At 42.1% G+C, this 72,089-nt stretch overlaps 1 protein-coding gene across 1 annotated transcript; it reads left to right on the top strand.

Moving 5' to 3' along the window:
- Positions 1-30,107: 30,107 nt before the first annotated feature.
- Positions 30,108-57,950, top strand: EGLN3 (egl-9 family hypoxia inducible factor 3). Its single transcript, XM_082761462.1, has 5 exons — positions 30,108-30,799; positions 50,672-50,791; positions 52,687-52,823; positions 53,503-53,576; positions 54,885-57,950. Exons 1-5 carry the CDS (start codon positions 30,443-30,445, stop codon positions 54,920-54,922), a joined length of 726 nt encoding a protein of 241 aa, XP_082617588.1. The 5' UTR covers positions 30,108-30,442; the 3' UTR covers positions 54,923-57,950.
- Positions 57,951-72,089: the final 14,139 nt, after the last annotated feature.

Here is a 72,089-nt window from a genome sequence, read left to right as displayed (position 1 = left end):
GAGCTGCTGTTGCTACAACAGCACTGGATGCAGCTTCATTATTGCTGCGATGGCTGCACAGGAGTGCATATTTTGCCCTGCCAACTGGTATGGGGTGTTTTTAACACCAAACTGGTGACTTGGGAGGGCAAGGTGACAGAAAGAGAAATTACATTTTGCTGAAGTTTTCTGCTACAGTGTGAAGCAACCAAAGGGGTGAAATGCCTTAGAAGGACATTGGAGTGTTTGGGCAGGGTAATAATAAAAATCATCAGACCTGCATGTGCCCAAACATGGAAATTCATCTTAAATATGTTCTGTAGTGTGTTCTGGTTATTGTGATTAATTAACATTGAAAGGAAAAGGCTGAAATACAGTTGGTGAAAACAAGCAGGCAACTCACCTGGGGAGTAATCAAAGTGATATTTTCTCTTTTCATATTTGAACACCAAGAAGAATTGATGTAGGTGTGAATAGCCTAGAAAGGGGCTGTAAACCTGGCTCCAGCCAGCAGGAAACTTCAGCTGTGGAGACTGAAGTGAGGTTTGGGCTGCACTGGTCTGGTGCAGTAGCTGCAGCTGCACTAGGTCTGCTGCTTTCTCTTCTGGACTGTTGAATCCATGTCTATGTGAGGCCATTGTTGATTTCATTGTTGATTTCTGTTGCCTTGGGACATAGCTTTCACCTTGGATGGACAGGACTTGGGGAGATTTCAGTGGCTGGGAACAGCAGGGGTAGGGCTAGGTGGTGCTCTGTCAGTGACATTCATCCACATTGATATTAAAACAGTGCGGTTGGCCGGAGCAAGCCTTATCTAAACAGTACTTAACAAGCACGTACGCAGTTCAGAGGACTTTCACATGCTGCTGCAAGTTTTTTTATGAGCATGCTGTAAGGAATGGTAGTTGAAAAGATAAATTTCTCTAAAGTAAAGGAAGTTCCCCAAATGCTTTCTGAATCAGCATGGGAAAACATTTGAGGGGGTTTTATGCACCCTTGAGCCACTTTCAGTACCTATTTGAGAAAGCACGTTTTCAGAGTCAGTTCCATTTAATTCTGTAGACCAGGCTACAAAGTGAACACACTTGTTTCTAGATCTTTGAATTAGGTGGTGCAATGACTCAGCACGAAAACCAGTCACAGGCAGCAAACATTCCTCCTCTGAGCTGTGTTTGTAGCAAGCAATCAAAATGAAGTGACACAAGCAGAGACAAGAAATGAATCAGCACCTTTCTACCTTTAGGCTGGGATTCCTCCTCCTTCTTCTTCATTCTTACTGCTTTTCTTTTCTGTGCAAGTATGTGATAGATTTAAGAGGAAGTTAGCTTTTTTTTTTTTTTTTTTTTTTTAAATAAAATAAAATAAAAACAAGGCAAATGACATGTTAAAGTTTATATATGAGGATAAATATTTTGTCTGTCTTGAAAAGGCCAGCCATGTAGATTCTTTAATATAAGACTTATTTTCTACTAAACCACTGGAAATTTTTGCAAAGGTATTGGGTTAGCTGAAGAAAAACAAAAAAAACAACAACAAAAAAAACAACTTCCCATAGCAACCTGTTGAATGGTTCCTAATTCCAAAACAAAACAAACAAAAAACCATTTGCAAATGAATGACCAGAGTTCTGAAGTTTGATTAATGTTGAATTGCCGTAAATCACAGCAGAACATTAGAGAGTATGCTGTGTATTATATTTCAAAAAGCACATTCATGACTTTCCCACCATGTTGCTTTCACATTAAATAAGAGATGAGAACATAATCCCATCTACCTATTTGCTATTTAAGTTAACATGCTTCTTTCATGTGCTAGCAAATGGAAAGCATTCAGATATGTTCTGTTGAATACAGTGCTGGGAGACTGCAAATGTGATTTGGTTTGGCAATGGTATTGCTGCTCCTTGTTACTGTGACAACAGAGCTGCAGCACTCTCTGAATGGTAGTAAATCTCCTAATTGCAATTATTTAGAAATTTGATACCCCGTTGGGTTCTTTGATAGTTTTATCAAGTATCCAGGTGAATGTTTTCTCTGTGTGTGTCTTTTCCCAATTGAATGTCACAGTAGTAAGATGTCACCGTGCAACTATATGAGACCTTTCATCCCACTGAGTTGCAAACGAAATCTTCAAGCTGAAATGTCAACCACTGAGGTTCAGTATGTGTAGGACAGTGTACTTCAAGGTTTGTGAAGGGCAGGCTGCAGTAATTTCACAGTAGGTGATAGAAGCACTAGGTAGTGAGGACCAGCTCACATCGAGATGTCAGTATATAAAGCATAATTAAGTGAACAGGAAATTGCTCAGATGACAAAAGTGCACTGGTTGGGAGAAGGATACATGAGAGTTCTCACAGGTATATAGCCTTAAATCCACTTTCAGCAGCAGAGATCCCCCATAACTTTAGAGTTACAAGGTACAACAGTTAGCTTGTCAGACTCTGTTTAAGTATTGAAAAAGCTGCTTGTGATCCTTCTTGAAGGAGATAAGGCTAGTGATTAATCATCCTCTTTCTGATTTATGAAACATCTAAGATGTAAAGATAGAACTTCATAGATGTGGAAGTCACTCAGGAAGGGCAAAGTGTTACATGGTTTATATATGTTTCAGCCTTTTTCCTCCTACTGTAGTGGTGCAAATCTCTTTGGCACAAAGCATAGTTTTTAAATTTAGTAGCACAGCTTACTGAGAAAATGTGATTTATTTTTTTTTTTTTGCTGCTTTTATTTGCTACCGTAATCATGCCCTTTGAATGCAGAAGTCATTTACGTCAAAATAGGCAACAGATTATTCTAATTATTGATGACTGTCTCTGGTTTCATGTATGGTTAAGGAACCACCCCTTCAACCTGGAGAAAGTGATTCTAGATGACCGGTGAATCTATTTAAGCCAAAAGCAAAATGTCTGTCAACCTAAGTCAACAACCACTTTTCATCCAGTGGGTCAAACTTTTCATCTAAAACTGGTAAGAGCAATATCTGTTTCTTAAAATACTGCTTTCCTTGTTTTAAAATGGAAGGTACCAATGTGGCTTGTCTAGGTAGGAACTGCAAGACAGTGCTGGGCATGGGGGCTTAAAAAAAATAAAGCACTTCAGTCTGCTCTGAAACCCAAAGTTAAATACAGTTAAAAAGCACTGATATATTGTTGTAGTTTCAGTCAGATTCAGACAAAGTAAAGAGAAACAGCTCACAGATAATTTTCTTTAAGCCACTGGCATTCGTTTTACGTTAAAAACTCCATTATTTAACAAACATGGCTAAATTAACTACATGTAACATAAAATGTTCTCTAAGCCCACACATCCATTCCTCCCAGGCTGCATTGCAGTAATAAAGAATAAAAAGTATAAACTCCTAGCTTCTGAGATGTTTTAACTTAAATGAACAAAATACTGTTTAGCACGGGAATTTCTCCAGATGTGCAGTGCATTAGGAAGAGGACCACTTTTAAACTCAGATTTCCATCTGCCTGGTAAAGTTCCCTGCTGCTCCACTTGCAGCAATCTGGAATATAAAATAAGTTGATCAAATGCAATTTCCACTGAAGTCAGAGGGAATTTTTGCTTGAACAAGAACTACAGGGTTTAGTACACAGGATTTCAGAGTAATTATTTTTGTATGAAGTTTAATACCAAGTGTAATGACAAAAAAAAAAAAAAAAAAAAAAAAAAAAAGTGTGGGTGGGATAAATTGGATTAGAGGACATTTAAGAAAGTTTCTGTGTTTGCCTAACAGATTTTCCTAGTTATTTATTTATTTTTTTTTAACTTTTTCCCCTCTTGTGACACCTGTGTTATGATAATCAAAAACAATGTTGCGTGTTAACATTGGCTTGTTTAATTTTTTTTCTTCCCCTATTACTCACATTTCTTTTCCGGTTTTTATTATCCTGCCCCAATGGGGATTTTCTTTTAACTTTGTTAGAAAATAATTGTTAGTGTGCTTATATGAAAAGACCACTGACCTTTTACTGACTGGTGAGTCAGAGGATTAATAGCTCTTCAATGGATGTACTGAAAACAGTGGGAAGATTTCCCTTAACCTCTTTTCAGGTGAACAAATGTTGAAAACCCAACTCAGTATTTTTTCCTCCTCCACTATAATGAGTTGCGTAATTGTCCCATTTTTTATCAAGTTGGATGTTGTGTTTACTAGTCTATAGTTAAACAGATATCTCAATTATATAGTGATAATGTAATATGCTGTATTTTGATTTTAAAATGCAGACATTTTGTGCATTTTCATTACATAGCTTACATAAGTGAAGTTATTTTGAAATGGTTGGTTAAGATCAGTCTCTGAACTTGTGAGTATCTTCACCCATGTGAATAGTTTCATTGAAATGTATTAGAAAATCCAAAGCCAATCATTCCAGCAGTCCTACTAGTGGGAGCATAACAAACACAAAAAGGGAGAGGATCTTGCAATTATAGGCACAAAATAGGTAAGCATATAAGTAAGCAATGGAGGAGCAAGAAGGTTATGGCTTTCCTCTGTAATCCAGCCAGAAAATGCCAAAGCCAACATTAGGACTTTGGAATTGCTTCCCACAGTGATGTTTGGGTTGAATCAGATTAGTGAAATTTTTCAGAAGAATTCCTAATTTTAGAAGTTCTGACCACCAGCAGCTTTCTCTGAATGGCATGGGAACTAAAAACTCCATCCCCAACATATCACTTGTTTCAGGCACACAGTATGGAGACATCCAAAAGTGGAAGTCACTTGGGTAGATCTTGGCCTTGACCTCTGTGTCTCTGAAACCATTCCGTATAACAAGAAAAGGTTACAAAAAGTGAGAGGAACAGGGAGATATCGTGGGAGAAAGATATTTGGCAGTGGCATTTGCTGCAGAGAAAAATAAAATAGGAAAAAAAAAATTAAAAAAGGACACAAATAGCAAGGAGCTGTCTGGGCTTGGTAGAATGGGGAGTACATTAATATAAATACCAGTTTTCAAATAGAATAAAGACACTTAGTCTGCTTTAACATCCGTTTTCCTGGTGTATTATGAAGCCTATAGAGACAGACCTTCTGCAGTAAAGCACCATACCTAGTGCCTAGAACTCGGTATATAAAGTTTAATTTGCACATTATTTGATTTGATTTGATTTTTATCCCTTCTTAACGTTGTTTCCAGCAGCATAGGGCTTTCATTATTTACTGAAAGCCGGACTTCTTGTGAGTCAGATTTACTGAGAACATGGGGGTAGACCAACGAAGTGTATCCCTTGGCAACAGAAAGCAAGTTAGGGTTCTTCAAAACTTCTCTTTTCATGTTTTCTCTCATTGTTAATAGGCCTTTTACAGAGAAATTGGCTCATGCCTCATTTTGAGTGCTTTAGACCCAAATTTTAGTCAGGTTTAATGAGACAATTTTGTGAGCTTCATTTGACACCAGGCAGTTACTGGAAATCATGTACAGGGTTATACCAGTTGTGTTGAAGGTACATACCTCCTCAGAAAAAAGGTAGGGGGAGAGTTATGTCGCTATTTTTGTAGGTATGAGCTAATCTACATAACATACAAACTGTAGACAGGATAGGCTGTAATTTAGCTTGCCTTCATATGCTTTGCATTAGTCAGGCTTTAGGCATTAAGAAACAGGTTGTCCTCTGAGATGCATCAGTTAAATGATTTCAGCTAGAAAGTATGTTAACTTTACAGCAGTGTCTCTTACAGCAATGGGCAATATTGTCTTTCTGTTTCAGAGGCTGTTTTACATCACCTGCACAGCATCAAACACACAGAATCAACAAGCAAGCATGTCATGGGCTCACAGGTCTTATATCCTGAGATGCTGTGTGTATTTCTATCTCGTCCTCACCCTGGGCTCCCCGTGGTTGTCACCATCACCACCACCCCTTCCCACAGCCACCCTTGTACTTCTTGTCTGACTTCTGACAAAGGCACTGGATCCTGAGAGCAAAGGCCAGGGGGACCTGGTTTCCACTGGTGCCCATCTCCCAGAGGGTGGCCCAAGGCAAGTCAGTCTTCCCGGTATTCCCATGCATTTCCCATGCACAGCAGCAGTTAGCACCTGGTACTTGTCCTCCAGCTGCCCAGATTTTGATATTGTGTGGTTTACCACATTGGTGGTGGCTGATAAACCCCAAACCAGTACCCCTTATTCATATTTATCACACTCAGAACCCAGCCTCTTAGGTATGTGTAATGAATAACAACAACAAGGAAAAGAAAAGCAGATAGTTAAAAGGTAATGACCACCTTCATTGTCCCTGGTGTATAATAAATCATATGGCAAAATCACTGAAGACTAAATTGGCCAAGTAACACTGATAAGAAAGGAAGAAATTGAAGAGGAAAGAAATAAAATGCTTATTTGGGTACCTTTTCTTGTTAGTGGCATAATTCACTGCACTATTTAATTGTTTTCATTCTGAGTAAGCCTGTTATATTTTAAATGTTAAAAAGCAATCTCAGCAAGTGAAAGAAAAACAAGTCTCACTCTAACTATACTACTTAGTTAAACAGAGTGTGTTGCATATTCCAACTTCAGACCTTTCTTTAAGTGTCTTTTCTGTATTGTTGATTCAGGGAATACTTCATTTATTTTCTGGCAGTTTTCCTGAAAGGAAAGCCAAGGAACATCATCTGAATAAATAATTGTGGTTTGTTTTGGCAATATCTTGTAACAGCTCAAGTGGTCAGGTATTTTGTTTTTTAACTGAAGCACCCCTATCATCTTGGATCTTTACCAACTGCTTTATGCCACTTCAGATAACTTGGCTGTTTCACTCTGCTACCTGATCAGATTTTTGCAGTTCATGTGAGGACTTCTAGCTAATTTTTGCTGTTTCTTGTTTAAGATGTCTATCTTAAAAGCTGCAAGTTTAACACTATGAATAGTAATGTCTTCGTAGTTCACAGAGGGATACGGCTGATATACTCACAGGCATCTTCATGGCAAGTTTATAAGAGATTTCTATGGAAGAACTTTTGAAAATAATAGGGAAAGGAAAAGACCCACAATCCTTTGTATTCTAGTATTTTGGGATAAAAGGATTCCCCCAAAGCCTCAGATCTGGGTAAGTTTTAAGCCAAAACACTGATCTGTAAATTTATTTTGCCTAAATGGGGAAAAAAAAATCCAGCAAAAATTGGCAATTTTTTCTTTGACTTTGTTTTCAAGACTCTTTTTCTCCTCTCCTCTCCTCTCCTCTCCTCTCCTCTCCTCTCCTCTCCTCTCCTCTCCTCTCCTCTCCTCTCCTCTCCTCTCCTCTCCTCTCCTCTCCTCTCCTCTCCTCTCCTCTCCTCTCCTCTCCTCTCCTCTCCTCTCCTCTCCTCTCCTCTCCTCTCCTCTCCTCTCCTCTCCTCTCCTCTCCTCTCCTCTCCTCTCCTCTCCTCTCCTCTTTCTTGAAAACAAAGACATTTCAGATGCAAGATCAGATTTTTATTGGAGGAAAATTTTCATTAGAACAATTAAGTAGCCTTCTTGGTTTACACTTGCTTAAAAGATTGTGCAAGTGGGTTTGTAAAGGTAACTATGACAGAAAATTAAGTAAGCAAGTGATTGCATACGAATAAATAAACCTAGGCTGAAAGTCTGTCCTGCTCTAGGCCAGTCCTGGAGACACTCTGGAAGAAGATGATTGTTCTGAGTTTGAGTTCTGGCTTCTAACAGACTGGATTTTACCTGATCCCCTGCTATTCCTGTGACAGTCTGATAGCATCAGCTATCCCTGGGACTGTCTGTGGGCCGGGGTAGAGGTTTTGCACAGGATCTCTTGGCAGTAGTAGGATGAAGAACTGGGACTCTTGAGCTGAAGGAACATACTGTAATCTTGCTGTAATCTTGCCCTGATCTTGCCATAAACCAAGAATTGTGCTAAGACTTATTGGAAGAGTCATTTTTTTCTAAAGGGAGAGTCTGCAGAGGCACTACCTCACCATAAATGTCCGTCCTTCACTTCTGTTCCTGTGCATAGCCTTGGCAGAAAACTTACACCATAAAGGAATTTAAAACTCCTTGAGCAGTTTTATTTTCCCCTTCACATTGCTATTTTTTCTCTCTCTCTTTTCAAACACAGAGTTACAAAGTGTGAAACTGAAACTGTGTTCTGTCAGAGATCCTTTAAGGAAATCGAACTTTAACTGTCGGTGGGTCCTACCCTGGCCTAGCATGAAATGCAGCCTTGACTCCTTTGTGCATTACAGGTCTGTTTGTTTTTGCCAGGAAAAGAATTTTACCTAAAACCACCACCACCACCAAAACTTAAAAACCAGTCTTCTTCATAAAGAGGAGAGACATGATCTGTAATGCTAATTGACAAATGCTAAGTTAGGTGGGTGAGGTGGCCAGCTGGCCTGACCTTGGTAGTCAAAGGAGTCAAATTCCAGGTCTTTGACCCCTACCAGGCTGTTTTGCAGATGTACGTCTGTGCTGGCCATGCTTGTACACAGGACAAACTTGGTTTGTGTTTACTTCAGCTTTTACATAAGTGGAAGTGGTGAGAGGCAGCTCCTCTAAGTTGGTGCAATGTGAGTCAGAGATGCGGGAGGTGATATTCCATTTCCAAGCGTGATGCTTGGACCTCCCCTTCCCATCTCTGCCAAGAAAAGCTACAAGCTGTGTGCAAACACCTGCAGGCAAGAGCTGGGTGGGGAAGTGCTAGGTAGGTTGTACCGACCGAGCTGACAGGGTACTGAGGTGAGAGTCTGGAAGCCTTGGGCTCTGGTTCCAGGTCAAGGAGAGATCTCTTGTGGGAGCTCAGGCAAAACACTGAGTCTGTGCCATGAAAATAGACATCACTGTCCTTGCTGGATTTGTTGTTGTTTTTGTTATGACCTCATTGTTGTTGTCTTTGTTATTTTAATAAAAGCCTGGGGTGTATTTGGGTATAAAGGACTTTGTGAAAATGAACAATATTTTGAAGGCTGGGGCTGGTCAACATTTTTTGATTTTTTTTTTCTAGTCCCCTCAGTTGGGAAACTGAGTCTTATTTTGACTGGAAGACGGGGGAGGGTGGAAACAAGAATCAATGTGTTAAGCCACCAGTCACCAGCTGCTGGAGGACAAATATTGACAAGTGCAAAGGTTTGGTGGTCTTGCTTTTCTGCATGAGTATCAGCAGTCTATCCCACAAAGCTTGTCTGTATTTCCAGGAGGCTTGTCCCTGGGAAACAAAATTACTGCAGTGTAATAGTGAGGAAAATGTTTAGACGTGGGTAGCACAGCTTCCACTGAACCTACATTACCCAATGTCTGATTGTGCAGACTTTTGCCTTTCAACACACGTATCATAAACATTCTGGTTCTAAAATGAGCAGCTTGCTTCCCTACATCATGCTTCCTCATAAGGTCAGTCTCCCAAGTTCACATCTGATTGTTTGACTGTGGTACTCTGATCCCCATCTTTGCTTAAAAAACATCATATGCTCTGAGGGACATCCCCCAGGAAGAATGCTCTGAATATGCTGTTCACATGCTAGGAATAGAATTGCTGTGGGAACTGAAGCACCCTGCAGTGAGATCTGTGAAATTAATGGTCAGTGGGCTCTAAACAGGGATCTGTAAGCAGAGGGGTAGACACTAGTCTCAAAAATCTTTGTATAAAAAAAATAAAAAATGAAAACTTTCCACTCTTGCTAAGCCTGTCTGAGCTCCATCAGCTTGCAACACTGAGTCATTACATAAGATGAGTCACTGGATTCTGCGGGCAGTTTCAGATCCTTATTGATGAGACCTGCTCTGAGAAAGGTCAGAAGGTCTGGTGTTGGAGATGTCTGCAAGCTGGGAGACAGGTGCAGCCAAGGAAAGAAGTGTAATCTTGGTCCATCACGCCGTATACCTTCAGCCAAACTGCATGCTCATTGTCTCTTCTGCCTTCTCATTCCAAAGTTGAGCATCCTCTGCAAATATATCACGTTCCTTTCTGAAAATGACAAATCCCTCTCACTGCTTTAGTCTCCCTTCCTAAGAGCAGTACTGCTGCAACATATATATGCACTACCTGTACATAGCTGCAGAATAAGGAGGAACAACATTAATTAAGACTTCAACAGTTCTGTTCCCAACCCAACTGTTAAAAATATGTCCAAAAAGTTCCAGTGTCTTTTGGTTTTAACCTTTTCTTGGAGCCATGCTACATGTGCTTAGCTGGGTAGATAGTTCCTTGGTGTCTCCATCTTCCTGGGCTCAAACTTGGAAATCCATGATGTGGCCAGATTCCCTGGTTGCTTTTACTTTGACAATATGCATTTGTTACAGATGGTTTATCTAGCTGTTTTAGGAAGTCTTTTTAGGATTATTATACATAACTCCTTTGGGTCCTTAAAATCTAAGGAGAATTTTTAGTTTCAGCTAAACTTTTCTAAATTGTCTAAAACTACCATCCTTAGAAACAATCCCAATGACATTAATTGATCTCCTCTGAGTAATGGAGGCTTTAGCTTGTTCTTGTGCAGGTTGTATGTTAGATTCTCATTAGCAGAAACACTCAGTAATGGGTACTTCCATTCCTCAGTAGGCCTCCTGTGCTTTACTGTGTTTCGATCCATAAAGTTAATTCACTTCACTTAATTTCTTTTGCCAAAAAATGTCTTCTTCAATCAGCTGTGTTACATCATCAGTTACCTATCAGCTCTACAATAAATGTGTACTTAAGGGCCATGATCTGCCTCTAGGAATGGTGCAATGACTCTTATGCTTATGACCTTCCCTTGTGAAAGTAGTCACATTAATGTAAATGGGAATGTTGCCTGAAGAGGAGCTGAAAAAAATGAGTGAAGGGTCAGGATCTTGCTGGTGTGATGATTCATATGCATCGGGTCCTACATATACATCCATTCCAGCTGTACCACTGGAATTTAGGACATTGTCTCAATCACTTTCTAATGGTGAAGAGCACAAGACATGCTCCTCTGCATGTCCTTGTACTAACAGGCAGTTAGATATATGCCTGCCATCTGTGAATATGCCTGGAAATATTTTTTAGTATGACACAACTGTTAAGTGTTGGGGTACTGAGAGTCATCTGTTTCCAGTACATCATCAAGAGCATTTTCTTTCAGCCTACTATGCTGCGCTACCCTGGGATTTATAATAGGGCATATCAAGGGGCACTGTCCTGAGGCAATAGTGGACTGTAGTTTCTAATTTTTGCCTGGGACTTACATCAGGAAATTAGTATCTCAGTGGCTGAATATCTCCAAGTTTGTTTTTGTGTAATGTAAATTGTATCCTACTTCTGATTTTTAACCCCACCATTGTTATGAGGCATGTTGTATAGAGAGGAAGGTCATACAAGTTCTGACAAAGCAGCTACAATACTTTGCTTTATTAACAGGCATTAGGGTTAGTGTGGTTTATTTTCTTCTTACGATGCAGTGGGATGAAGCTTATCATTTCTAATGGGTTGAAAGGTCTTGTGTATTTGGAGTGCTTGAAATATGTCATTGCACGTCAGATCTGTGCCCTTTCTGGTTATTTTAAATCTGTTCCAAACCATCAGGTTCCTCTTCTTGGGATTACCCTAGTTAGAGTTTACTGTTGATTATATCGTCTAAACACATTGCACCAGATAACTCCCATTCAGATGGGGAAAAAAAAACACAACTCTCAAAGGTTTTAAATTGTAGAATTTGTTAATGCTATTTTATCAGAAAAAGCACAAAGACAAAAGGTTTCTGGGGCAATGAGCTGGGGTTATTACTGAGATCCAGTGCAGCAGTGATAGGCAATATGCTCATTGCCTGGTGTTCCCCTTCTGCAGAGAAGCTGGGAATATTTTTCTAACTCATCCTATATTGTGAAGGGAGGCACAGTCTTGAGGATGAAATCCAAAACTCGATAGCAAAATTCCTGCTCAGTGAAAGATTTTTTTCTCCCATGCTTATTTTGTTGTAGATAACTTCCATATAGTTACACACAAGTTCCTTCAAAAGATACGTGCCTTTCCATGGAAATTTTGAAGACACAGGACGGTATGAAGATGAATGCTGCAGGAAAAACAACAAAGAAATCCCACATATGAATAAGTGATGTATTCCTAGAACACAGACCACCAACTTTGAGATCAATTCATTATCCAAACCACACTCTCCCAGTGGAATTCCTGCTGTGCAAAAGGATTTTCAAGGGAAGCTCTCTGCAGCCTCAGCAAACTTCATCATTTTAGAAATGATGCTTGCATCTCAGTGCTTTGCAAATAAAAGAAAACAGAAAAAAAAAAAGTCTCAGACGCCTTGCTTACCTGGTGCGTTATAGTTAATTTTGCCCTTTTTCCTGCATTTTGAGTTGGGCAATCAGTTTCTTGGGAAGTTTTGTGGGTTTTACAAAATGTGAAATCATGTGTTGCTATTTATAACTGCCCTGGGTTGTGAAAGCAGATGATTTATCACAGAGCACAGAGGCTGATGTAAACTGTTTGCAGATGATAGTGTTGGGTAGAGGGATAGTGGAAATGTCCTTTCTACTGCAACGTGTAGATTTTCAGGCTTGCAGAAGATGCAGAGCTTTGTGACAGGACACAGTAAAAGCATGGAATGAAAAGAGCTGGGTGTGCAATGGACACTATGAGTCACATCATCTGTTAGCAGTTACAGCACCTGTAAGTAGATCAGATCTTGAAGCTGAGGTAAATAGCCACCAGTGGATTTTGTGTGGGCATTGGTCAGGTGTTAACAGCTAGGCAAAACTCAGATCTGCTTAACTGTGGTTTAGCTGTTTGGCTCTGCCCTGCAGCAGGGGGAGGCAGTGGGTGACCTCCTGAGGTCCTTTCCTGCTGTTATTACTCTAATTCCAAAAGCTAAATGTAAATAGCCCATGTTGAACCAAAAAAGCCATCAGATGAAAGACAATGTCTCAGACAAAACCACTCGTAGCTCAAATGCTTGCTTTTTGTTAGTGTAACCACAACAAAGCTGAAATAAAATCAATGGTGCATAGAAGCAGTTAAGAAGGAAAACCTCAGTCTCACAATTATTTCTTGTATTAGTGAAAGGTAATGGAATAAATGTGGAAATGGATGTACATACACAGAAGAGAGAAAATAAAAAGATACTTCAGTGAAATACTGCCATTTTGTCAGTTTGGCTAATTGCCATACCAGTATGAACATGGACTATAAAAGCAGCACTGGCAATTCCTTCATTGCTTGGGTGCTTGAGCTCTACAAAATAAGTATGTCATGGCATAGTTATTACCTATTACCGCTTATGTATCATTGGGGAAAGCAGCAGTCACATTGAACTAAGATGGGAGTAGAAGCATTGGCCACTATAATGTCCATACAAAGTAATGGTGTATGACATAGCAAGTAATTCTAGTCGTTTGATAACCTTCATACGTCAATAAACATTCAGGTGACAGGTACCCAGCAATATGACCCATAACATATCTTACAAAGAATGAACAACAGAGCAAATATAGCTGCAAAATAAGCTGTCTTATGATATGCGGCATACTTCTAATGCTGAAGAGGGCTTGACTGGACTAGTACCTGCATGGAAAATCCAGAAATGCTCCTGTATATCAGGATATTTGACAAATCTGCATGAAGTGTGGTAGCTGAACCGTACTTATCCCCCCTGTATGGATGCTCTTACTCAGAATGAAAGTGGCTGTAACATCATTTCTTCCCTTAGGGCTAGATTCAAACAGGGATTCAGAAGTGTATAGCTAGCTATTTCAAGACTTGTGTCTCAAGTGTAATGAGCATTACCTGCTAGACAGTGATATCTTTCACTTGACAAGTAAGACTGAAAATATTTGGACTCTTTACAATTTGGGTCATTTGTTTTACAAGTGTTAGCACTTGCCCTGGCTAGATTCCAAGCAGTAGTAAGAGTGGATTTAAGGAAGGGGATTTGGAAGACATGAGACATGTCCTCTTGTAAAGACTCTTGATAACCTGAATTTAATTCTCTGCTTCAACTTAGCTTTTCTTTGTCACCTGGGCATGTCAGAGTTTCAGTCTTGTTTCTTTGAGTGACTGGAGGATTGGGAATAACTGCACTTTTCAGAGAGCAATCCTACAAAAGCATCTTCAAGATTGTCAGGTATATACTGGGGGGGGGGGGGGAAGAACAGGGAATAAGGACCTGAGAGAGATGAGAGGCTGGGCTCTGTGAAAGACATTGCACAGAGATGATAGTGGAAGTGGAAAGTTAAAAAAAATAAAAAAATAAAAAAATCACAGGGCTAGACAAGTATATGGACTACATTAGGGACAGAAGAAAAAGTGTGTGGGGGAGAATAGACTACAGAAGCTGACAGGTGGCTGCTTGCGTTTGTAAATGATAGTAGAGTTCTTCCAGTGAGCATGCTGGATCTGTCTCTCCCTGTGCCTTTTATAGCTCTGGAACTAATTTTACAGATTAACTATAGTGTTTGACAACTCCGTGTATCTGGCACTGAATTTGTAAATCCATCCTTTCTATTTCAATCAGGCATGACTGGGTGAACTTCTCTAAGTAAAAGAAGTGGCATGAATAACTCTTCCTTGAAATAAGGTCAATGTTATCCTCATGTGACTTGAGCTGTGTAGAATGAACAAAGACCTACATCAACCTGGTGCTATTAGCAACACTGGATGTAGAAAGATTTTGTCATAAGTCTCAGCTAATAATTACAGAGTCATTACAGTTATCTCAGGTTCTACAAGAACCACAGTATTCTGCATAGAAAAATATTTCAGCATCAAATTCACCTTAGGATGAAAGAAATTTTAAGTCATCACAGAAAAATCCCTGTGTTATGACCAACGTTCTGCTTTCATAGTGAACATTTACTAAAATGTTTCTAGGATGTTTCTTCTTGGTCTTTGTCACTGTAAAGCTATACTTTTTCTTGTCACATTAGAATGCAGTTTATAGAATTTTTGTTTGGTTTTCTGTTCCTTTATAAACTTCTGACTTCCTATTCTGGTATATAAAACAACTGATTTGAACTGCTATTGTCATTACAGTATATTGTCATATACTGCTATTGTATAGCTACGTTTGTTATATACATGTATACAAATGGTATTTTTAATGTAAAAAAAATGGTAATGGTTGCTGTGGCCTGTTGCTGTTTTCAAAAAGAACCAGAAGCAAATTTGTTTGTTTTTTAATATGCAATCTTAATCTATCTTAATTTAGTGTAGTAAACTTTTCCTTACCACAAAAAAGAAATGGACAATTCTGTAGATTTTTGTCAACAAAATGATGGAATGGCACCATAAAAACAGTGCCCATAAAAATAGCAAAAAGCATTATATCCTACCAGTGGAAAATGACAGTGCCTTTTGCAAAATTATCTCACTTACAGTTTTCTTTGATCACTAAAAGTATTCTGGATCAAATAGTAGGTAATCTCTTTAGAGTTTACCAGTTCTGCTGCCATATTATATTTCTGCTTATCTGTCAATAGGTGTTCAAAATCTGCACTGTGTCCATCTCAATCTACTTAGAAATGATAAGGTAGGTGTTTTTACACTGGAAGACTATCTTCCTTATTTATTTGTAACAATTCTCAGCATACATTAAACAGTATAGGTAGGAAAACTTGTCCCCATATATACTGTGTTTTTTTGTTTGCTTGTTTTGTTTTGTTTTGTTTTTCTTTTCTTCTATGTATAATTATTTATTTAATTAATATAATTAATTAAGTCTATGTTATATGACTTTTACAAACGTGCTGGCAGCTTCAAAAACATAGGATTTTAAAAATAGTTTGTGGAAAGCTTATGGTATACTCTCAATTCAATATGAAAATTCTCTTTACCATACAGCCCCTGCTGTTTAGCATGGACTAAAAAGACCCTGCTGTTATTAATAGTATCTCAGTCCAACTCTTAGCCCTGTCTGACTGCTCAGTGCAGGACCTGGGATATGGGAGCAAAATCCCTTTTCCATTCCTTGCCTAGTCAGATAGATGATGGTCCTGGCTGATCACAGGGGTATAGCATATAGGGAATCTCAGCCTTGCAAGAGAATTCAGAAAACAATATTCTGTACTATAAATTTAGTGAATCTTCTCAGATTACCCAAGAGAAGCAGACATCTAAAATACCAGCCTATCTGGCAGATAACTGGGATAACTGGTTGTGAGGTGCTGCTCTATTATGGGAACCACTTTTTATAACTCATGGATTACCTTCACATCCTCACATTTGACTCTTCTACTAAGTTTACCAAGGCTCTTCTACTGAGTTTCCCAAGTTTGTGTCCAAGAAATTGAATGGAATATGGGTTTATATTGTTTGCTAATTTTACAATACTTGTTGATAAACTGAAATTCAGGTGTTTTCATTACTGGAATCTAGCAAAAGTAATAAAAGGCATGACTTGACTTTTTTTTTTATTATTTTTTAATTACTATTTTTGGATGAACTCTTTTTTGGCCCTTCTTGCATACATACAGCTAAAATAATTATTTATACGTTCCCTTTCTCAATGGTGGCCAGCTATTTACAGTGATAGGAATCATATTTTCCTTTATTTATTTAAGTCTAGTGGATTGTACAACTCTAGTTTTACTTTCTAGGCATAGCTGTAGCCACTAACAGCAGATTTGAGCTCTTGTGTTCTAAAGGCAGGGAATTTTGGCCAAACTCGTCAGTCACCTCAGTGATGTGATGTGATAATATGACCAAAAGGCAATTTCTTATCCACTGAAAATAAGTCAGGAGATTAAAAAGGATTGAACAAACTCAGAAAGCCATTAATGTAGGTTGGAGAATAAATACTAGATATAATAATTTAGAAAAGTAAGGTGGAACATATTTAGTTTTAGGGAACTGCAGTGATGTAGATTCTTTGCACCTTGTTGTATATATGATAGTTTACATAAGCTGTCTCCTTTGAAGATAGGGGGATTAAATTTACACATAGGGTCTGTTTTTTTCTGAAGAACTCAATGAATGTATTTTCCTTAAAACCAGTGGTCCTTTTCCACATTGCTCCTTCTTCTGTTGACAGATTATATTTTAGTGATTGGAGAAAAAGAAATGAAATACTGAGTTACCTGTGCTACTGCTCTGCTAAACAAATTGTTCTGCAGTTTCCAGGGCCCTGCCCCCAGGGTCCAATGCAGGGCAGCCAAGAAAGGGACTTGCACATCCTAACAGTATTAGACTGGTGTTCCAGCAAAGAAACTGAGTCTGATCTCTGCATTTAACCTCATATCTGAACAATGAAACATACTGAAGCCATTAGCTCTTTAGTGCTAAACTTAGGAATGAGGAATTCCCCAGATGATTTTGGCATTCCAGGGCTGCTACCACACAGCATTCGTGGGGATGCGAGGAAGATCCAGGATGCACATGAGCGTGCAGGCACACACGCACATCTATCTATAAAACTTCCATTACTCCCCAGACTGCCTGGTGAGCTAACTTTCTCCTTTAATGATACTAAGAAAATTCCGTGGTATCACAAATATTACTGCAGAGGCAATCTCACTGGCAAGCAGGGAGGAAATAGTAACACTTTTGTTGATGTAACAGATGAGAAGGCTTAAACCTGTTCGTGTTAGAACTGGGTCTGATGTTTCATATTAAATGTTTTCATCCATTTCAAGGAGTTAATACTTTTTCCTGAAAAGAATCTTGGCAGAATCTAGCTGTACATTTCATGTAGGCTCCATTCCGTTCTGCCTTCATGACCAAATGTCACCATGTCAAAAGGTGGATCTTTGATTATCTGAAGGACACCAGATCACAGGTACTTTACAGTCATCTGGTTTCAGACCCTGTTGATAAAACACAGAGCAAAGCCTAGATTCACAGACCGGGGGAAAGAACCATCTCTGATAGAAGTGCAAAACAGTCACATGATAACATTTTCAAAAATACGTGTGAGCAATGCTAGTGGCTATCCAAGTTTCTTGCCCCGTGTTATGACCCACCCAAACTCATCTGTTCTCCATTGCCTTTCTCTTCTGTTTTCTTCCTCAAACCAGGGTCAAGGGCATTGTACTTCCCAACATATTTATCCCCATTTGGTTAAAGATATTTACTCTTATAAGAGGATAAAATAATCTTATCAAACTCTGGAAGGAAATGACTTAATAGCTTTACACAGCTGGGCCAGCCCATTGGGAGTATCTTGTCTGCCCACAGGTGTAGCAGAAGCCATCAAACTTTCACAGTGGTGCTTCATGGCTTAGTCCTTAGCTTGGGCCAAGACAGAACATTACCTGGAAAGTTTCTAACCCTCATTTATGTGCTTCAAATTGTGGAACATTTGTTTCTGCATTTGTAAGTTTTCCCCCTTGCTGTGTCCCCTTATTGCTAACCTGAAACTGAAGTCTTGGCTTCTAGCCATTTTTCTAATATAAATATATGTTAGAAAATTATATATATTATATATATATAATATATAATTTTTAAAATTATATATATATATATATAATTTTTTTTGATTTGGCATACGAATTATATATTATATATATATATAATTCGTATGCCAAATCAAAGACTTCTCACTGTGAAGTAATACAGTGTGCTCAGATTCCCTGTAAAGCAGGTTTTCTGCCATTTTTGTCATCTCTTCAGAAATCTTTCAATTTTATTTATTTATTTTTACATTTTCTTCTGAAACTATGGATGCCTGACTGTACTATTCCAGCCAAGGTTTGTCTTCTGCTGTGCGTGGCTTCAGACATACCTGTGTTAACTCATGCCAGATGCTAATGCTTCTGTCTTTCTGTATCTACTCAAAAATTAGCTAAAAATGCATACCAGCTCTCATCACCATAGTGGGAGCTGGAGGTTCAAACACCATCTTCTGCTTTGTTAAATCCATTGATTTATTTGCCTGTTTCATTCCTGAGCCTATCATCATCTGTGTGGATGAGGATGGAGCAGTTAAGCCCTTTCCACCTGTTAGGTCAGGACCTATCCCGCTGCAGTCGGAAGGATGCTGGTGTCTGTGCCCAGGGGAAGGCAGAGAACATGGGTGAGAGGAAGCAGTGTGGCTGCTTGTGAGTGCTGTGTTGGCAGGACAGATGTACATTTGGTGAGTGTGGTTGTTATACTGGCCAGCAAGGAGATTGAAACCTCGTGGTGAATCATGTCCTTGAAGCTATGGACTTCCATTGAGAAAATGTGCATGGAGAACATAGGTCCCATTAGGACTCATTCCAAGTTCCTAACTGATCATGAGTGCTAATTTTTGTGTCATCCTCACCCACCTGCCAGGAAGATAACTGTGAGCTGGTATCTCAGATGCTGCAGCAGGTCACAGGGGATGCCTCCATGCCATCCGCCTGGGCTGGAGAAGTGCCTGGCAGCAGAGCATTCAGGAAACATTTGGCAAAGCTGTTAGCAAGGACGCCTCCCATCCCCAGTCACCTCGCTGATACTCATGACGCTGAGCAAGGTGCTAGCTGTCCTTGTCCGTCCTGTCATTTGCAGGCTGATGCAACGCAGTGTTCTCTTCCTGCTCAGAGTCCACAGGTGACAAGTAGTTGCAGAGGGTGTGGAGTAGGTCTGGGGAAAGTTGTCGGGCAAGTGGAAGCATCTCCTAACATGGTTTAAGCTCAGCAAGAACATTACTAGACTACCTGGGTTTTGGTACAAAAAGTTTGTGAAACTAAAAGTGCTGTCACTAACCCATGGAAGTGTCCTAAAGAGACTGTCTGTTCACTTCTATAGTGAAGGGGTATACCGCATTTCACATGGGGATGGGGAGTGCAGCACTGACTTCTTTTGGCAGTAGGTGATAGCGATACAGGATTTCCTTGGCACAGTGATTGTAAAGCTGCATGCTGGTATCTGTCTGTACTGTCTCTGTTGTTCATCTCCTGTCTAGTGTTATGGTTATCACTTACAGTAAAAGGACACTGATTTACAAAACAATTGAAATTTATTAATGAGGAATTGTTGTGGGATGAAGAAGTGTACTGAGAGCTCCATAGCAGAAAAAGGCAACCCAGTGGAGCAAGATGTACATATTGGCTGGTGGCAATGGCTTGCATTCCTTCAGCTTTGTAGCTCAAAGGTTGTATTTCCTGGGGTTGCCAGCACATTCCCTACCATTTTTTCCAGTAGTTCTGTTGTGTGTTTCATTGCCTGGATTGCATTCAGAATATCTCTGCCTTTCCCCTTCTCTTTCAGTACTTTGCCATTCCCAGAATGATGCTCCTAGATGGGAGCAGAAGACCAGTTTCTCGTTGTCCTTGTGGCAGCAGTAGATGTTTTGGGAAGGTGCACAATAACAGGACATATGTGGAGGGATCCTTTCCCAGGTATACCATCCTAACTTGGCACAGTCAACACCATAGGATTTTCTGCTTCTTTTGGTGTTTTGTTGGCCTCTGGATTTAAGCTTCCAAAATACACACTCACCACTCTTTTTTTACCCCATAATTCAAACTCTCACCAGAAATTTTGCAGGGGTGTGGAGAGAGGTTGCAGAAATTTGTTCCTTGAGGTTACAAATGAGCTGAAAAAAATATAATAAAAATAAAGCAAAGAACAGATAATTGTTCCTAGCCCTTTTACTTCCTCACTTAAGAACATATATTTAAGCCTTAATTAAAGTCTTGAAGCAAACACTCCATTTAAGGCCTTGGGTGCTGAGTATTTTTTCTCTTTACTGTGCAAGATCAGCATCTTGTAAAACTTCTCCTGGGAACACTGAATTAAAGGGTTAGAAAAGGGAAAGCAGAGGAAACATTTACTGAAGGAAGTTAAGCTGTTCCAGACAGAATCCTTGAGGGAATATCTTTCAAGAGGAATCCCTGAGTGGTGGGACACAAGCTGGGAAAATATGCAGCCAATATTGTTTACAGCCTTCTGAGAAGTGCTGGTGAAATTATGAAGGAGTGTTTTCTTGGCACAATGAATTTTCTTCCTCTGTGCCATATGAGCAAAGTGTTAAGCAGCCTGTGAAATACTGCCTTTAAGTATGTGTGATAACAGGCTTCAGTGGTTGTAAGCCACGGGATGAAGTGTGGCTACTTCCCATGAGCTTTTACAGGCTTCTGCCAAGCTACCTCGTTTCTGCTCTTTCCCATCCCTAAATAAATAATACTGTTATATGTTCTTGTTCCATCACATGGCAATACAGACAGAGTGATAACCTGAAATCTGTGGGGCACAATCACGTACTCAAATCTCTTTCTGAACAAAAAAGGTAGGCTTCTGACAACGTGCACAAGCACAAGACAAGTTTATGCAACTGAGGCTGAGTTTGTGACAGAAAAAAATCCTGCTGTATTTCAAAATTACATATATTATCTGGAAAATAATGTATTTCAATTTCTGTAAGCCATCCTACATGCGTTTTCTCTTAGTTACTATATATGTGTATCACATTTCATACCACACGTTCATTCATGAGCGAATGAATGTGTTTTGTGTGCACTTATAATTTACTCTTCTACTTTTCTATATGATGGCATTACAGTAAATTAGTTTTGTCATACTGACTGCATTACAAATACTGCATAATATGCTACATATGGGTTTAATATGTTTCATTAATTGAATTGTGAGCTTTACAGAGATCAACAATCTATCATTCGCTGTATCACTGAAATGAAAATGCTGCCATGAGTGCTGTCTTTTGCTCTTGCACTCAACCTATGCTTTTGGCAATAATAAAGGTGACTTATTGGCTTATGTGAGGAGGGAGGAGGCCATTTGCTAGATCTTATTGAAGTTTATAGAATCATAGAATCATAGAATATCCTGAGTTGGAAGGGACCCTTAAGGATCATCAAGTCCAACTCTTGACACCTCACAGGTCTACCCAAAAGTTCAGACCATGTGACTAAGTGCACAGTCCAATCTCTTCTTAAATTCAGACAGGCTCGGTGCAGTGACCACTTCCCTGGGGAGCCTGTTCCAGTGTGCAACCACCTGATGTGAATTTGAGGAACCTTGTGATCCACTTTTGGGAAACTTTTTTTTTTTTTTTTAGGCAGTGAATCAGAGAAAAAAACTTGCCAGAGAGGAATGGAAGATGATTTGGAAGCATGCTAATGAGCTGGGGGAAAGACGGAATTCCCACATTTTTACTCGTAACTACCTTCACCAGCTGCGAAGGTAGGGCTCAGAGATGCTCACTCGATGTCTAAGTAAGTAAATATTACTTTGAATTTAAGGTTTTTGCCCAGGAAATTGACAGAGACTTATGTGCATGTCAAATGTTTAGCTGAGTTTCCATTCTAGTGGAGTAATGAATATTCAGGCACCTGACTTTGGACTCTGTCCCTAAGTTAGCATTTGGCCTGGACCAATGCTGGACTTTCAAACAAGTCATTGTACTTTTTCTTTGCCTCTCAGACAAAGCCAAGCCACAGCTTCCTCTTTGCACCCTACCAGCCATGCTGCGCCTATTCACTGTCAGGGAATAGACATGGGAGCACAGCAGCTCTTTCAGTATCATCATGGCTTTTGGATTTTGGGTAGTAGTGCTCCAGAAGGTTACCAGACACCTGCCTGTTGAACGTGAGAAGACCTGTGTTCGGCAGGCTGTATTGGTGTAAGTCTCCATTTCTGCTGCTCTGATGTGACCCACTGGTAAGGGTTTGCACAGCTCCTAGAAAGGAGCTTGCCATGTTGTCAGCAGGATGTGTCAGCAGCAAGTAGCAAGCATAGTGTACATGTGTCCCTAACAGAGCAAAGTAAATACTCATGGTGTAATTCCCGGGCTTAGACCAACAGCTCTGCCATGATTGTATCCCTTTCTCAGCTGTGACCCTGCAAAGCAAACTTACTTTCCCCAACCTTTAAGGCCTTTTAAAAATTGCTGGGATATATAGATCCTAAAAGACAACATAATATATATAATCTAACTTTTATGCATTAAAAAAATCTGTGCACATGCAGCCCCCTGATCTTACCTATGCTCTTTGCTTCTTAGTGCATGAGTTTACTTTCATCTGCACTAAAATGTGTTGTTAAATGAGGCAGGTTAATGGGATGATCCACTTTTCCCTGTAAAACCAGCCTACTCTTATCATTGATGCTGTAACTATTCCTGGTCACATATTTAATACACATGCAATCAGACAGCTTGTTGCTGAAATAGCAACTTACTGTGTAAGATGATCTTTAAAGTGTCGATTTATCTTTTCTGTCTTTCATGGGTAAAGGCATGGGAATTTTGAACAGAATCTCTGAGGAAAAGAAAAAAATAATGAACATGAATCGATCCACTCTGTGACCAATGTATTATAATCTATTGAGATTCTGGCCTCTAGGAAAAGCAGTAACTCTTCCAGAAGAAATATGCATGCTTTTCCTCACTGAGACTTTATTGAGGTCACATGCAAGACCTTAATGTGATTTTCATCAGGCAGTTTGTTCTTTTAAGAAGCAGAGTAGCTCCTGGAATATATTGTGGTCCTAAGGACAGGGCCCCCGGGATAGACTCGTACCTAGAGCAAGCCGCAAGAAATCAGTGCAATCAGCCTCTCAAATTACAGCACAATGTGGCACAGATCTCCCTGATTCCTCACCCTCAAGCCAGAGGCATAATCACGTAATAATTCCTAGTTAAGCAAGGGCGCGGTCATCTGCTAAAATCTTTGTTTGCAAAACATAAACAAGTTTTTCTTTGTTAAGGAAGAGAGAAAAGGAACAATTTTCAGACTTTTTTTTTTTTTTTTTTTCTTATTCAGTTCATAACATCAGACCATTCAGAGCTTAGCAGGACAGATAAGAACTCAGATAAAGTTTCTATACACCACCACACAATGGGGAGACAAGCTTAGTCATGAGCATTCTTCCAGTGTTTTTTCCTTCCTTCCATACACCGAGAAAAATAGATATTTTCTCTCAAAATTGGTAAGGAATGATTTATCTAGTAGCTCACCGTAGTCCTACAGCCTTGAACATGTGCCTGTCTGCTCCAGTCTCTGCATATGGCTATTACCCGGTGTCTGCTCATATTGTCTTAAGTCAAGGAAAGCCTTAATTGAAGACAGTAAGTGCTCACTGAAGACATTAACTGCTGCTATCTGCTTTGGGCACCCAGAGCCCGAAAGTGATGTTCCTGTGTGTTGTCTGGGCTTGAGCTGCTGCCTTGAGGATGCTATTGAACCTCCATTGGGCTTTTGTCAGAAAATAGCTACTTACCCTCTGAACTGCAACACCCCCGAAAGGCAATGAAAGAACTGCAAAGTGGGATTGATGTGTTTGTTGACAGTCAATAATAATAACATTTTGAACTGAGTTTAATTATGGCAATTTTTGTGCAGGAAAGGTGCAGGTTGTGTTCACCAGGTCTAGTGGTTTTATTTCGACACACTGCAGCACTGAAACATGCTAATGTTCCATTGTCAAGCAGCCGGTAAAAAAAAAAAAAAAAAGCTGATAATTTACAACTGGTCTCTATGGAAAGATGATGGAAAACATGAATTACATGAATTAAGGACAATTAATCCATTGTAAGAATGATTTAGGAGTAACTGCAACTTTCTTTGGCCACGAGATTAGCTGTGTGAATACTGTCTTGTCTACCAAATTAATGCTTTAATGCTTTAAAAGTATATGAATGAAATCATAAATAAAATCAGAATTTTAAATAAATGGTGGCTTCCATTGGTTGTAGCATTTTGCATTTCTTTTGCTTTTGCTTTTCTTTTCTGCATTGCTTTTTGAAAGGTTCCCTGGGGAAAGACACTACTGGCTAAGTGGAAACAACTAAGTACATTTGAAAAGTCAGTTTTTAATTACACTTGGTATCTGTTGCTGAGCTGCAGGTGGGTTGTTCACTGCCAAAAGGTGCCATCATTTGGCTCGACACGAGAGTGGGCGCCCTGTGTTGGAGACTGCAAAGCTACCTTCACACTATTCAGGCACCAGGATGGGGCTAGGAGGTGAAGAGGAATAGTGGGCATAGGATTTGCCAGATGTGAGCAGTGCAAATTTGGAAGCTGGTGTGAATTCTAACTGTTAAACTTTTAGCTCACGATGATCACCTAATAACATCAATTTTTGTTGCTAATATGGGGCTGAGAAGGTTGCTATCAGCCCCTGAAGCAGGAAAGGATTAAAAGAAAAAAACAACAACTGTCTATCAGAGGATCAAATGTATGAATGAGAGGCAGCCACCAAGATCCTCAGAAGCACTTTAGTGTTGAGATCTTAATTAAACTTTGCTTACAAAAAAGCAATTCAGATTTTAAATTGAATAAAGCATATGTCCTTCCATGAGGGTGTTTGGAACTGGGCCCAGGAGAGACTGGCTGCAGTTTGGTCTTAAGGCTGACTCTGCAACTGTTTGTATGTGTAAATTGTTAATTTTATAACTTGATATGAACACATATTTTACATTTTAAGCAGCCAAAGTAATACTCAGACAGTACTTACTCAGAATAACATCTGGCAAACATCTTACAAAATAGATGCCAAATACTACTTTAATTTTGTGAAGAATTTTATTAGAAACATTTTAAGAAAGGAAAAAAAATCTTTGATGTAAGTTTTATTAGCAAGCCATTCAGAAGAGAATTTAGGGAACAGTACTTTCATGGTTCTGCCTCGGGAAGAGAAATTGCTTTAATTAGATATAGTATGTGATCAATTCTGCATGCTATGATTAGGAGGACAGCTCTAGTAATTACACATACTGTAAGATGTCCAAGTCCATGAACATCTGTTCCTAATCATCAAACCCAGAATATAGAAAAAGCTTACGTTTATATTCATTTTGTATCACAAAAAAAACATATCTAGAACTTTTTATGGTGATCTTTATACAAAAGTGTCAAACATTTATTTTTTTTATAAAATAAAAAATAGCAAAGTATATACAATATTTTCATCAACATAACTGAGAAAATCTTTGTGAAACACATAAGCACTTAGGTAGGCAGAGGTAACACATTATTCATGACCTGGCTATGCACAACATTTATAATCTTTATTTTTTTTTTTTTATTTTTTTGACAAAATAATTATATTGGTACAACTACTGGTGTGGATGTAATTACAACAGTCCAAATATGCGTTGCATTTGATAGAATTTATTCCCTTTCTAATTCAAAGAAATGTACATACTAGCTATATAAATTCACCAATACTTGTGGGATAAAAAGAAAAAGGGCAGAAATAGACTGCTTTTATTATCTTAAGTAATTCAGTGGAAGACATTTTGACTTCTTGCTCATTCAATTTGAAAAACCTTCTTTTTATTTGTTTTTTAGCATGTATTTAACTTGGTTGATACAGTACTGTAAAGACAAAGCCATGATTCTTCAGCACCATAATACTTCAAGTAAGGCATGACAGTTAAAACGTATATTTGTTGAGCCCCTCCAAATTTTCTAGTGGTAGATAGGAACTTTCTAAATAAAAGGCGAGCAGATGGAACAAACTTGAGCAGTATCACTGCTCACCATTCTGAACACAATGTTTTGTAGCCATTTGGGTCAGAAAGGTGGAAAAAGAATCAGAATTGTGATTTTTTTTTCCTCAATTATAAGGACTTTTGCCATTTACTGCTTCAGCAACTTACAAAACAAACAAACAAACAAACAAAAAACAGAATGGACAAGAAAATAAAGAAAGGAAATCACACAATTCTAATCACACTCAATTCTAATTTTCTTTGGAAGCTATGGCAGAACTAGAAGTGTGAAAACTCAACTGCAAACCAGCATGCAAGATGGAGAGGGTGAGAATTGTTTTGAACACTTTATCTATGACTTTCTTCTTCTCCATCATCACCTATGTTAAGTGACCGTTTAATGTCTTTGAGAAAGAAAAGACACAGTAAAGATTTCAAAGCTGATTATTTCAGTAAAAATCCCTTTATTGCTAAGAACTTTGCTTTCTGGTGTGATAAACTCTACATTTGTGAGGGTTTTCTGACTTGAAATCCCAGACAATGCATCTTAACTCAGCTCCAGCATCAGTCTTCTGGTTGGTGGAGCGGTATTACCCTAGTTGGATCCTCTGTGTTATTACAATGCATCATTTTATGCAGACTTCTCTGTCACTGGGATTCAATCCCAGAAAAATGTTGCTATCCTTGGTAGCATGGGATATGGTCTCTGGACAGAAATATCTATTTTAAAAAGGAATCATTTTTTAGACAATCAGAATGTTATGTATGGTAGTTTATTATTTCCTTTCAAATCTTAGTAGTTGCCCTGAATGAAGTTCTTATCACTAGAAATCACAAAGGTAAGAAACCTCTCTAAAGCAGGAAAATACATATGTGGATGTTGGCATAGTCAGATTCCTAAAAGAAGCCAGCAATTTAAGAACCACTGAATTTTGGCTTACAAAAATATTGTATTAGCAATGTTTACAGCTTTGATACAATTTCCCTGGTGCTAGCTGAGCTCCTTTAGTGCTAACAACATCAGGAGCTTGTGGTATTTATAGTGCTGTATTTCCCAAGATGAGGATTTGGAAGATCCTTACTGGTGCATCCGTTAACAGCCTCCCACAGACAGGCAATATTTGGGAGATGTAAAGCTGATCAAGCCAAAGCCTAGCCTGGACTTTATCCTGCGTAACTAACCCCAAATCCAGAACACAGGATCCACCTGGAGCCCGAATGCTGGCTGCAGGAGGGTGGCCATGAAGGGTAGGTGCCAGCTGGGGCTGAGCTGTCAAACTGTCCATGCCTGCCCCAAATCAGCCGGTCCTGGTGGTCTCCCCAGGTCTCTGCCCCATTCTTCGCATGGTTCTTATAGGGTCTGGCCCCAGACAACTCAACTCACGGACCTGGCAGAAAATTACCTTACATTTAATTGTGCTGCTCAGGATCGCTTTTCTGCCACCTTAGCAAGTGGGACTGGCTGTGGATGAGCCCAAAGCGTGCCAGAGAAGTGCAGCAGGAGCTGTGGGGGAAAAGGCGCTGAGCAAGTTCCTGAATCAGCTCAAGCCATGACATGTGCCTTTGCCCTCACATTTGCTTTGAGGGTGACATAATATTAAGGGTGCTGACAAAGGAGCCCTGGCAAATCTTGGTGTTGCAGCTGAAGGAAACAGCGCACCAAAAGGAGCTGCTGTGCCCCTCTGCCAGGAGCTGCTGGCTGCGAAGTGGCTGTGAGTGCTGATGGCTCAGCAGCTGCTGCATAAAACTAAACCACCAGTGAAGGAGGTGCTAAGGCTCTGGATTTTGCCCTGTTGAAGTGGCAGAGGCAGAAACACACGGTCCTTTCTGTCAGCCCCATGGTGGGGAGGTTGAAGCTTCCAGCAGAGGATTGGGAAGGGCAGATGGGAATAGCGACCCCTCGAGCTGGCATAGCAAGGCTGGCTAGTGCTGGGGTGTTGGTCCCGTACAACCACAGCTTGCCTCTACAGGAGGGGTGGGTACAGCCACCCTAAAATGATCAGAAAACCTCCTTTTGTAGGCAGGGGCTCAAATGTTGTCTAACTAGATGGCAAGGCCTCAGCTCTTCAAATTATACTGTGAGGTATGAGAAACCTATTTTTCAGTTTCTAACCAATACAAAGAATACTCTTCCCCTTTCCCACTTCTCTGGGGCCTTGGCTATTCAGCTTTTGGCACTGAAGTGGTCTGGCTTCTGGAGAAGAATCTGAAAACAATACTCTCAGTGTTTACAACTCTCTGCTCTAAAAAAAGTGCATCTGTGAACTACTGTCAAAAAAATACATTACCGTGCAACAAGGTACCCAGGCTTTACTGACACTTACCAATTGTTCCTGTCCCCTAAAACAAAACTTAGAAACACCCTGCTGAAATGATAACGCCCTGTCACAATCTCCCAAGCTCTCCCAGAACATACTGTAGGGGCAAGCAACAGATGCGCACGACTTGGAACAGTTTTAAAAATGAGATCCTAGAAAGGAAAGTAACAAAATACAGAATTAATTTTAGAGGGGAAAATGTAAGCTTCTATAGCATAAGGGCAAACAGAACTTCACATGGCAGAGGAATAGCTCATATATAAGCCTAAGATGTAAAATTTTAATTAAGACGTGGTGATGCCTTTGTGCCCATGATACATGGCACTGTAAATAAAGCTTGTACATATTGCTGTCTATGGCAGGGGGGTGGAACTAGACAATCATTGAGGTCCCTTCCAACCCAAGCCATTCTACAATTCTATGGTATGATACCCAAAGGTGTGGGTGACACTGCAGATTGCCTTACTTCACACCTGTTTTATGCCTTTATGAGGGAATCCACAACTTCCTTTACAAGGAAGCCACGACTTATTGGCACCTGTGGAATAAAAATATTTACAACTCTGTGAACATCGCTGTGCAAGTGGGGCTGTGGGCTCAGACTTTAAGACTCATCTCTAGATCTTCTAGGACGGCTTTTTCAGGTAGATGCCTAACCACTTCAAACTCTCACAAGGATAAGAACGGAGCTGTAATGACAGACTTCAGCTACAGCCAAAAGATATATCTCTGAGCCATTGACTTGTCAAAGTGTTAGCATGGCACTTGACAGAAAGGCTAGGTGTCTGGCCTTTACCCGTACTTGATTCTGGCACACCACCCTCCACACATAGGTGTGGGGAGCTGGGGGTCGGCCTCTTCTTGCAGATGACTAGAGGGAATGGCTTCAAGTTGTGCCAGGGGAGGTTCAGGTAGGAAATAAGGAGACATTTCTGCTCAGAAAGAGCAGTCAGGCACTGGGACGGGTTGCCCAGGGAGGTGGTGGAGTCACCGTCCCTGGGGGTGTTCAAGGAAAGGTTGGACCTGGTGCCTGGGGACGTGGTTCAGTGGGTGACAATGGTGGTAGGGTGATGGTTGGACCAGATGATCTTGGATGGCTTTTCCAATCGTCATGATTCTGTGATTCTATGCGTGTGATCAAGGAACTTGAGGGGGAAAGCAGCCAGGAAGATGTAGATTTTGTCACATAGAGGGTTTTACACGGTACAAACGCATGAACAGGCGCACAGCAGCGGTGCTCCCACCAGGGCAGGGCAGCCCCCCGGCACCCCCCCAGCGCCTGCAGCCCCCGCCCCGCACCAGGGTCCCCGGGGGAATTCCTCAATGGCGCTGGCCACGCCCACTCCACAGGTGGGCGGGGCGTACACCTACCAGGCCCCGCCCCCCGCGCGCACGTGTGGAAAGCCCCGCAGCTTGTTCCCCGCGGGCTGGCCCCGCCCCCTGGTAACCGATTGGCTACCAGGGCGGCGGGGGGCGTGGCGCGGGCGTGGCGCGGCGCGCCGGGCGGGCTCCACCCACGTGCGGCGGCGGCGCCGCGGGAGCGGGCGGGCGGGCGAGCACACATCCCGCACGTAGCAGGCGTATTAATCAGCGCGGGGCCATCTGCCGCCCCGCTCCTTAAAGCGGGCGGGGGTTGCCGCCCGCCGCCGCTCCCGCACGGCTCCCCAGCAGCGCACGCTGCTCGCACAGCGGTAGCTGCAGCAGCGGTAGCGCGGGGCTCCGTCGGCGCTGCTGTCCCCGCGGTGCCCGGCCGCGGTGCTGAGCGCAGCCCGGGCGGCCGCCGCCGGGAAAGTTTTGTCCCGGCCTGACCCGGCACAGAGCGGCGGCGGAGCCCCCGCGGTGCTCGGCCTGGCGCCGGCGGGTGTCGCCTCCCGAGGCGTCCCCGCCGCGCCATGCCGCTGGGGCACATCATGCGGCTGGACCTGGAGAGGATCGCCCTGGAGTACGTCGTGCCCTGCCTGCACGACATCGGCTTCTGCTACCTGGACAACTTCCTGGGGGAGGTGGTGGGGGACTGCGTGCTGGAGCGGGTGAAGCGGATGCACCGCGACGGGGAGCTGGCCGACGGGCAGCTGGCCGGCCCCAGCCGCGGCGTCGCCAAGCGGCACCTCCGTGGCGACCAGATCAAGTGGATCGGGGGCACGGAGGAGGGCTGCGAGGCCATCAACTTCCTCCTCACACTGATAGACCGCCTGGTGATGTACTGCGGGAGCCGGCTCGGCAAGTACTACGTGAAGGAGCGCTCCAAGGTAAGGGGCTGCGGAGCCCCGCGGTCGCACAAACTTTCCGTGCCCGTCCCGGGGAAGCCGCGCCGTGCCCGGGGGCCGGGAAACGGGTAGGAGCCCTCTCGCCTCCCCCTACAGTTCCTGTGTCGCTGTCGACTCTGGTCAGGGCGAACCCGGTGCCGCCGGGCACCGCCAAGGAGCGGGGCTGCTGCCGGCGGCACCCCGGGTGCTTCCCAGCTGCGGGCAGCCGGCACCGCCGGGGCTGGGAGCACCCTGGCAGAAAAAGCCTGGCCTTGATCGTGGTTTTCCCTTGGAGGGCTGTTTGAGGTGGGCGGGAGAGCTCCCTACCCCTCTGTGTGCACGTACGCGGCTGGCATCGCCTTGCTTGGCTGCTGGCGCCCATGCGGTGGTGTTTTCCGAACTAGTTTCAGTGTTCTGCCAGTGCCCTGCAGCTGAAGAGGCTGTCCTTGCAGCATCGGGGATGTGGCACAAAATAAGGGATGCTCTGTTTGAGTGTGGCAAACTTTCTTTTTGGAAGGGGAGAATTATTTTTCTTGTAGGCTTTCTTGCTCAGGAGTGGAGAGGGCACTTGTATATCACCATCATAGGTGTCTTTCCCAATAAAATTTCATTGCCCTTGCCATGTAGTTACTTTAGTTTGGGCTAACTTCATTTTTTGTACCTCGTCTTGCAGTGGCAAATTGGACTGGCTTGGAACCAACTTTGTTTCGTTGTCCTGAATGCTCAAAATGTCCAGGTTTCTTTTTTCTTCTGACTTGAATTCTGTAATAGCATGCTTCCAAAACATTCACATCTTTTTGAGATGCGTGAGAAATAGAAATGATAAAGCTTTAAAAAAACAAACCAACAAAGAAACATGACAAAAGTGGAGTTAGGCATTTCTTTTCATCCTAACTTGCACTAAACTACAGGGATACGTGACAGGTGCTGTGTTTGTTTTGTTCTTATAAGTATGTATGTAATTTTTTAACAGAAAATAATATTAAAAAAAAAAAAAAGTATGCTTACCAGTTGCTTGGGAACACCTTAAGACCTGTGTGTGCATGCACCTCTCTGCCCCTGCACACCTACATGCGGTGATGAGAATAAGGCTGGAGCATTGATCTAGTGCTTAGCCCCACTGAAGTACTGATCAATTCAGTTAGAGCTTGAGTAGATTTACTTTTAAATGGAAACTGACTGAAGTTGACTTAGTTGTGGTAGGAGCCTGTTTGGTGCAGGGAGGTATAAATAACCAGTCGTCTCTGGCATGCCTGTAAGAACATCCTAGTTTGTTCTTCTGTGTGCCTGAGTACTGCTGAAAGTGCAGTGCTGTTTTGTCAGGTTTTTATGGGGAAAACTCAACTGTGTGCATGAGAGCTGTTGGCACTGGCTGGAGATAAAGGTCTTTTGGGGAGTGAATTTGGATTGTAGAGATGACTTTAAAACTGAGTTGTGTTCTTGCAGTCATTTTTGTACCAATAATAACAATGCAGGACAGAGCTTGTTTTATAAATAATTATGAAGTTACTTGCTGTAAAGTGATTTTTTTGGCTCTTGTTCTTTAGCAGGAAAGGTATCAGACTCCAAACAAATGGTAATGCTATACTATACTCCAGGATTGAAAGGGACTCAATATAATTTGTAAAGCTGTGTGCAGATGAATTTCCATCTGAAATTAATAGTAACCAATCCCTTTATTATAATAATAATAATAAATGCCATGGATATGGGAGTAGTAGCTGTCATCTGTAGCTGGCATGTGGGACATCTTCAGCAGGAAGATTTTTCCTGTGACTAACCAAATGACTACTGCAGTGCATGCAGGCTCCCACGTCACCTATGGACATTTCCCTTCTGCCATTAAACCAGCCCATGTTGTTTATCTTTTTGAAGAATTGTGAGTGCATATGCTAAAAATAAAAAATCAGTTTTAAATTCAAAGTATTTGTCTTTTATTTTACCAGTTAGACTAGAAGCAGAATTGGATGCCCAAAAAACTGCCACATGTTTGGGAAAGGGAGTTGTTTCTGAGCCACTGGATCAGCACTTTAATTTATTGGTTTGGGATGTGGGGGTATTAGACAGATGGGACTAAGTGTCCAGAGCAGTATGTTGAAAGTGTGAGCCTTTTTAAAACAAAAGTATGTCTTTAATTTTCAGCCTAAGTACTGGAAGAGGGGGGAGGTTTGCTTAGCAAATGAACTTCTGTGAGCTTATTGTCTGCTTAGTGTAATGTGCTTCATGCTTTTGCTTTTTGTAACTACCAAGAAAAACAAAAGAGGCAAGAAAGACTTTCATACACTGAAGGAAGCTTTCCTTGCATCTACATATGAGAAATCAGTCAGTTAGGACTTTGCTATTTCCATATGACTTTCAACACCATTACAAGAAAGTTAAGATTGCGTCAAAGAGAATGGGTGGAAGATATGTTTTTACAACAGCACCGGATACACTTAAGAGCTGTTGGTTGGTATTTGAGGGCTGATAATGAAATGTAACCTTTCATCTTTGCAGAGCAGTGATCCAAATTTATCTTTGGAACGAGCCATATTTAAAAATATTAGCTGACATGGTTAAAAGATAAAAATAACTAGACAACATCCTTCCAGAGTGCTACTCTGTTGCAGACCCAACATAGTGCCTGTTGGCTTCTGCATTCCCCTAGACTTCCCGTTTTCTAGTAAAATAATACAAGGGTTGCCCACTTACAGAAATTAAATGGATGAGGACCTCACCAAGGTGTAGTTGACCTGGGGTCAGCCTTCTTGGTGCAAGAGGATTCACATCCTCGTACAGAGGGATGCTGTGACCTGAGGAGGAGGTCAGCCTGGTCCTAGGGACCGGTCTCCATGCTGCAGGAGCTCTGGTGCTTGGTGGAGGGGACGGGGCTGGGAAGTGAGCTTGCAGCTTGCCCTGCCAGGCCAGTCACCTGAAGTGCCCCCGGGGGCTGCCTGTGAAGTGCTGATGAGCTCCTCCTGTCCCAAAGTCCCTTCTCCCAGAGTCCCTTCTTGGTGCTAGCTGGGCTCCCCAGGGGCTTTTGGGGCAGTGGAAATGGCCCTGTCTGAGTAAAGCTTGGGCCCACTTGAGTGCTGCTCAGGTGCAGAGGTGGCACGGGGGCCTGCCATGTTGTGTAAAACTTCCGGGGGAAGGGGCATTTATAAAGTTTTGTAGGAGGTGAGATGTCAGTCCTGGAGAATAATCCCTGTATTATAAATGTATAACTGAAAGCAGCAACATTTTAAAAAAAAAAAAAAAAAAAAAAAAAAAAAAAAAAAGAGAGAGAGAGAGGTGGGAAAATATTCCAGGAAAGAAGCCGCGTGACAGCCTGGTCCCAGTCAGCGCTGGAGGCGCTGGTGCCTGCAGTGAGGGGTGGAAGGGACTTCGAACCGGTGTGGCGGCACTCGGCTTGGACTCTGCACTCTGGTCCTGGCTGAGGCCTGTCCCACCCCGTGTCACTGGTACCCTCTCGGGTGCTGTTGGGGTTTGAAATCCACATAAGGGCTGCCTTTGGGGACCTCGAGCTCACCTTGCGTGTGCTGGGTGCTGATGAGTCCTGCTGGCTAGAAATGGGATTAAGGCTCCTTGCCTTATTTTCAGGAGCTGATCTTTTCTGAGGAAAGCCTGTGACTGTTTTTAGCTCATAATCCAACTGCTCCTGTTCAGTATCAAGTATATGGCCTGAAGTTTAAAAAATATGTTTCCAATATGTGATTCATTTGCTTAGAAGTCCCTGTGGGATGTGAACTCTTCTGAAACACATGCTTCAGAATCTTCATGTAGGCCTTTTGCTTTTTCTGGGACACTTTTCACATCTTCCACTTGTAGTTGTGACACTTTTCCTGCTCACCAGCACACTGATGGGCTTGCTAAATGTCACAGGAGAAGCTGGCACTTTGTGGTGGTGGCACTTGGTGGCTTGTGAGTGACAGCTGAAAAATGGGGTGTCTCCTTTTGCCTGCCATGAGATAGGGTGTTCTTAGGCAGGTTTTAACACATGGCCTGCCTAGCAGGTTTTTACCAAGATTTCTGTTCATGAGGATTTAAGAAACATGAAATGTCACAGGCTGGGCTAGAGTGGCTTTTACCACATTCCTCATAACTCAGGTAATAAGGTAAAATATTGTTGTATTTATGTATGAAAGAAGAAAGCTTCTATTCTCTATACTCTTCAGAATTCAAATTCTGTCCATTGCAATTAAAATAATGTGAAACACACTGCTTTTTCTGACTTGAGGTGTGGAGGTAAGGAGCAGGGTAGCAGAGCTGAAGAGCAGTACTGCTTATAGAAATATACGGGTTCATTATACTTCACAAAGGATTTTTGATACTTGCGTAGCAGCATGCCTTGCAATTAGTTTACAATGGGATGTCTGATGAATACCACCATCCAGAAGAAATATGCATAATTTTTCTTTCTTTTTTCTAATCAAATGCACATGTTCTGGCATAATGGGTAAGTTCAAATCTGTTCTTCTGGCTGGCTGCCGGCAGAGTCCAGAGCCACTGGAACTGTAAATACAACAGACAAGTCATTTTATGATATCAGACTGAGGAATTCAGCATTGGCAGGGATCCTGGAGTGGTTGCTTTGGCTCTGTGTCAAAACTGATGTTTATATCTGTGTTTGTCAAGCAAGATTAGTTAGCCTGGTTAATTATACACAGGAATGTATAATTTTTACTTGACAGTCAGAGCAATAAATGAGTATAAACCTGGGTATATTAGCTCTTGTTTTTGTTCGTCATCAAATTATTCTCAATCACTTTTTAAAACTTTCAAAAGATGCTTTTTCTTTCTGGTAATAGTTATATAGAGAATCTTTCAGATTGCTTCTTCACTCAGCAGGGATAGGGTATTGGCAAAATGGGTCAATATTTTACAATCAGTGATGCACATGCCCACAAGCAAGCTCAGGAGCATGGGTGGCCTCTGTGGGGTGGTATGTGAACTCATACTCAAGTGAAGTGGCTTAGAAGCATCTTAGGTTTGGTGCCTTTTTTTGTTCTTGTTTTTTAAATAAAAATAAGAAATTAAAAACATTTTTGGGAAAAATCTCACCTGCATGTTGTGCCAGAGGCTTTGCCAGCTGAGTGGCTGCCCTTGGTCCTCTTGTCCTCCTCTTGTTGCAGTGTTCTCCCCCACCACCCAGCAGCCTTCCTTGAGGAGCGTGCCTGTGTGCTTCATAGTCACAGTTGCAGAGGAAGGCAGAAGATGGCTAATCTGGTAAGAAAAGGGAGGTAAGCGTGGGCTAGACTGTGTAGAGTGCAAAGTGGTCTGTTTATCCTTAGTTTGTGCACATTTATAGTGTCAGGGCAGATTACTTGACTTTTTTCCTTTTGTCTGTAGCTTTGCAGTCATGCAGTGCTTGATGGGTCTTAATTGGACTCCTGAGCTATGTAATGATGGCAAAGCAGTGAGGTTTTCCACAGTTGGTCCCATACCAGTAGGACATCTTCCTCAGCACCTTTCCCATCCACTGTGATAACTGTGCTGGTACCGGTTCATCCCAGTGCCACTATGTCAGCTTGTAAAGCTGGAGACCTGCTGCGGGAGCTGTACTGGCATGCCTGTCAACATCCCTATTGCAAGCTCTAAGTAAATAGGTGACTTTTGGTTTGTTTTTTTATAAGGGCTCATTGCTCATTACATGTCAATGTAAACCTTACCCTGTTCCTCCCCACACAGCTGGGTAACACAGGTGGCATTAGTGCCTCTCAGCACACAGCATGTTTGTCCTTTGGACTCCCAGGGGTGTGTGCAGCATTGCAAGGCAAAGTGTCCTTGGGAGAGTTGCTGGGGAAAGCTGCAAGATTCAGAGTTCAGTGCCCCCCGCCCCGCCTCACCAAGCGGGCTGAGCTTGCACTTCAGGAAGGAGGGGAGCAGGTCCCTGCTATTAGAATCTGTACACAGCCTTTTTCCAAGGTGGTTATTAATGAATAATTGAGTTCATTACAGCTCAGTGCTAATAACAGTACATGCTTAAATGAAGATGCATTGGTGCTTGTAACACTGATGAAGGACAACATGTGCACAATAAAAGTGAACTTCTTCCTTTCCATTAAGAACTCAAGCTGTCTGTGTTAACCCAGTGTCTTTACTCGATTACACAGTAAACACTTGGCTCCTTGACTTCCAGACTTACCTGGAAAAGAGCTTGAAGTAATACAGCCTTATCCCAAGCAATTCTTGACTTAATCCCTAGAAGTCTCTTCTCCTTCCCTTGTCTCCTCCACTGCACCATTTTGTCTTTCCAGACAGACTTTTTTCCTGCAGTGATGGCGCTGGTGGTGGGGTTCAGCAACTTCCTCAGCAGTTCCTTTCATATGTGGAAGGTGTGGGGCAGAGGGAGAAGATAAAAGTCACAATGACAATGAAGGCATTCTGAATCAGATGAAATCTCGATGTTTGCTGAGCAGACTGGACACGCTTGGAAAAGATCAATACTTTTACCAAACTTTTCAAGATGATTCTTATGAAGTCAAAGTACTTTTTTTCTGATACTCATTTTAAAAAAGGTTTTATATTTTCCTGCTTCTGTTTCAACTGGATTGCCTTTTCCTGTTGTGAAATAGGTCAATGGCAACTTGTCCTTCGGCATCAGCAGGCCACATAGTGCTCATCCATTTTGCGGTGGGTGGCTTGTGAGAATTAGGAGGTCAGGAGGGGAAGCTGGTGAGTAAGTGTTGCTGGTTTTAGACTTAGGGAGAAGGAGGCTATCTATGTGCATAGCAACTTGAGGGAATTTGGAACAGTGGATTGGATTTATCATAACTAATCCTTGTCACAAAGCTGAAGACTGAAACAATGTTTTCAGAAGGCTGCCAGCAACACAAGTTTCTCAGCTTCTGGAAAGGTTTTATTGGATTACTAGAGGAGCTCTAGGGCAGAGGTGTTTCAAGATCTGCTCTTGCTATCTGTGTTGCGGGCAGCTGATGGCCCCCTTGGTGGGCTCAGGATGATAAATAACTGCTGTGTTAGCACAGAACATGGGGTGGCTTGACAAAAGGTTTTGATTTACTCATGATGTTACACAGCAATTTGTTTTAGACCTTTCATTGCTCTGAAAAGAGATGACAGGGAGTTGGTCAGAGAACCAGGAAGGTTTCTATGGCTGTTCAGACAGTGAGGTGGAGGAAGAAAAATGATGGAGGCTCCTGCCAAACACACTGTCTCCTACTGCTTAACTATTTGCAGGCGTGCAGTTCCCTACTGCTCCTGCTGTGATCTGGACAGAGCACTATGCCCCATTTCCCCTCCATCGCCCACTCACATATGCGTCTCCTGCCTCTCTGACAGGGGAGCTTTTCCCTGCAGTTGTTTTTTCTCTTGTCATTGTGCTTTGGCAAGATAACATAGACAAAGAAACTTAGTGCCACCATGAAAAGCACTTAATGGAAAGCACTTTACTGAACAAGCTGCTTGTTGCTCTGATTTCTCACAAATGAAAAAGTGCAAGAGATTTTACTGAACTTAATGGTTCAGTGAAGGCTTAGTAAATGTTCATGCCACTAGCCACCCAGTCTGAAATGAACAGTGTAAATTAGAGGAGTAGAGTATAGCATGCTGTCTGCACAGACTGGAAACAGTTTGTCCAAAGCTTTGTCAGCTGGAAAGCACAGGGTAACCACAACTTTTGACAAACACCAGGGAATTGCAGCCTACTTTGTAGCAAATAGATAACTTTTTTATCATTATTTTGAATCTAATATGTATCTAGTTCATATGAATCCTTTGGTCAGAGTTGTCTTTCTTTGCTTTCTTCTTAGATCTGACTGTCCAAACAAGAAATGTTTGCATTTTTCCTGTCTAAGTCATGCTAATAATTAATCTTTGTGTAGACCTCATTTCTTGCACTGTCATTTTTTAATACAATTTGATAAGACAAATGTTTTTAAAGCTTTGGCTCTGCTTCAGCAACTCACTTAAGTACTTTTTTTTTTTTTTTAAAGACTCTTGGAAATCAATGGGTCTGAAGTACATCCTTTGGCGCTTGGCTTGGACTGTACTAGAATGTTTAGAATACTTCAGGAAAAGTTGCAGTGATCTCTTGTGCTGCCCTAAGTTTTTGTCTATGTTTTGTTTTAGATTTGCAATGTGGAACATCTTTTACTTATATGGTGCGTTGGAAGGGAGCAAAGAGCCCTTTTTGATGAAAGGTCTAGTACTAGCACTGTTCATGTTATAGATGCCAGTTATGATTTGTTTCTGACCTTTGCAATTGACTATCTCGTGGCAAACCTGCCTCATGCCAGTAACAGCAGCAGTTATTGCACTAATGCATATGGGGAAATGGTGCTGGGCTGCAAAGCAGTGTCAAACAGTAGGTGCTGGCATGGGGCCTGCTGACTGCTATAGGCTTCAGGGAGGGAAAACATGCAGAACTAGGAGAATTTGGTAGGAGTGGGCTTTTTCTTTATTTTTTTAAATGTCTTAGTCCTTGACTATTCTGAGGTGAAGTCTTAAGATGTTCTGTTTGCTGCTGGACTATATAAAGTGTAACTGCACCTTTCCCTTCTGAGTTCCCATCGGGAGTCTGGTAGAAGTGGTTTGAAGGTGGAAAAAGGAGGAGCTTCACTGTAAATGCTGTAGCACATCCTGCCATTGAGGCATGTAAATCATGGTATACGACTAGCTGTGCGTACACAGTTATCAATACATCTAGGGTCCCCCAAGATGTATTGATAACACTGTTCTTTACAGTATTCACCAATGCTTCCATTTCCCGAAATGAACGTGTACTCTGATTTCCCCTGTCTGTGCAGCATGTGCATGGTGTCTCTGAGGCCGGCCAACAGGAAGGGTCACTGCCTGGTTAAGTATTTTACAGACTTCCTCTTCACAGAGGAGCAGTGAGAGGATTTGCGAATGCCAGTTCTCACTGCCAAATTTATTATAATTCAGCATATGATAGTGGTCAAAGGCTGAAGTATTGGGTTGTGCATTTTGCTGTTATATTCTTAAATGCCCAACCTGGCATCTAGCTTGTGATTTGAAGGCTCAGTGCCTACCTGACTGATAAGTTCTGGGTGAGATGAAAATGTTGACCTGTCTTTTGTTCTTTTTTTTTTTTAAAAAATTTATTTTTTTATTTAAGATGACTGCAACTGAAAGAAATACATATTTTTTTCTTAGTTTCCACGTGGTTTTTGCTGGGTCTCGGTTAAAAGCCTGTTTCACTGCTCACCATCTGTAGAAGGAATTGCTGCTAATGATGAGCTATGTTAGTGTGATGCCTTGGCTGTGCTTAGGAAAAGCACCAGTTGTGCTGACGGTGACCAGAGCTATAGGTAGACCCAGTGCCTACTGCACCCCCACAACTAATGATGCCGATGTACCCCTCCATCTCTGCCTCTGTATCTCCTTCCCCCTTTGCCCTTTCTATCACAGAGGAGCACTTGTACCCCACAGCTCCAGCAAAGCCAGCTGAGCCCCTCACCAGAGGGTTTCCTACCCACCCTGCCTGTTGCCCCACCTCTTGTGGGACGGGGACGAGGGCTGCTTCTCCTGGCTGCCCAACCAGCTGCACCCTTGCAGAACAGCCCCCGCCGGCTGCCCCTGCATTACCGCTCCCCTTGTGCTGGCTGCCAGAGAGGAAGAGGAAAAAGGAGGGAACAGAGCCAGAAAGACCTCTCCAGGCTTTCTGCATCCTCAGGAAATATCCTGAACTCACACCAGACTGACCACCTCCCTCCTCAACCATTGCTGTCCTTCCTGCAAAAACCACCTTTCATGCTGAAGACCATCATCATTACTTTGGGACCCAGCCCCAATTTCTGTTTTGAGAAGCCTCCCAAGGGCTGTTGCAGTGGGAATTACTGGGTAAGGCTGCAGAGGGATAGCAGGGAGCAGAACAAATGGAGCAGGGGAGAAAACCAGTGGCCCATGGCTGCTGTGTCCCTGCACGGGGCCACTGCCCTGGCCAGCAGGTCACAGTGGGTGGTAGCTGCTGCTGCACAGCTGGCCTGTGGGGTTGGGCACTTCTGTCAGGTGGTGGCAGCATAAATCTGTGGGAGAGCTCTGACCAGTGGAAAAAAGTGGGAATTCATCTGCCTGAGCTGAAACCTGGGCTCTGATGATGCCTGGCAGCTGTGTTTAGGGCCAGGCTTCCTCGTCTAGGGGTCAAGGGCTTTTGGCAACAGCTTTAAGATGTGCAACTGTGAGGGTTTGCAATTATAAAGATGGACTGTGATTTTCTGTGTGCATCACTGTGTGTATTTGTTTTCTTTTCTCAGATTTGCTGTTTGTGTTGACACATGTTTTGCTGGTACAAGTATCAACTATGTACATGGGGAGGGCAGGCACTACAACACTTGAACTGTACTTATTTACTAATGGCTTTTATTGCCTAACCTTAGAACAGGTATGTAGTTATATCATTACAAAATGACCTTGAATTTGAACAGCTTCTTTCCATTTCTGTGGGGAAAGTGCTGTGTCATTATGCACACGTTCACCCCCTTTAATTGCACCCGCACTCGATAGGTTGTGCTGTTGCGAGGTACAAGTGTAGTCACGGCCCCACAACTTTATGGGCAGGCAAAGCCTTAAAGACTACACATGTTGTTTAAACACAACATAAATGATTTCTGATAGTAATTTATTATAGGTAACTTTAATGAGTTTTGCCTATAAATATTCATTTCCACAAAATCCTGTGCAGGGATAAGTGTACTGCTAGCTCGGCAATGTCCTCCAGGAAGGTGCTGGGGGTTGAGCAGGAAATGGGAGGGGGGCAAGTGAGACAGCTTCACTGCAAAATTAATATAGGAGACAACAAGTTTAATCAATTAATCTTAATTCAGTGATACTGCCATGAAAACAAATGCTTGAGAACCATTTATCCCTGTTTATGTACTGTGGGAATGTCTCAGCAGCTTCAGAAGCTGTCAACTTTGGGAGAACCCTTGAGGCACATTTGGGGTACTTGCCTCATGTGACGACCCAGGTCTGGACCCTGCCTCCCTCCCTGGCAGCAGGGAGGGACATGTACTTCTGGGAAAAGGGCAAAGGAGAATGCCTCTCTCCAGCGATGTCCTCCTGAAGGTGGTGATGGCTCACAGCCACCTCTGCCCGTTGGCAATTCTCTGGGGTGTGATGCTCGCAGAAAGCACTGTGGGTGCCACCAACCACGTGTTGACAGATAAAGCCTTGTGGGCAGCGTTGTTCACTTGCCCTGGGCCTGCAGATTTAAAAGTAAATGAATAATGATGAAAAAAGGGACTTCAGCCAGCTCAGGCAGTCCTAATAGCAGCAAGACTCCCATGTAGGCTTGCCTGTCTGGTGGCCATCTTTCGTGGCCTCTATTAATGCACATGGAAGAGTCTCAAAATACACAGAAGTCTTTAAATTTACAGGAAAAAACGTGGTGTGGTGTAATCTGCTGGGTGATTAGTAGTAGAACTGAAAAAGTCTTCAATGCTGACAACAGATGAAAGGAGAGAGGATTTAAGGAGTGATGACCTTCCTACCAAATAGGTGTGAATACCCTGCAGAGAATGCATTTGCCGGTTACCTTGCATTTATTCCCCACTGAGAGCCTGAACATCCAGGGACATCCTTACAGATTTCCTTAATGAGCCTGCAGTGACAATTCCCCTTTCTGTGTGGGTGGGGATTGTCCCCTGTCTCCGGGGACCCGTTACAGAGGATGCTTTCTCCATCTGCATCGGATGTGCGGGGTGCTTTCTCATTAGCTCTGGTCGTCCAGGTTTGCCTCCTGGGGGAGAAAGGGGAGCAGAGTGGTTTTCTGGGTGATGAAAGACCTTCAAGCGCAGGCTTAAATGATCCTCAAGTGCAATCACACAGGGTGTTTTTAAAGCACAGATATGGCACCGTGTGTGTAAGAAGGGAGGGCGCGGATGTGCTGCGGGGCCAGCAGGAACCAGAAAAGAGAAGTGCCTCCTCGATGGTGTGTGCAGTGAGCGTGGGTTTTTTCCTCTTCCCTCCACAGCTTCTCCATGAAGTGCACTCTGGAGTAAAGTTTGTGTTTGATTGCCGATAGCCTCACGCTCTGCACGTAGCACTGTCATTAAGCCATCATCTCGCTGGCCGGCAGCCAGGGCTCGGCAGCTGAGGGGCGGGCGGTCCTTCCAAACTGAAGCAGCCTTTATTGATACATCGCAGCACTGCGCATGTTTACGGCTGCTAATTGGAGGCTTAATCTGAATATCCTTGAGTGAACTAATTCACTGGCAATAGCCTTTTAAATTTCAGGTCCTACCATGATGGCATGTCTGCTCTTCACAGCACGATAATCTCTTCGGAAGCTGTATTGTCACTGTGTGCGTGCAAGGCACAATGGCTGGCTAATGTTTCAGCCTAAAATGTAGTTTTAGGTCAGAAGATGATGTGAAATAAAAATCTTAACCTGATTTTCACCTTGCAGAATGTGAGACAGGAGTGCTGGGGAGCTGGAGGAAAGTGTAAATTGATAAGCATGCAGCAGTATGTAGATTAATTAAACATACAAGGAAGGAGGTTAATCCTTTTAATGATTAGAAGAGGCAAAGCTGCTCACTGCAAGTATAGTTGGGATCCTATGGCAGTTTTGGATTTGTTTCCTTAAACCTCACTATTTTGTTTTCTCCTGGCCATGCCAGAAGGCTGAGGACAGAATCTAGGTAGTGGTCTGAAAGCAAGAGGTGTTGGAAGAAAGTGAATGCCTGCAACCCTTTCACCCAGAGAACTAAAAATCTGATTTCTCTCCTCTGGAGCCTGGAGAGCTTCTGTCTGTGTCAGGTCCTTTGCCATTCCCTGAATAGCCTGTCCAACTTTGAATTCCCCTTGTTGCTGGATACTTCCCGGGATCCCAGTGAATCTCACTGCTGTCTCCAAAGCTTGGTTTGCAAATGCTCCCCTCTCTCTTGGCAGCTACAGACAGCCATGGCCAATGCAAGGCATGGCTGCTCTGTGCCTTCCCACTTCACAGCAGCATTACGCTGGCATCCAGCTTGAAATTGAAGGACATCCAAATTTGTCTCTAAGTGGATGTTCTGCTGAGAAAAGAAATAAAATAGGCACAAGCTGAAGCTGTCCTTCACATTAATAGGACTCTTCAGTTCATGAAGAACTGAATTTTGTTGTCAATCATTAGAAAAGCTTCCTAAGTCCCACTACAGATTCATATAATGGTGAGTTCATTTTTAAAGCAGTGTCAATCTATGACCTAGCTTCCTTACAGATAAACTCCACGAGATCTGAAAGGGACTCCTTCAGCTACCACTGGGTAGCGTGCCAGTTGTCAACAGCTGTGTGGTATGGTGAAAATCCATGAACAGAACTTTCATGGGTAGTTCTTTGTTTCTGTTTGCTTCCACCCAGAAGAAATTCAGTAATCTTCTGTTTTATAGAAAACTGAACAATAAACAAGAATAACCTGAGTACCTCTGCATCTTTTTCCCTGAAGATGAGAGCAATACTCTCCCTCACAATTCCCAATCTCTTGCTGGTGCTCAAAAAATTCTCCAAAATATGTCTCTGTACACCTGGAAACAGTAATTGAGCTACATTGGTGTATGTGTATGACCAAAATGGAGTAAGAAGGGAGCGATGAACTTTTTGGTTCTTGGGAGATCTCAGTCTGATGATCAAAGTCACAGGCATGCAGGGAGGAGCAAGTATGAGACCAATTGGCTGAAGTGCTAACCATAGCAACAGGATTTTTTGTGTAGTTGTAAGTTCTTGCACAGCATTAAGGTACTATTAAAGAAGTCCAACATACAGTGCTCCAGACTTCCATAAATTAGCTGCCTACCAGTACAGGGTCCTGTCAGTCTTTCATATCAAGTTTGCTCAGCATCATCTGACCATTAAGTAGACTATTGCCACCAGCATCCCAGGTACCTTCATGTTGTAGGGCTGCTTCCACAAGCTAATGAAGAAAGTCTTTGGCAGACAGTGCTTGAAGGTGAATTTGTGGAGTTTGATCTGCTTTGTGCTTCATGAAAGAAGGTATCTGCCCTGGGGTTTTTATTGTTATCTCTGGTGGCTGTTTTTACTTTTTTAGATGCTTTCCATACTGTTTGGGTTTAAGCATCAGTATGAAGATGAAGGTTGAAGTGGAAAACATACAGATGGCTTTCCCTGACGAATTATAGTTCTTTCCCCAGTGTTTTTTAATTTCTGAAAACAAGCTCCTTCCTCACACCCTTCCCCCTCTCTTGCCTCCCCTGAGCAGGATGCTGATCAAACAGATAAGGCTAAGCTTAGCTCTGTAAATCCAACAGCTTGTTTACTGAAGACTGAAAATCAAGTTACAGGTGAGGAAATGAGGTACTTCATGCAATACTGCCACTGAAGCCCATTTCATGTCTTGCATGACTGAAGTGAGCAGGATTTCACCCTCCCACCCTCCTCTTGGAACTGGTGATTCCCTCTGCAATAGGCATGAGGCTGTCTCTGACTCTGTTTTAACATAATTTTCTTCCCTTTGTTCACTCCCATCTCTACAGACTATCAAATTAGACCAATTTTCCTAGTTCTTGTTTCAGCATAGCAGCTGAGTGTTTTAACTTTCATAAATTCAAGCAAACTAATATTTAATAATGTTCATGAATATTTTATACTTAACCATTATATGCTACACAGTAGAAAACACTTGGGCGCAATTGGGTGCAACAAGCAAGTACTTAAGAAACACCCCGTTGTGCCTGTGTGTCAGGCAAGCCTCAACTGAGAATCTCTTGTCTTTGATCTTGAAATGTCAGACTACTCATGTTCTTTTAATGTAGAGCATGCTGTGTGCCTTTCGCTTTCTGGCTGTATGCTGTGCGAGTCTGCAAACTAAAACCGGCTCGAGTACAATATGCACTCAGACCTAAGTCAATCAAGTGAACTCCAGTAGTCCTCATTTCCTAAAATCTGCTCATGTGATTTTTGTTTGCTCTTGAGTTCAGGATTGAATACCACTTACTGGACTGGAATTTGGTAAACTTGGAAGTATGCAGCCAAATAAACATATCTGAAAGCTGCAGTGGTTGTAGCACCATTAATTCTTACTAATATCTTGGTTTTCCAGACAGCCACAATAAGTGATATTGTGAGTCAAAGTTGCTTTGTGTCTATAGAGTGTCTTTCAACTAACAGAATTTACAAGTGATTCTGAACTTAACTGTTCGATGTACAAGCTGTATGCAGGTGTCATCTATGCTAGGGATCAACAATGGCAGCTATTCAGCAATGTCCAGGAAGAGTCTGGTGCAGATAATGGAAGAAGCATATTTTAGAGTGCTCAGTTAATGGGTAGAGGTGGCTTGTGTTGCCCAGGTAGAGTTGCACAGGTCAGCTTTCTCTGGTTGTACAAGATGTAGTTTGGAGAGGAGAGGCTGGGATCGGTGTGGGGTTACACCACCACCTGCACAGCCTGCCCTGTGAGCGTGTCAGGGCGCTGGCTTAGTGCAGGCAGGCAAGGAGGCAGGTATACCTGCTGCCATCATGGCTTCCTGTTCAGCAGTGTGTGGTTGTTTCGTCTTATGAGCATCTTCTAGCTGGGATATTCTCTGAAGCATTTTGTTCCAAGTATCAGTCCACTCCAGCGCTGCTTGTTTTATGAAATGTAGCAGAATGATGCCTCACAGCATGGTCCTGGCTATCGGCTAAGAGAACTTGTTTTCGCCTTCCTAAAAGCATTGGAAGGCAGGGGGGAAAAAAGCTTCTCTATGGAACTGTTGTTTTTTATCCATCTCCAAACTTCGTTGGTGTCTTGCTGTTTGACTTGCAGATTTCTCTGGCTGACTTGAGCGTAATACTTAAAACTGAATGATGAATAACTTATTTTTGAAAGCTTCTGTGCAGCATGGAGTTTACTGATGATTTCTGGCTCCTTACTAAAGCTGGTAATTGCTGCTTGTTTAACTGGTGGTTGATTTGCACCCTCTTGGGAAAGCTAACATCTCTGATAATGACAATGCAGAAACTGCAGTGTTGATGATTTGCTTTTAATTTTCCAGGTTTTGTAGGCTTTAATTTCTGACTGTCAGCTAAACCACTAGAGCATTGGTCTTCAAACTGTGGTGTGTGTGACTGCAAACACGGACATCTGCATATCAAAGTTTTTAACTGTTCAGCTGTTGTGTAAGACACTCATCTGTTTCAACTCAAAATAAGGTGGATTGCTGGAACTTCCTCTGAGTGTGTACAATGGGATGTTAACCCGACTAACAGAAATTGCTGCGGATTGTATTGCCAAGTAAAAGACGCTGGGCACATTTCTCACTGGTGTTTGCTGTAGTTAGTTTAGGATTGGAGATGGTTGATGAAAAGAGGTACTCCCCAAAAAGGAGTGTGCTTGTCTGGGTATGACAGTGAAAAAGGATAGGGAGAGGTTTTCATTGACACTCCCTCACCTGAGAGAGGTGGATATTTGATTAGCATGATCCAGCCTCCAGCTTTTGCAGCTAGCCCATGCACTAAACTGGCAGATGCTGATGTTCACCAATTACCTAAATTAAGTCTGGGTCACGCATCTCATCTCCTGTTTCTTGTTTGCTTTGAATGAATCCAAAAGTAGTGCTAACAGCTGGAGTCCCTGCTGAGGCCAGCTTGATCTGCTCTGGAGCTGCTCCAGACAATACTCTGATAAAGCTTGATATCGTTTCAACAGGCTCTAGGAGGACCAGAATGATTTCCCCTCATTGTTTAAGGTTTCGTTTAAATATTCGTCATGCCAGGAAGAAGGATATTTCAACTCTGCTTTTCTCCGTTTGCTGCTGCTAATACTAAAAACTTTTTCTCTTCTTAAAGTTAAGTTAAAGTGTGGCCAGAGCGTTTGATTTCTGTGGGAATTGCTCTACTGGTTCATCCCCGGGGGCTCTGCATGTTGTGGTTGCAAAAGGTGCATGTGGTAAATAAATAAATAATGCATCAATGTCTCAGAGTCAAAGCACAAGTTCTGCTAACAGAACATGCGTAGGGGAGGCCAGGGAAAACTCTGGCCAGATTTCAGTGGCAAGCCAAGCACCTAAATCACTTTAAGGATCTAGCCTGAAGTCTATTATTTTTCAGCATCTTTTTGATTATGGTGTTTAAGAAATAGTAGCAATATTGGATAGTTTGGGGAGCAGTTCAGTAATCTTGCAGTGATGTTTGCTCTCCAAACAAAGGCTTCCTTAAGGTCTCTCTAACTTTGTGTTAACACCTTGTTTAATGTGCATCAGTCAACAATGGGGTTTTATTCCCCTTGTGCATCACCTCTCTGGTGGGATCAGTGCAGCTCTGTGGAGCCAGCCTGTGCACTGGTGGCATGGGTGCACGTTCTCACAGTGGGTGGCTGTGCTGGCTGCAGGTGGAGGCCGGCACCCCACTCTCCAGCTGCCCAAAACCACTGCCTCTCTCTCTGCCCTCTCAGCTGCCAGGGTCACATTCCCTGGTGTGCAGGGACCCGATCCAACAAAGGGTTACTGGCTTAATTATTCAATATAATCCAGCTTGCTTGGCATGAGATTGGTGAGGTGTGGGCCTGCGTGAGCTGCTGTGCTGGCAGCTGGGACGGGGGGATGTATGAGGGGGGTTGTGCCGCTCTCTGAGGGTATAGCCCCCTCAGACCACTTCTTCGTTGCAGGTACAGCTGGCTTATGGCTTCCACCAGGCTTGTCCCTATAACAAACTTGTTTCTAGTGCTAGGCTGTAGACTGGCCCTTACAGCTGTTCTCAGGCTGACAGTGAAGTGTAAGCTCAGCTACGGAGCCGTTTATAGCAACAGAAGGACGATAGAGCAGACGGGGCCTATGGCAAGGCACCTTGCCAACAGCCAGGCGTGATGGAAGAGGGTTTATTACTGAGAATTAGATGCCTTTGCTGTTGTTCAACATGATCTCCCGCCCCTGCAGGGCACCAGCACCAAAGCAGCTGTGGCCTGAGGTGCCTGGGTGAGGAGCGAGCTCTGTCTTATGGTTACCTGCAGATACCGCTCTGCTGGTGGCTGTGGGGAAGAAGCAAAGCCAATTCCTACATCACTTGAAATGCAAAGCCATATTTTTGCACTTGTAGGTGTGCACACATCCTAATTGGCCAGCTCCTTTTGCTCCTATAGCAGAGTCCATGGATCCACTGTGCTGGCTGACGGTGACTTCTGTCCCTGTCCCATCATGGCTTTAGCATGTGCTAGGAAGCAAAAAGCCAAAACCCTAGGATTCTTAGATGTAAATCTAAATTGTTCTTGGTAAAGCCTATATTGCCACATCTTCAATGCTGTTATTAACTGTGCTTGGTGGATTATTAGGGAAGGTTGTGCAAGTGGTGCACAATCACATCTTCTTCCATGGGACAGGCACGTACAATACTTCAGTATCTAAAGTTAGGATATTATGGTCTGGATGGCTGGAAAACAATGGGTAAAAGATGTGGTTGGGGATGGAGGATAGTGGTTAGTCAGTCATAGTGTATCCAGAGACTGGTAACAAATGCAGCACCGCAGGGGTCTGTCATGGGACCAGTCCTGTTAACCTCCTTATCAATGACCTGAAGCAGATGGGAGAGTGCAATCTTATCAAATGTGAGATAACATCTAGCTGGGTGGATCAGTTAATGTGCTCGAGGGCAGGGCTGCTACTCACAGGGACCTAGATGTTCTGGAGGAACAGGCCAACAGGAACTTTATGAAATTCAACATGGACATATGCAAAGTCGTGCCCTTGAGAAGGAAGGAGCACCTTGCAAGAGTGCAGGCTGGGGGTTTCCAGGCAGTTCTGCTCCCTGGGGACCTTGGGGGTCTTGGTAGGCAGCAGGCTGAAAGGGAGTCCAGAGCATGCCCCTGCACAGCAGCATCCAGGGCAATATTCTCAGAGCCCAGCCAGTAGACGAAGGGGAGTGATCATCCTCCCCCTACTCAGCCCTGAGAGACCACATCTGAATGCTGTGCCCAGTTTTCTAACCAGAGTTAGCCTCTTGTCTCCCATCATTCTTTCTGTTAGTACTGGATGGAGATGTTGGAGGGGTGGGAACAAGACTTCTACTGCCACATTTTTAGTGGAGCAAACGCCAAGGAAGGCGACTGGTGTCACTACCAAGTAGTGCCTGTTATGAAGGAGCAATGCTGAGTCAAAGATCTGGTATCTAACCAGCAGTTTCTCCTGCTCTTATCCCACAGCCTGCTTAAGGTAATAATGGAGTCAACTCAAGTTTAATGTTTTCGCTGTAAAAACCCTTTTAAGACCTGTTGTTTTTAATTTGGTCATGTGGTTTGGAATAATTCATATTAAGCTTATCTCACCATTCAAGGTGAAATTTAAACAGTGAATTACGCGATTATATCAGCAGCTCTGGAGATGATCAAAGAGGACTATTCTTCTGAAAGCTGTTTGGTTAGTTCTGTGGCTCAGTCTGTGAAAGCAAACATGTGCTGCCCTGTGCAAACAGCACAAGAGTTGCAGGTTTTTACAGACTTTGTTCGGTGGACTTTTACCCACACCTCCTGGGGAACCTCACTTTGTGTTGGACCATGGGGACGTATATGACAGAAATTGGAAGATTATTAATAAAGGATGGAGGTATAAGATGTGATGTCCTGGGATCACTTTCTGTTTTCATTTTGACTGGCAAATCAGTTTTGCAATGACTGCTTGGTTTTAGAAACCTAAGCAAGCTTCAGCTCAAACTGTTTCAAAGTCACGTAGCTTGTAAAGATCAAAAAGCTTGCACCATGCATAACAGTATTTTAGTTTCATTCATTTTTTTATACTGTGAAATACGAAAGGTATGTATTTCCTGCTTGGAATTTCGCGCTGGCTGATCCACCCAGCAAGAGAAACTTGTGTGAGAATCCCTTCTGGTAGGGTCTGCTGCAGCGTTTGGATTGACCATCTGAAAAATGCTGAGCTAAATTGGTGGTGGGATGATCAGAAAAGGAAAAAAAAACAAATCTCTGAAAATGTATTTCCTACAACCTTTATCTTTCAGGCCATGGTCGCTTGTTATCCTGGAAATGGAACCGGGTACGTTCGTCACGTGGACAACCCAAATGGTGACGGGCGCTGCATCACCTGTATTTATTACCTGAATAAGAACTGGGACTCCAAGGTGAGTGAGCCACAGGGCTGAGCCAGACCATGAAAGGATGATTACTTCAGAAACAGAGCTTTGGAACTGTTGGCTGTTTCTGTGAACTGTGGTGAACTTGAACAGCTGGTCCATTCTTCATCGCTTTACATTTATTTTCGTGGTGTTTATAGCAACCCCTTGGAAGTAAGAATCTGAACTGTTTCCTTATCATTCTCTCTCCCATCCCACACACATACTGTTTTGTTGTAATAGAATAACGACCTAAGCACTGGGCTGCTGGCACTTATACTTTGTTTAGAGAAGAGAGTAACGAAGCACTAGAAAGAACCAAAATCCACTAAGGAGTAAGTGGATTCTGGGAGCAGAATAAGATGACAGCCTGAATTTGTGACTGTAGTATTCTTCATGCTGTTCCTTTAAGCTGACCTACAGAGGATCTTCAGTCAGCTGCACTTGTGGTTTTCATCCTTATGATGTGATGGGAAAAAGCATGTGGCTTGGTTTGTTCTCTGCATCTTTGACTCCACCAGTGGGTCTCCTGGCAGAGCAGTGTGCTTGTTTCTGCTTGTATTATAAAACAATGAAGTCAGACTGGAATTTACTGTACCTTGAAGTTAGAAACAAAATAAGGGTTTGTAGAACTGCAAGATGTCTTTTTACATTTCTGTTGTTGCAATGCTGTGCAACCATTTACCACTACCAAAAAGAATCATTTTCATTGTTCTTTTTGCGAATTGCCCTGTTTTCTCTCTGACCTGTTTTGCCCAGTATTAGGTGGCTTCTCTTTAAAGAAACATAAATATTATGAACTCCCAAAAGTGAGCTCAGATTTAGAGACAGTGCCACTAAAAACTCTGAGCTGGATGAAAACACATTCTTTTACAGGGAGTGTGATTAGGAAACATCCCAATACAATGAAATGAAGAAAGGAGATGTGGAAGAAAATGCAAATATCTGATTTTTTGCATTGCATGCTTACTGCAATAGTGAGGAAGCACCTGAGTGGACAATAAGAAACCTCTCTGAAACCCACGATGCAGGTGGAGAGTAGGTCACGGTTGTGACCTGAATACTGTGCAAATGTGTGCTGGAGGAGATGCGCTATAAGATGCTCTATAACTATGTTGGCATGTGAAAGCAGCTGTGTGGCTTTAAACCCAACCTAATAGTTTCTTACTGAGGTTTGCATGCCGTGTGGAGGTATTAAGTCAGGTCAGTGCTGGGTTGACAGCATCTTCCCTGCACTTTGTGGTGCAGCATAAAAGCCTCCAAAGAGTCCTCTAACAGCAGCAGGGCTCATCTACAATTTCTACAGTGAGTACAGATCTCTAGACTTTTTCCATGAAACCGGTGGCAAATGGAAGGTGAGAAATGTGGTAGGGAAACCAGGCTATTTCATAAGCAGGGGAAAGAATGGCTGGAAGATTCAGGGAACATATTACAGTGAATTACAAATACAACAATAAAGACTTCATTCTTCCTAGGGTGTAAAAGTTAACTCATATGATTGGATATGGACTCTGAAATACCATGAGCAGCATCTTGCACTTGTTGGGGGTGACAGTCTGATCTCACAGTGGTGAAATGGAACATCCTTACCTCCCCTGTGGTATCCACTGCTTCTAGAGATGTGACTGGGAACTCAGAAGTTTATGGGCATTTGTGACAGGGCCAGTGTTTTCTTTATCTTGAATCATTTACTTTAGCCAGATGTTTATGCTGAAACATTACAAACTGTTGAGGTGGCCAGGAGATGTAGTGTACAGTTCCAGTGTTGTCATGTAACTGTCTTGGTTATCATTAAATGTTTGTTCTGTGTTTGTTGGGTGCTGAGGAGGGAAAAATAAGTCATTGTTCACATGAATATGTGGGTGTTTATATGTGTATAAAGTAACCTTTTCCTTCTCTTTCAGCTGCATGGTGGAATTCTTCGGATATTCCCAGAGGGGAAGTCCTATGTAGCAGATGTTGAGCCAATTTTTGACAGGTTGCTTTTTTTTTGGTCAGATCGAAGGAACCCACATGAAGTCCAGCCTTCTTATGCAACCAGGTAAGTAGTATATTTGAGACTTGGCCAGGAAAAAGCAAAGCATTTCTTTGACCAATATTATGTTGTTTGTACCTAAAATTGTGCTATCATGTTTAAACACACATGTGCATAAAAAGATTGTTAGATTTTGTATTTCAGTCACTGGAAATATCAGTTGAGGAATAGCAGGCATGAATGATAAGGTTCCTTATGTGATGGGCGGGGGGGAAGCCCTCTGCCAGTGACAGGAGAAGTCTTGCAAGCCAGGCATAGCTATTTAGCTGGGAGATGCTGGGTTACACTTTTGCCCTTGTAACACTACAGGGATTCTTGGGGCTACCATCTGTCAGCAGGCTATGAAAAGCTGATGTGACGTAGGGCAGCCCCCAAGCTGCCTAAAGGCATCCCAGAACAGAAAAACATGCAGAGGTCTGTAAGCTACTTTTGCCCTCTGTTACCAGGGGCTGTGCACTCTTATGTGCTTCCAAGCAGAAATTCTCACCTATATTTCTGTGCTTGATAAAGTAGACATTTAAAATGCTGTCTATATTTGTCTTCAAATATGTGACATGTGTATCATATTTTTTATTTACTAATCCAGTTGTTTTATTGTTAGATTTCTCTTTGAAAATTAAACTTTAGAATGGTGCTCTATTTTATTAGCGAAAGTTGAAACAAACGTACGATTTTTCTTTTACAGGTATGCCATGACTGTGTGGTATTTTGATGCTGAAGAAAGAGCAGAAGCCAAAAAAAAGTTCAGGAACTTAACTGGTATGACTCTTAAAAATGTTCACCTGAAATATCAAATTGCGTTGAATTTTTTTTCATTTCCCCCCGAAGGCAGAGACAGACTGGGAATAACTCTGTAGCTAGATGGGTATGGCATTCATTTTTCAGAAAGCTTTTTCGTCTCTAATCAACAGTCAGTGATTTTATGTGAAGTGGGAAAGTTGTGAAAGAAGAAAATTAAGGCCTGGCCTCAGCATCCATGGTGAGGAATGTGGGAGAGGTGGCTCTTGATTTTTTTTTTTCTCCCAAACGTGCAGCTGAGATTGTCTTACCTTAGGTAGCTGCTCCAATCACTGGGAATCTCCAAGCTCTTTGGTTATTTGGAAGCATATTTAATCTCCTCCAAACATTGCTTAGCACAGTCATGAAACTTGCATAAACAATTTCATAATCATGTTCTCTAAATGTTCGAGCTGAATAGGGCCTGTCTTCTGTATTAATGAAGGGCATCTGTGGACTGCAGTAATGCAAAAAGGGTTTTGTCTTTTACTTACAAGTAATTTCTGTGTGGGCACATTCATAACAACCCTGGAACGTATAGATTATGAGTTGGAAAGAAACTAAGTTCAGACATACATATAGGTGCACCTTTTGGCAGGCAGTTGCTAGCATAACTGTGATCGTGATATGAACTGCCTACTTTCAGCTGTGTTTCACAGCCCAGAGACATTTGTGCAGAAGCCCAGGACAAGGTGATCCCAGCTTTCCAAGCTGCAGTGCCTGGTACTGCACTACTCACATGCAAGTAATGGACGAGTGTCTAGATGTGCTCTGACACCCTATGTTCACACTCAAAGGTATGCTGGCTAAGTCTTCAGGGACTGCTGCAGGCAGTTCCTCAAAACGCAGTGTTGCTCCCCTTTCAAATGTGTACTACACAGCTGGCAAAATCATAATTAGTCAAATGCTTTTCAGAGTAGACTGCTGTCATTTCTCTAGCTGGCAGGCAGAGCAAATAGAGGCTTCACCCATCATGAGCAAGGGGCTGAGGGCAGGTGAGGGAAATTATTGCAAATCCAGAATCTGAAAGTTTATTGGCTACTTGCATACTGTATGATTTGTATTCAGCTTCAGCGGGGTAAATGTACAAAACCTCAGCGTGACTAACTTGTTAACATGTTGATTCATACAACAATTCAGTCCATGTAATGAACTTATTTCAAGAGTCTGAAATGGGAAGTGCTATCCATTGACAATAAACCAACTTTATTATGTTTCATTTTTGGATGAACCCTACCAGAACTCTGACTTAACCTTTTTTTTTTTTTTTTTTTTATCTTTTTGATGTAGATGCAAGGAAAAGAGAAGCGGCTCTTAATGAAGATTAATCAACTGTTTCTGAACTTTGTGAAGAAATAAGACCCCAAAGATGACTTCCGTTTCCAGTGGACCATGGCATGTTCTTGTTAAGCACAAGAATGCACTGGTTGTGTCTCTGTCTAGTCTGTGCATCTTACATTGACGGTACTTAAGGCAGCCTCCTGTCATGCCCTGCGTCTGGCAGAAGGAACCCTTGTTTTCTGTTTACCTTTTGCTGGAAAAAATAACCAGGGTATTAATTTAAAAAAAAAAAAAAAAAAAAAAAGGTAGTGGCTCAGCCAACTGTCTTTTGATCACTTTGTAAGCAAGATAACAATCATTGGAACTAGTGGGAAAAACCTGAGTCTTATTTGCACTTTATAGGAAAAAAAAAAATCTAGCTCAATGGGAAGGAGCTTTACAAGTTTAAAATCTGTGGCAGACTGCTGATGGCAAGGAGAGATATTGGAAATGTGATACTAAAGTGGATTTTTGTGGAGTGTCATTTATGGTATGTCCTAGCTGAACCTATCGATGGACTGCTCATTGCTTTGCTGTGCAGAACATTGGCTCAGCTCTCCTGTAGCATGACTTTACAAACAGACTTTTGTATTCAGTCATTGCACTTCCTGGAGTTTGATCACTTTTCAAAAGTCGTGTTAGAGCTGTGCAGTTGCACTGCCCTTTCTGTCCCAGGCTGGAAGATGAAGTGCCTATGCATCTGTCCACAGCTTTGCAAAACCATTTCCTTTCTGTTCTGAGCTGGATTGGTTTTATGTTGTCTATTTTCACTGTTTTGTAAAGCAGCTATTACCTCCCAAAAGTCTGAACTTGGAAGGCTGATGGCACACAATGTGTTGGCACTAAAGGCCAACAGTATGCGGAGTTTGTCATTTTAATGATTTCTCCATCTACTATATCTAGTATGACACAGATGTGAATCTGAAATGAAAAGATGTGTCTGGCAGTCTGACAAACATGAATAATGGTTGACTTAGACTTGATTTCTATGCTGCTTATCCTTAGTTAACACATTTGTTTATCTTTGCATGTGTATGTAATTGCAATGAAACAGTGATTCAGTTTCAATTGGTCTTTTATGCCAGGTAACTATTTCTGTTATGCTCAAGCCATGAGAGATACAACAGACTAGAGTTATTCAATTGGCAGAGCACTTTGTTTCCTCCATTATTTTTCAGAACTTATTAACTCAGCAGTTACTCATCGAGTCCATCTCCTATCTGCCTAAGCTTCTACAACCAGCACTTACTATGCAGTTCAGAACAGCTCTTAATGAAGCTGAGAGCTAGCTGTGGATGTATTTATCACTCACACTAATTGTTCTCAGCCTAATATGCTCACTGATACACATGCACTTGCATTTATTTGTCTCAGGTTGTCAGTGTACATCAGGCCCTACTATTCCAGATCCCTTCTTTGGTGTCCTCTATTTTTGTGCCAACTGCCCACGGTGGCAGAGGTGGTCTGCCCAAGCTGCCAGTCCCTGAACCAGTCCACCACACCGTGCTGGTAATGGGCCTGAGTCTGTTGCACCTCAGCTAGGGAATGAGCAGTAAGCATGCAATGGCTGCTATTAACCTGTACTGACAGAAGGGTAACAGCTACATAGGACAGAAAAGAAATAAATTCCTGGACATTAAAAAAAAAAAAAAAAAAAAAAGTAATAGAAATGGAGTATTTCTTAAGCAGTTCTGTCTTAGAAGAAGCTGGACATCCTTCAACCTGTTCTTGAATTTTGAATGTAAATACAGTAGTGCTAAGAAACTCCTCATCCTCTCTGGCTTCTCCCAGAGATCCAGCTGTGGTTGTATGGACTGGACTTCATTCAGCCTGACCACTGTGCACCTTAAGAGAGGAATATGAGGGAACTTGTGACAAACACTCTTATAACTCAAGACTAGAAAAAGACATAGTTTAATAAATGTTCTTTAATGTTGAAAAGGTATTCTGCTATGCTTGCAACTAAATAACACATCATAGACTTGAAGGAAATTTGACCATAACTTGAAACTCTCATTCTGCAATGTTTGTGTTGTGGAGAAAGTTAGGTCTCTTCCCCAAAAGTGAGAGGTAGCCCTCTGAAAGATGGTAGGAGTCAAATTCTCTGACAGGGGCAGTCAGGGAGTTACTATTCAAAAGGCAGGAGAAAAAAAAATCCCTGCCTGTTGTATTACTATGCAAAATTAATAATGGCACATAAGTTTTAAGCACCTATATGATTTTAAAGGGGGCAAAGACAGCTAAAACAGAGCAAAGCAAGTCTTGCTTTGTATTTAGAAACTTTAAAACAGTGCACTATAAAGAGATGTTAACAAAAATTTCATTGGAGCCTAGAACAATGGAAAAATGATGGGTCAGAAGGGGAGGGGACTTGTATGAAGTTTGAGAAAGAAAGGTACTTTGGTTACCACTGTAGCTACCATCTGTCTTCAGCAGTGGGCAGCAGTGTGTGTAGTGGATGGAGGATGGAACAGTATAGGTGCATTTATTGTAAATAAATTACATGTTTTCATTATTAGCCTATGTCTTCCTGGCCTAGATAGAGGAGAGAAAGTAATTATCCCATGGCAGAGAGCATTGCCTTTATATTTAACATGTATAATGACACGGAAAAAGTTGAAGGCACAGAGCTCTGAAACCAGTTCCTGTCCTCCATTCCAGACCTCTGCCCCATTTCCAGATCAGTAGCACGATGTCCTTGAAGATGCTTAACTGGGTGGTGGTGGTGGTAGGGAGTTGGTCATGTAGGAATCCAGTTGTGATGTTTTTTAGGTAGATTTCTCTTACCTGTCTCTGAAATTGTTGCAAACTGCTCTGCAAGAATGTAATTGCCTGGAGAATTGTGGGGCCAGCAGCAGCGTGCTGTGGTACAGAGGGTATTTCAAGGAGGCTCTTTCCTTTGGGTTTTGTCTTCATGGTGAGGTGGCTGAAACATCTGTGGTTAAACAGCACTTGTCATCCAGTTGTGAAAGAGTATTTTCCTCTAAGGCATTTAATTTCTAGTCCTTTTGGTAATGTGCCTTCAACATTCCTATCTTGTAAGATGTTACATGTCATGTCCATGACATTTGAATTTCTCGTGGCTCTTTAAGAACTATGGTTGCCTTTCCAAATGCATTCAAACTAAGGAGCTGTGGAAAATACACGAAGCCACCAAGCCACAATTTCCAACAGGTGGGGTTTGTTGTGCAGTGAGGAAAAAGGCCAGGAGACAGTACTTAAAAATCAAGAGACTATTTGTATTAAACCTATAACCAAACTTGCTGGCCTTTTGGGCACGGTAGTCTCTAATCTCATTTTCTCTAGATTACTTATGGTTCTGTGATGAATGGCCTCAACAAAGTAGTTTTTAAAAAGATTCACTCTGTTTTCTGCCCTATCTCTCTTTAAACAGTTCTAGTCCTTTACTATTGAGTTTTTTTAAAATTGTTGGAATATTATATATAATATATATATTTGTTGTTGCAAAATAGCTGGCTCTAACACCACTTGCATCTAGAAGAAAATGTATCTATTTGCAGGCAAATAACTAGTTTTATTTTGACTGTGATGTACTCCCAGCAGATATCTGAGAGTGAGTTATAACTACATCTTCTCTTGTCAGGTTGTATGCTGGTCAACAATGCTGGCACTTTGCATTGGATTGATATGGAAACCTGTAGTAGTATTTTATCATGCATCACATTTTGTGTTCCTGTTACTCTTTTAAAAAAAAAAAAAAAAAAAAAAGGTGGCAGGAGTCAATAAACACTGGGTTGTGTTAAATGTGGTCCTGTGTAAATCTTTTTGGTCTTGTCTTACTGTGGCCAGGGTTGTGGTGGGCACAGGTGGTGGCATGTAGCTGGGTGAAGCATGGTGACACTGCACAGAGCTGCCACTGTCCCCAGCTGATAAGGCAGAGCTCCATTTGCTACAATCAGTTTGGTACATTCCCTTGGTCACTGCCTGCTATTCTGAAGTTATTTACCTTGCTCTAGTGACCCTATTCTTGAAATGCCTATTTGTTTTCACAGTCCTGTTGAACAAGACAACATTCCCATGGTTCATTTGTCGTATGATAGGTTTTATTCTCCTGTCAGCTGATAGGTTTTATTCTCCCTACTACTTCTTCAGGTGGAATCCCACAGTTTTCTCCTGCAGCCATGGGGGAGCCTTTTCACCACTTCCACTGGTGTTGCAGTTGAGTGAAAGCCAAGACATCTTCACTCAACTGTTCAAGTGTGGTGGACTTTTCTGGTGCCTTTGCAATATCGTGGAAGGTGGGATTTCACACACCCCAAGTAAAAGCAGGCTTTCTTTGGTGGAGAGCTTGGTTTTGACTTATTTATTTATTTTGCTAAAGAGGGGAGAGAATTGAAGAAAACTTGTCACTTCCTTTAAATGTTTCACTTCCACTGAGGAGTACTTAAAGCATATGGAGATGACCTGGGTAATGCAGAGGGGTTTCTCTTCTGAGCTTGCTCTTTACTTGATGAAGCTGGCCCTTGGCCATCCAGCTGCCAAGGACTTCGTTGTCTTTTCTCTGAACTTGGACCAAACGAATATGTTTATAGTAAATTGTTATCTTACAGCTATTTAGGGGTCTCTTTCCTCCCCCACCTACCCAAAGGGATATGGCTAAATATACTTGCACGGAGAATTCCCATGCCTCCTGAGAATGCATCTTGCATGGGAGGCTGCAGTGAAAATTACAAAGCAGTATGATAGTGGAAGAGGAATTAATAAAATGGTTTCTGCTTTCCCATGTACTTTTATCTCTGTGGAATATTTCCTCTTCAGGGAGTTAGAAAAACTCCCATCACAAAGCACAAATAGAAACTTTTTTCCTGTCTATCAGAAAAGAGTCTGCTTATGTGTCTGCTTATTTTAAGCAATGCTGGAGATGCTAGAAGGGATGAAGGGGTGTCCCAACAGCAAGCTGGGTGACAAACCCATCCAGTGCCAGCATGCTTGTCTGCTCATTGGATGTCCTACGGGGTAAATCTTCTCCTGCAGGAGGAGGCATATTGTGGTTCTCCAGTCTTGGCCAACAGCTCAGAGACTGATTTACCAGGAAGGAAGGCAGGTGAGAGCGTAGCTACCCCGTCCCTGGGTTTGGGGCAAGGGGTGATCTGGCTGGCTTGCTGTATGGGTGGCTTGTGAGAAGATGGTTGAGAAAGACCAGGCAGAACGGATTAGTCTGAGCTAACAGAGCTCTGAATATCACTTGTGATTGCACACAGCCATTCTTAGTTCCTTTAATTTTAACAGTTTCTCAGCTCGTACCTGTTGAGAGTCTTGTGCTGTAACACATCAGAGCAGCAAAACCAGAACTGAGCTCTAAACTAGAGCACTTGGGGGAGAAAGATCTCCAAACAACAGAGCCAATGTATTTAAACAGGCTTTTGGACCCGAACATGTCCCCTTTTTTCCCAACTGTGTCACTTTGATAAATAAAAATCACTATCCCACCTTACAAGCCTTGCCCCTCTGATGTTACTCTTACTATTTAATAACTTCCAGAATTGTGGACTGGTCTCTTATGCCCCATGAGCTATGAAACATTGCTGCTGCATGATTTGTCAAAGTCTGTGATGCTGCCTGCAGCCCTGAGGAATCTCAGCTCAGAAACCTGCAGCTCCTCAACTAGCAAATAAGCAGTTGAGGGGACAGCACTCTTCAAAAGCACTTGGAGGAACCGCTTGAGCCCCCTGCCTTTGCCCTATAGTGCTAGTGGTAGTGCTGTGGCAGGCTGGTTTGGTTGTGCTTGTCCGTTAATGGGACATATGACAGCAATAGGTGAGGGCAGATGCAAGAATTAACTAACATGCAAGAATTAATAACATGGGCTCCCTAGCATGATGGAGAAGATTGCCCAGCACCCTGGGAACAGCAGCTACCAGCACTGAGCCACCCTCTGCCAGTGTGCCCTGGCTGGGAAAGTCATCCTAGGGTTGTGGGAGAGCCTGGGGCAGCTGGGGAAAGTTCACCCATGCTGCTGGCCATGGAAACTGGCAGAGGCCAGTTTGTTTTCTCTTTTACTGCATTCCTTGCAGTCAGAGGAGTGGGATCTCACTTCTGGGTGCAGGTCAGTCACTCACATGTCTAGCAGCCCCCCCAAATTTCTGCCTGTGAGCACAGACACATCCTGCACCCTGCATGCACTGTGTGGGGCGGCAGCAGCATCGCTGGTTCCCATGAGTGCCTTATTGGGTGAGGAAAATTCTCCTTGTGTACCAGTCTGTGTAGGCAGACACTTCACACCTCTCACAGAAGAGGCCAACATCCCTCTGGGATTCATGTCCTATCTTCTTATGACAAAAATCTGTTTTTTTTTTTCAATTTTATTTTCACTTCCTTCCTCCCTTTGCAGCAGAGTGATGCTGTCCCTGCAGCCAGCTGCCTGCTGTAGCCATGAACTGGCTTTTGCAGTGGAGAAAAGCTGCTACTGAAGCCAAGCCCCAGGTATGTCGAGCTGTCCTCCTGGCGGAGAGCTTGTGGATCCTTCCCTGGCAGAGGATGCTGAGCTCTTAAAGTTTATGAAAGATGACATTGCTGTCATTGTTCCCTCTTGCTTGCTCTAATATCAGCACAAGGAGCCAGCCACATCTCCATGGTGCTGTAACAGAGACTCAGCAGCCACTGCTTGGGGGAAGTGGGAAGATGAAAGCATCCAAGGCTCCGCCAGTCTCAGAGGGCTGTGTGTGCATGTGCGTGTGTGAGCGAGTGTTTGTTTCTCTGTGCAGCCAGAGGGAAGCGTGATTTCCAGGGGGAATTAATTTGAGAAAACTGAAAGTCGCTCCTCTGCTAGCAACTAATGTTGATAATAATAAGCAGTTCTTTTTCCTAAAAGGACTGCAAAATAAAACCACAGAGCACATTTTTTGAAAGAAGAATAATTTAGACAGTAGTAATTTTTCCATCAAGCCTTTGTTATGGCTCACATAACCTTCCTGGTTCTTTGCCTTGCTACTGCTACTAGAAGAAAAATATGCTACATTTTCAGTGCACAGAAGGGATTAATTCCCTCTGCCAGGGCTGACATAGGAACTGATCTATAGCTAAAAGCATTTACTGCTCCAGAAAGGCACATCTTTGTAGTCTTTTTTTTTTTTTTTTTTTTTTTCTTTTCCTTAGGTAAACCAAAGGCGAGGCAGTTAGAAAAATACAGAAGCATAGCATCTGCTCAGGATGTAACTAAAACTTACTAGAGCTGTTCTCACGAGGGACCAGGGGTGAGCTGGTGTGCAGTGCTGCAATAAGACACAGTAGTGCTTCTAGGCCTTCCCAGCTGTGTTTCACCCTCCTGCCCAGTTCTCTGCCAGCTGTTTTACAGCATGGCATTACTGCCTGTCGCCTAGGAGCAAACTGGGAAATAAAATGGGTGCTATGTCCACTTGGTTGCAGTCTGTGGATTTAACTCAGCTGCCGCTCATTGCTCACCAAATGTCTCTGGTGCAAAGCACAGCCCTGGTCTCTTTTACAGGAGGCTGCCTGTGCTGGACCCTACAGCTCTGGAAAATACACCTCTGAAGTCCTCTTTCCAAAGATTTTAGTGCTCATACCTGGCATCTCAGGGCTGTTCGCTTCAGAAGAATGTGGCAGTGGGATGGCATGCTTCCCCTGTCCTGCTCAGGAAAACTGTCAGCAAGGTGTCTGACCTGACCTCGTGGCACTGATGAGAAAGGACCATCAGAGTGCAAAGCTGCAAAGAAGCTTAAAAACTTTTGAGATCCAGGAAAACTGCATAATGGTTCCATATTTAGGCTGAAAGGAAAAAAAAAAAGGCATCATATTGGACTGATAATTGTGCTATTTCTAATGATGTGCAAATCACCAAAGGTGTTGTTTTTTACTCCAAAGGAGAGAATATTATTCACATTTTATGTTATCTCGATACACGTTGCATTCATGGGAGCTAAAGAGAAAGCAATCAAGGTTTGGTTTCCTCCTTGAACTTGAATCAAAGGCATTTCCAGAAAAGTAAAAAGAAAAAAGGAATTAGAGACATTTTTCCGGCAAGGAGAAAAACTGGCTCCTTGAAGCATGGCAAGAATTGGAGCTCCCACGCTGCATTTAAGCACACTGCCTAGGTGGGTAGTCCACGTGCAGAGCAGACTGTTTTTATACAAGATAATTATATGTAGTATACCGAGGGGATGAAGTGGCAACATCCTTGCTGTTTGCCCTTCTGTGTTTAAAATCCAGTGTGGTGGGCTGTCACGGCATTTTGTAGGACCCTTGTGTGTAGAGCTGGGGCTGCACTGAGGGCATCTGTGGGAGGACCACTTTTTATTTTTATTTCCCTTATTATTATTAAACATGGGTGCACTGCATGCAGCATTGCACCTGATGTACACGTGCTGGGGATGCAGCCAAGCTCACCAGCTGTCCAGCAGCCTTGTCAGAAAAGCACCAGCAGCTGGAAACCATTCAGATTGTCCACTCACATAATAAGCACAGTTTTCATTTTCACAGATATAAGATATCCCAGCAAGGAAAAGGAGTTCACAGGCAGGGAAACCTGGATTAACGATCAACCTACACATGACCAAGAGGTTGGTCATCATCTTAAAAGGGCATGGGCATCCTTGATAGCAGCCAGAGTTTGTCTCAGCCAGGGACATAGTGCCAAACCAGGCAGGACACGTGGGGTGACTGCGTCTGCAAAAGGCCACCAGGTCTGGTCAGACTGTAACCTCAGCTTAGTGTTGCGGCAAGCAGTGACTGTGGATTGCTTTTTATTTACTAAACACTGTACATCACGCAAGCTGACACTTGTCCCACCTTTCTAATGGTTCACTGGGTGCTCTGTGTTCATCCCTGTGAGGTATAGCATCACTCCATGCATAGCAGTGCTCTAAATGAGGGAGGAAATGTCTGTTCTTAAGACATACCAGTGGCTTCTCTCATATGAAAGAAAAAAAGAAAGGAAGAAAAAAAATAAGATGTCTGAACAGACATTTAATAGGAGAGGGAACAGGCTTAACAGACTTAAGCTCAGCTGTCTTCAGAGAGTTTTCAAAAGCTCACTGCAAACACTTCTGTTTCAAAGCTTATGCTCCTTTATCTATGAGAAGCTAAACACTGGCTAATTCTTTAATTAGCTCCCAACAACATGTTTTTCTCTGCAGCCAAGGCTTGCAACAGGATAATTATGTCCTAGTTTAAAAACAAATATCAATACAGAAAGTTATTTTGATTTCTCTTTCTTTAAATGTTTTATTTCCCCTTGTACTTGGCTCCCACTGTTGGCCCTCACCTGCAGTCTCTTTCCTTGATTTGGGAAAAGCTGATTGCTTTATTTTTAGTCCCCTGCTCTGCAATCCCATTGCATGGATGTGGTAGGGCTGAATCCAAGACAGAACTGTGAGCTAGGGTGCAGTCCTATGAATGGGGCTCCTCTGGGAGCACATCCTGGCCAAGCCTGGGGTGTGAATCCCCCTGGGATGGGGGATGGCAACATAGCCACCATCGGTCACACAGCCCAGCTAATGCACACTCCTTGTTAAGCTAACCAGCATACACATGGCTCTGGGTGTCCAAGGGTCACACCGCATGCTAAACACCTACATTTAGAGCTTCCCAATCACCCCTTTCTGATCTAGCCTCGAGGTCGAGCTGAGAGCAGATTTTTGAAAACATCCCGTTTTCCTTCCCAGAGCAGCTGTGCAGCTGGGTGGGCTCTCTGTTTTCCAGGAACTGTTGAATTTTAGGTCATCTTCAATCATTCTTTATGAATGGAAATAATCCTGGTGTGTGTGCGTGTGTGAAAATATATACAGTGGATTATCAAACTTTATCCTTTGAGAACATGTGAGGTTTTGAAGGTGGGAAACTTCACTCTCTGCCCAAGTTAGTGTCATGATTAAAGAGAAAATGCCTGTAGCCATATGAAAGTCAGCATTTGCTACCTCTGTTAAACATTTTACTCCCCATTGCAATGCTATGTTAATTTCCAAGTATATTGCAAGTAAATTCTCACTTGAGTCATTAATTCTTTCAACACATCTGAATGACCATGCATTGACTAATGTGATCGTAAATTCAAGCAGTCGGAATACCAGTGTTGAGCCTGGATGTGTTCATAATTAATATTAAATACCATGGATCATTCCTGCAAACTTTTCTTTGACGTTTAGAACTGGCAGTCCATCAAAATTTTATATAAGGTTCAGACCTATAGTTTTCTTGCTGCTATAAATATTTTAATATCATAAGGCAAACATTTCCCCCTTTATTGTTACTGTATTTCCTTTGCTTAGTCTTTGTGAATGTACTCAGGGAACACACGAAAATTGCTGGCGTCTCAGCTTCCTTTCATTCCCCTTGTCAGCAAATCATGGCCAGAAGATGTAGATGGGGCCATTTTGGAGGAAGTGGGGGGCTTCTCCAGCATCAGGAGAGGGTATATTCTCTCCAGGCTGGGTTATCTCTTTGGATGGGATGGAAACCCATCGTCTTTCCATCTGGTATCACACGGGGCCGCTGTGCGGTTTTGGGCTGCTTTTCCCCAAACTACCCTGCCTGCCCCTTGATAGCCTTGGGGCAGCACATGCCAGTTCTGAGAAGAAGCAGAAGTGGTCACCTCAAACTGCATGTATGGGTCTAATGCTGTATATTGGTCAGCAACGCAAGTTTGCTGACTCTTCCCTTATAGCAATCAGAAGTTTTCTCTTGCACATCCAGCAATTCTGGCAATTATTGATGTTATTGACATTACATCAGGTTTAGCAAGAGGGGCCCAGAGATGCATGGGCAGGGACACTGAATGACCTTTGCTTGAAAAATGAGTCTTGCAGACCGAACTTAGATTGCAAGAAAGGGCTGTGGCATAGCTGTTGTGTGGGCAACATGCAAGATTGCAGCTTTCAGGACCAACAGCTTGAATGACATTTGCATAGTACCTGCAATCTTAAAACACTGTTGAAATGGAGAACTTTGTGCAGTCATAGCCAGCTACACTGTCATTCCAGAACATCTGATGCTCTGCAAGCTACTAGTCATTTATTTTTTTCATGACTCTGGTTGCACATTGGAAGAAATTATTTTCTGCTGGTATTAAGATGACCTTGCTCTATAAGGCTGTGCAGAGATGTTTCCATGGCATGCAAAAGTTTCCTATTAGAAATGTGTAGGACCTAAAGCAACATGCTCTTGTAATCTATTTAGTATGACTCCTGGACAGACAATAGTAGGAAAGTCATTCAAAACTTTTATTTTTGTTCTCAAGAGTAACTAATTGCACAAATCAGTGCCTACCCTTGTTCTTTCAAGTATCAGAGGAATGATTATAAGAAGGTTCAATAAATCAAACATGGAAGTGTTGCCACCAAGTGGTACAAGCTGTGTTAGGCAGTGCCTCTTAATTTATAGATCACAGTGATGAATCTGAGATGCTCTGATGTATTTATAAAAAGACTATAAAAGTTATCTTTTCCTTTTGTGATGCCTTTTATTTCCCACAATGTTAAACAGTCATACCAGCACCCATCTCCACATAGTCATGTGGAGAGTGCCTCTTCCTGCTTCTTGTGGCGCTTCAGGCACTGGGGAGGCAAATATGAAAGGTCCCCAGGGTGTCCACGACAGTTCAGGCTGCCCCGATACAGTCCTCTGTCTCATCGGGATGCGGTGTATCCCTCCCTCTTAACCTCAAGTGTGAGCAGTCCCAGAGGGGACTGTGCCCCCAGGCTCTGGAGACTGGCCAGGCAATGCCCCAGTCTGCTCCTGTCATTTCCAACACAGTCCCTCCTGAGTGACTTTGACACCTCTGAAATAATTTCCGTGTTTATGTGTTTTTTTTTAATGGCACTTATGTACGCACTAAGGTGTTTTGTTTTTAAGCCAATTTATGAAGTACACTGTACTTTAGCCACGTTTTTCTTTGGTGTGCAGGAACTGAATAATGCCTTTTGCCTGCTGTTTAGAAAACTCAGATGTAAAACAAACAAACAAACAAACAAAACAAAACAAAACAAAAAACAACAAAGGAAGCATTTTGTGGAGACGAGACCCTTGAGAGGAGCCTCTCCCATGAGGACTGGGCTCCCAAGAGCTGCTCAGGTAAAAGGACCTGAGGGCAATGCAGAGGGATTGCCAGGGTCTGAGGTACTTCTGACCTAGCCAGGGTTTGTGTGGGTGTAACTGTCATGAATTTAATGACATATTTCATTTTTATAGTAGTCAACTGTAAGCAGGCAAAACCTTTCTTGTGCACTCTCTCACACGTGCATGCATAAGCACATGAAGTCCCACCTCTGGGCTTGCACATTGAAATCATCCACACCTGGAGCAGTGCAGGAGGTCTCCAGGTTTTCCCTTTGGTCACCAGAAAGGTGCTGGTTCTGGTGGTCCAGCATGCTTGGAGAACTGAAAATCATGGTGACCCTCGTACACTGGGCACGGCATGGTGCTGTCTCAGCCACATCAATAAACTGAATGGCAATACGAACCCAATAAAAAAAAAAATAGGTTAAAAAGATGCTTTCTATAATTGACATATTTTCTCAGCAGACTACACTTCTCAGCTTTCTTTCAACAACCTGTCCTTTTCTCTCTATCTTTGGATAATTGCCTTTTGTTTCTTAGAGTGAAAGCTTGAAGTACTCTCATTTTATTTATTTTATTTTATTTTTTTTAATGTTGTCAGTGTTGCCACCATTATCTTCAGACCAAGAAAATGATATCAGAAGGCAGAAGCAGTCACCAAGCTCCTTTTATCCCAGGTTTAGTTAAGTACAAATCACAGCAGAGGAGTTAAATTAATGCAGCTGATCATCTGAAAGGAACCACTAGAAGACAAATGGTAAATGTGTGTGTTAGTGAAACCTGATGGGAGAGAAGGTCTCCAAAATCTTTCTGCATAACTTCCAAAGCTTTTACAAGTGCAACTGTGAATACATTTCAATTTTATTTTTTTCCACATTATAATGAGAAAGAAAATAAGTATAAAGGGGGATGTTAACCTAAACAACACATTGTCACCCTGAAGGAAAATATTGCAATTAGGATATCAGATCTACTTAAAATATGTCTTATTAGGAGCAGAGCAACTTGCCTGAAATGGCTTATGTTTCAGTCTATTATACAGAGTATATTTAACTTGACCATTTATGAATAGCTAATACTTTCCTAATATGATGACTACTTTTTAGACATTGCATTTGCATATGACTCATCCATTCTTTTTTATTATTATTATTACTAGTGGCCTTTAAAGAATAATTAACACAGATAAATCAAATGAACAATTTAATACAATGAATTCACAAGCAGACGAAGTAATTATTTTGGACATTATTATAGCAAATTGAGGTTCTCTTTATTTTACCAGTGGGGTTTTGCATGTGGAAGAGGCCAAATTTTTATGACAGCTGTCTGTTTGTACACAACTATACAACTATATCTGTTGTGTATCTGTATATCTGTGGTACCTGCATTTGTAAGCAGAATATGCACTTTTTTTTTTCCTTCTCTATTAAATTATTTCTCATGCTGAAGAGATTTAAACATAAATAGAAAATACCATAAATTCATGTTAAAATGAAACACAAATTTAGAGAACTACAGAACTACAAGGAGTCACTGGAGAACTTTCTGTGACTTCAACTAAAACTGTATCCATTGACAAAGAACAGTTTAAAGGAAACAATAAAATCTTGGCAACTGCTTAGAACCACCTTGTTTTTATTCAGACTTTACAAGGGCCAGGAAGCTTTCTAGTTGTTACCCATATTTGCTTATGGGCAAATGCCTTCAGTGAAGGTGTTAAATCAGTGAAGTGAATACTGTGCTATATCTCTGATTAAAAAAAAAAAAAAAAAAAGAAAAACAAAAAGAAAAAAGCAAGCAATACCGAACACAGAAAATACAAACAAACAAACAAACAAACAAAAACCTAAGTAATCTTGGTTAAGCAGAGTATGTGTATTCTGTTGAGTGAAATGGAAAAATGGTGGACCAAACTTTATAGGGCTGTTTTGGCATGAGAACAAATCTGGAGGCAATTGACCCAAATTAAGAAACCTTATCCCTGAAAGTGTTCACATTGGATGGGGCTTTGAGCAACCTGGTCTGGTGGAAGGAGTCCTGCCCAGGGCAAGGGGGTTGCACTAGAATGTCTTTAAAAGTCCCTTTCAACGCAAACCATTCTGTGATTCATTCTATGATTAAAATGCCTATGAGCAATAGGCAACTCACTAGCATCAAAGACTTGGTTATTTCTCAAGCAGCAGGTGCCTAGGTGTATTGCATGCCAAGATCTTTGTATCCAAATAAACTTCCTGCTCCTGACAGTCCCTGGAGGCAGGACACTTTGGGGGTATTGGATTCAACACCACTGACTTTGGGATTTTTCAGATGCAACATTTGCTCTATTTATGAAGAAAAGAACCAGAACAACACAACAGTTGATAAGAAAACTAAAACTGCAATTTACTGTAGCCTTTCAGTAGAGATTGAATGTCTAATTTTGACATTACAAAAACTATAAATAGAGCATCCAAAGCAGAAAAGTACAGAAAGGAAGAGGAAACCTCTAATAAATTATAGATCTTAAAAGGATCCAAGTAGAGGGAGGAAAAAAAATATTGCAAACAACAGGAAAATTTAAAAGAAATTTATACTGAATATTATAAATCCACATGAGAAAAATTACTTTTTTTTTTTTTTTTTTTTTTTTTTCCTTTCTCTCAGTGTGGAAGGACACAAAGGTTTTGGTACATCATGCTTATGTGGGGAAAAGGTTGAGACTGAGAATAGTCCATGACTGCTTTTGCTGTATTGTGATTAACAAATCATGCTGTTAAAATTGTATTAAATGGGACTCCTGCCTTCTTGCTGCCACAGTTTTCAGAGCAATTGCTTCTCATTCAGCTTGTCCAAAGGCTTGTCCACTGAGACCCAGGCACTAAACTAAATGAAAACTATTATTTAAGTTAATACAGCAGCCTTGTTCCAAATACCTACTGCTGTGAAACATGGACAAAGTAGGGACTCCGGGTCCAATTCTGTGTGAAGAAACCCAGATGAAATAGACTCCAGCATGATTTTGTTTACAGAGAGTTGTTATGGAAATCCAGCTTTCCTACATGTGATACCAGGGAAGGCAAATACTCCCCTCCATGCACCCTGAGCGAGCAAAGTCTTTGGGCTGTGACTTGCTGGAGATCCCTGCAGAGAGCTCCCCAGCAGTCTTGCCTGCCCAGATAGTTCTCTGAAGGCAGATGCTGCTTTGAGCAGGACACATGGCTTTGCACATGTACTGTGAGATAAAGCACTGTGCCCAGCAGTTTTGCTGGTGGTCTGCAAGCCTAAGAACAGGACCCAAATTTGAATGGGTAGCATGAAGATGAAATTGTGTTTTCTAACCTCCAGCCCAGTGCTTCAAAACTCTCCTGCTTCACTTTCTAACCACATTCCCCTAGTAAACATGAAGAAAAAAAAAAAAAAAGACATACCATATAAATTCACATGCACACAGAGCAAAGGATCATGCAGTTTTTACTGTCAAATTTGAAGATGAATTAGTCTTTGAGATACTGTCTGTTTAAGGATTATGTTGTTAATAACCTAAATTTGACACACATTTTTTTCCCCCTCGGTCACTACCTGCAAAGCCTCTCTGAAAATTATCTCTTATGAAGCTGTGTCATTAATGGCTTCCTGCGAGGTTTCTTTTGGAAGCAGCAGAAAGGTAAATAAAAACGTATTAATATAGCATTTTGGGTTTGTAGGCAAAATATGCAAATATCTTACTGACAAAGCCTTAGTAGCATTAAAGGCTTTCAGATCCTATCCTCAGAGGCTCTGCTTGTGGAATCAGAAGCCTTTAGGCAACCTTTAACTTAGTTTATGTGTAATACACGCGTGCGCGCACACACACACTCCATCTCTCTCTCTTCCTAATGTCCTCTTGGAACAATTCCCTCTGGTGCAGTTTTCAGCTTCACAGTTCATGAATTTTATTTTCAATCAATAAATAAACCTATTATCAAGTTTTGTATTCTCATCATATATCGTCATTTCTCATAAACCATTTCATTGTATGGGTCAGCTTCACTGAGCACATGCCACTCACCTTTATTTTTCAGCAAAGAGCTGTACAGTATATAGATGGGATGTGCATGAAGATGTAATCAGATTTCACTTCTAACTAATATTTGTGAATAAGCCTGTTTATTATTACTATTATTATTAACCTGTTTTGAGACAATAATCAGCATTTTGATATTTGTGGAGTTCTTGTCTGTAACAGATTCTTATAGTATGGAGCAGAAATTGCCTTGCAGGCCCCCAAAGCAACCCATATCATCAAATAAAATTTTATTTCTGATGTATAACATTATACAATTTACCAGGCATTTTAGACAAAGAAAAGCTCCTTTCAAGGTTCCCAAGTTCCCACAGTGGCAAATTATAAATGGAATCGGTCTGAGAGCTGGTGACCTACCATGATGAAACCCTCCTAATTGCCCATGCAGATTTCTTTTGGAAGTATTAGTTTGGGCACTTCTTGAAGAGGCAGGCTGTCTTCATGGTGATCAAGTCCTTGGATATTTACTGATTTGTGCCTTGAATTTTATCTGTCAGTTCAGACAGAGTATTAAATGCTGCTATCATATACAGTTATAAAATGACAGTATTACAAGGTCAACAGACAAATAATATTTCAAAATGAAGCTTCCAAGTTGCCCACTTTTCTGACCTCTGACAGTGTATAACCTTGTGTAAAGTGAAAAAAAAAAAAAAAAAAAAAAAAATGAGTCTATTAATGACCAGAAAGGGTAGAAGCAAGCATAGGGAAAAAGAAGTTGAAAGTAAATGTTCCTAGTTAAGCAAAATCTTATGAGCACAAGGAAATCCAGAAGTACTTTGAGCTAATCTTGATAATATTTCAAATAGTTAATCTCCACTACTGCTATGGGATAATCAGAGTGATACTACTGCTCCTCCTCCTACAGTATGCTATCAATACTAATGATTCTAACACAACTTCTACGGCTAACAGTAGCAGTCTCATTACTAAGTAGCGTCGCTACACAGTTTTACCTAATTAGAAGCAACTGTTTTCTTACATTTACATATCACTCTCTCCACCATTTTCTTTCTTTTGAACCTGGCCAAAACAACATGGGAGGTCTTAAGATGAAGCATGAATCTCTCAAAGAAGGAATATGGGATTTCACACTTTTC

Source organism: Aythya marila, assembly GCF_965140915.1.
Source record: "Aythya marila genome assembly, chromosome: 5".
In the NCBI taxonomy this organism is placed as follows: domain Eukaryota; kingdom Metazoa; phylum Chordata; class Aves; order Anseriformes; family Anatidae; genus Aythya; species Aythya marila.
This window is presented reverse-complemented; position numbering and strand designations above follow the sequence as displayed.

Coding starts and splice junctions, on each gene's coding strand:
- EGLN3 (XM_082761462.1), top strand. CDS start 30,443: ATGCCGCTGGGGCACATCATGCGGCTGGACCTGGAGAGGATCGCCCTG. Junction 30,800..50,671: donor ACGTGAAGGAGCGCTCCAAG/GTAAGGGGCTGC, acceptor TTTATCTTTCAG/GCCATGGTCGCTTGTTATCC. Junction 52,824..53,502: donor CAGCCTTCTTATGCAACCAG/GTAAGTAGTATA, acceptor TTTCTTTTACAG/GTATGCCATGACTGTGTGGT.